The following is a 72089-nucleotide window of genomic DNA, read 5'->3' on the forward strand; positions in this document are numbered from 1 at the left end:
AATGATAGCGCCACCTGCTGGCAACAGGAAGATTGGCACATATATGGAATAAACATTGATATATTCTACTTATATTTATGAGTTTAAACGCATATTTCTCACCGTTCACCTATTAACTAAAGCCACTCGCTGCCGGTGAGCCCGGGTGCGAGGGCCCGTTCATCGCTGCTTGCAGCTTTAATTAGGGCTCAAGCCTGGAGGGCGAGAGCCCTATTGTTTTCCTTAGGATTATTTGTTATTATTATTATTATTATTATTATTATTATTATTATTATTTATTATTATTATTTTTCTTCAAGGTTTCGGGGGCTTTTGGGGCCCTTAACATGCTTAAAAAGTCTTGAAAATTGGCACACACATTGGAACCTGCGGCCATTAGGGCCGGGCAGAGACTGATACACGGGCGTGGCACAGGGGCTCTACAGCGCCCCCTGGAATATGGAGGGCCATATATCATACATACTTGCACGTAGACGCACGAAACTCGGTACACATATAGAACTCATCAATACAACTAACTTTCGTATTGCATATCATAGGCTCCGCCCAACAGGAAGTCCTTAACATACTCAAAAACTCTTGAAAGTTTGCGCACACTTTGGAATCTGTGGCCTTAAGGAGCCTGCAGAGGCTGGGACCTGGGCGTGGCACAGGGGCTCTACAGCGCCCCCTGGAACACAGTCATAAATGTTGATGTATAGCTCACACATACTTGCACGTATTAATATGAAACTCAGTACACATATAGATCTCATCGTGCCGAACAACTTGCGTATTGCATGTTATAGGCTCCGCCCAACAGGAAGTCAGCTATTTAAAGTTATGTAAAAAGCGTATGCTCTGGAATTTGAAATACTTGTCATAGGTTTTTTACTCGATTGCCGCCAAACTCGGTCAACATGATCTCAAGACACTGGGGATGAAAAAATGCCAGGGGATTTTTGATATCTCAAACGGTTTGCTCGTGGCGAGGCGTTGAAATTATGGCGAGAAATGAGAAACAGGAAGTGTCTAATACCATCCACATACATTTCCTGATTTTAATCAAACTTCATCAGATTATTCTTTGAATGATGTCGATCACATATATGTGACTATTAGGAGTCAAAGTTATAGCGCCACCAACTGGCAGCAGGAAGTGTATCATTTTCAAAATGCTTTGTATTCAGCATCTTATTTTTACTCGATTAACTTCAAACTTCATCAGAATAATGTTAAAACACAGCCGATATTAATCTGCTAGGGGGATATTGATATCTAAAAATATTGTTGCCGTGGCAACATGTCAAACTTGAATATTTCTCAGGTGATTTTAAGGCATATAACATACTTAGAATTTCATGAAATTCAGAACACATATCAGTATTTATGATAACTAGACACTGGCAAAAGTTCATAAGAGGACGTGGAAGAGGCACTCTATAGCGCCACCTTTTGTCAAAAGTGGGGGGGTTAGTTTTAGCTACAGACACCAAACTCGGTACAAAAATTGTTCTTATCAAGACGGACAACTTTCTAATTCACAGTCATCAGCTACGATCAACAGGAAGTCAGCTATTTTGATTTGAATGTGGATTTTTTTTTACATTTAGCTGTGAATTAATGCATACTGCTCAGAGGAGAGTAACACTATACACACCAAACTTTGTCTACATGTTGCCAAAACATTTTAAACAACTTAAATTGCCAAAGGATTTTGGATAGCTTGAACGGTTTTGTCGTGGTGATTTTTTAAATGACAGTAAAAATGGAATTATTAATTGTCCTGCATTTTTAAATTCCAAAAACTTCAAAACCTTTTTTCATACAAAAAAAAAAGTCATTCTGAGTAAATATGGATAGTTTCACGACTTTACAACACTGTATGGATAACAGAAAATTAAAAAACTGTCAGACATCTCATCTCACTCTGTCCCTCTGTTTGAGTATTATGTGCTGAGACTTACATTGTCTGAGAGAAAATGCGCCCCTACAGGTTCAATTCCTGAAAGGGAAATTCGACTGAAAGGGAGGAGACTCTCTTTTAGTTTCATTTTTAAATCGGTTAAAATACAAATAAATACTTAGATTTAATTCACACTGACAAGCTAAACCAACATATATGATTATTACTGGGTCAGGGCTCATTAATAATTGATGTGTGTTCAGTGATACGTGAGAAACACGAGAGATGAATCACCGCTCTGAGTAGGAGCGTGTGGAATGATGAGCTCAGAAAAAAACGAGTTTATTCTTGTTTTATAGCTTTAACAAATAAAATATTAAAGCGATATCACACAATTCACCAATTAAAACACACCAAGAGCTAAATTCAGATGTTTTTGAACTGTTTGTGTGAAAATGAAATATTCGCGGCTGCCTATCTGAAATCACTGCCTCCGATCAGCGCGCACAGTGTCACAAGTTCAAAACAAACGAATTTATTCTTTTGTAAGAGCTTTTTCAAATAAAATATTGCCATAAATGCACACAATACACCCATTATAACACAAGAGCTAAATGCAGGTGTTTGTGACCCGTTCAAGTGTGCAAGACTATTTGAAAGCGCGACTGGCAGAATAACATTGATCTCTCGAGCTGCATGATTCTGCCTTTCGTCGTACGAACGAACACATCAAGGACAAGATTATTTCAAAATACATAATAGCTTGGCTAATATAAACGAAAACAGCCACGTGGACATAAACTGTTGAGAAATAAATCTGAAGTGGATCTACTGGATTTTAATATTAAGTGACCGCATATACCAGCTGCTTCTGTCTTCAATTTTAATCTATATAAAAAATTAAACTCATTCATCTTGGCTGCTTTTTTAATATGTGTACGTATTTATTTATTATTTTGCTCTAACAAGACTTAATCTATATTTAATTAAATCAATTACATTTTATTTTACATTTGTTTGTCCATTTCTGCATCTAAACGCCTAAAAACCTAAAACATGCTCTATTATACTATTGTTAGCAATTTCTTTATCGTCCAATTTATCTGGTGTACACTTTTATTTTCATAATAAACTTGTTTGTTAGATTATACACAGTTACAGTGGTCTATAATAAATATTAACAGGTTTTATTCAAGCTGTTTAGAATGAATGCAGTAGGCTAATTTTTTTAAATGTGAATCCAAAAAAAAAAAAAAAAAAAAAATTTAAATAAATAAAAAACATTGGAAAAGAATAACTGTTGTACTTTTTTATACATTTTGTATAATTTCATAGTTTATGCATTATAGTTATAAAAACAAATAAATTTAGCCACTCACATAGAAACTCTCATTCGTCTTGGGCCTTATCCTTTTCTGACAGTTTTAGGGATTTTTAAAAATCCTAAAAAACCTTATTTGTGCTGCAAATAATAATTTCAAATTAATTTGATACTGACTTCTGACATCCTGTGACATGATATTTATTTGAATTTACATAATCTCATGGATGTAACAGTAAATCTGTTCAGCTCACAGATCAAGACTAAGCTGTAATGCAGACAGAACTTTCACAAATGCTTGTAGGTCAATAAAATCATTACAAAACATTTACAAATCATTTAAGGGATTTGATAACACTGTAAAATAATGTCTAATTTGTTAACATTAGCAAATGCATTGATAACACTTTATAATAACTGCACTCATTAGTAAATAGTCAGTTCATGCTTTATAAAGCCTTGTCCCAATATTAATAGTCAGTAGTAAGCAGTTTATAAATACAGCTATAAATAGCTCATTTATTAAAAAGGAGAGTAAAGGGTCAGTTATCTTTCTATGAAAAATAAAACAATAAAAATAAACAAACAACAACACAGATTGGTACAGAACTCAGAAATGTTATTGTGGATTTATGATAAACTCAGCCTGTAAATGAATTAATTCTCCTCCAAGAAGACACAAGTAGTTCACACCAAACTGTTTTAACATGAAGCCATATACTGAAGATGTTAAATTTCGAATGGGTTTAGGATACCTTAAATGGTGTGGCCATAGCGATTTATTAAGTGAACATAAAATAATACAATAGTTATTTTACTATATCTTTAAAAATTTTAATTCCAAATCTTCATAATTTTTTATATACGTAGAAATCATCATTTGAAGGAAGCACAGTAAGTTTCATAGCTTTATCATTTTCAAGAGCCAGCATAAAATTAAAACCATCATAACATATAAATCAAGCTTGCAATTCTTAGTACCAATAATGGCCACCAGATGGAGCTATAGGATTACTTTTAAATAATTATTGTATAAACAAGTATGATTTAAATCATTTATAGAAATTTTTCAAAGAAAAATAATATGTATTTTATGTATTTCCTGATAAAATGACCCTCCCTTAATTAGAATAACAAGCTGAAGTATTGTGAACCGTATATTAAGAATAATTCTTTATAGGCTTTATGGACAGATACGTTTTGAGTGACTCTTGAAGGATCAGCACCACATCCTCTTTTACCACTGTTTAAAGAATGTATCCTACAGTACGGGTGCGGATGAATTTTGAATGGCTTGAATGGTTTTGTCGTGGTGATTTTTTGAAATAACAGTAAAAAGTAACCAGTAAATGTCTTTTATTTTTTTTAAGTGCAGCTTCTAAACACTTCAAAAAAAAATGTACACATAGAAGACAAGTCATTCTGAGGAAATATGCATAGTTTCATGACTATACAACACTATATGGATGATAGAAAATTAAAAAACTATCATTCATCTGATGTCACTCTGTCTCTCTGTCACTGTGGGTAATGTGTGTGTGTGTGTGTGTGTTAAGTGAATTAGGTGTGAAACTATCAGGGAGCATTTAGTCTCCAGCACCAACATTTTACAGAACTGCAACTTTCCTGGAGTCTCAGAATTACAATGTGTTAGGTTCTGAGAGATCTAAGATTCCAAAAAATGATTTAATTAGAATACCATGAAGTATTGTGAAATACTATATATTAAGACTTTATATATATGCTTTATGAATAGATTAGAGTGACACGTGAAGGACCAGCACCACCTCCTCTTGTCTGATGGTTTGAGGAATATATCTTCCAGAATCCTGGATTAAGATTTAGGAGCTCATTTTTATTCCACCTCCTTTCCTGAAAGTCTGTCTTGCAGAATTGACTAAAAATTAATCTTCACATTAATTCCTAATTATTTTGCAATTATTTTTGTCAGTTCTTCTTGACCTGTTTTTTTTTTTCTTCTTCTTTTCTGACCTCATGACCCAGTCAGCATTTTTGTACAATGGTCAAGTCTTAACCTATCTATTTCTGTATTGCATTTGTGTTTGATATTTCTCATGGGTATTTCATAATTTTCGACTTTGAGTTAAAACAGTTTGAGTTAAAACTCTTTTTTTGGGCATTTCATCTGTAAAAGAAAACATGCCTAATGATTCTGCACATGAATATAAGGAGTTTTTCTCTTCCAGCTTTCCAGGACTATTGTATAGCACTCATAAAAGATTAAATAAAAAATAATGGTAGTTATTAAGATTGATATGGTTTGGAATTGGTAAAATGTGCTTGGAAAAAAATCACAATAAAACTATGTTTTAATGTTTAAGTTTGGAATATTAACTGACATGAATGAATGCTATATAAATATTGTTCATGTTAACATAATGTTTATAAATGAAATCTTATTGTAAAGTGTTACTAAATATATATATATATATATATATATATATATATATATATATATATATATATATATATTGTTCTGTGAATGTGATTTTAAAGTCTAGATGATTCGGATTAACCCTTTAACTGCTGTAACCTTTAAAACTTCACTACCAGAGGGATATTGTGAATGCATGTGCCAGCTGGGTACAGTTTACCTGATGCCACCGGGGTGGCGATGGCATTGGTGGCTTGAGCCCGCCATCGCTGCTTGCAGCTATATTTAGGGCTCAAGCCCAAAGGGCGAGAGGCCTATTGTTTTCCTTAGGATTATTTTTTATTATTATTATTATTTTTTTTTTTTTTTTTTTTTTTTTTTCCAACGTCTCGGGGGCTTTTGGGGCCCTTAACGTGCTTAAAAAGTCTTGAAAATTGGCACACAGATTGGAACCTGCGGCCATTAGGGCCGGGCAGAGACTGATACTTGGGCATGGCACAGGGGCTCTACAGCGCCCCCTGGAATATGGAGGGCCATATATCATACATTCTTGCTTGTAGACGTATGAAACTCGGTACACATATAAATCTCATCAATCCAAACAACTTTTGTATTGCATATCATAGGCTCCGCCCAACAGGAAGTTGGCTATTTAGGGTTTAGTATTCAAATTTTTCGTCAAAGTTGTGGGGGCTTTTAGGGTCCTTAACATACTCAAAAACTCTTGAAAATTTGCGCACACTTTGGAATTGGTGGTCTTTAGGAGCCTGCAGAGGCTGGGACCCGGGCGTGGCACAGGGGCTCTACGGCGCCCCCTGGAACACAGTCATAAATGTTGATGTATAGCTCACACATACTTGCACATATTCATATGAAACTCAGTACACATATAGATCTCATCGTGCCGAACAACTTTCGTATTGCATGTCATAGGCTCCACCCAACAGGAAGTCAGCTATTTAGAGTTATGTAAAAAGCGCATGCTCTGGAATTTGAAATACTTGTCATAGGTTTTTTTCTCGATTGCCGCCAAACTCGGTCAACATGATCTCAAGACACTGGGGATGAAAAATTGCCAGGGGATTTTTGATATCTCAAACGGTTTGCTCGTGGCGAGGCGTTGAAATTATGGCGAGAATTGAGAAACAGGAAGTGTCTAATACCATCCACATACATTTCCTGATTTTAATCAAACTTCATCAGATTATTCGTTGTATGATGTCGATCGCATATATGTGACTATTAGGAGTCAAAGTTATAGCGCCACCAACTGGCAGAAGGAATTGTGTCATTTTCAAAATGATTTGAATTCAGCATCTTATTATTACTCGATTTGCTTCAAACTTCATCAGAATAATGTTAAAACACAGCCGATATAAATCTGCAAGGGGGATATTGATATCTAAAAAATTGTTGGCGTGGCAACATGTCAAACTGGAATACTTCTCAGGTGATTTTGAGGCAAATAACATACTTAGAATTTCACAAAACTCTGAACACACATCAGTATTTCTGATAGGAACTTAAATTGTGAATGGATTTTGGATAGCTTGAATGATTTTGCCGTGGTGATTTTTTTAAATGACCTTACAAAGGGAATCATTATTGTATTTTTAAATTGCAGCTTCCAAACACGTCAAAGAATTTTTTCATACAAATGAAAAAGTCATTCTGAGGAAATATGCATAGTTTCACGACTTTACAACACTGTATGGATAACAGAAAATTAAAAAACTGTCAGACATCTCATCTCACTCTGTCCCTCTGTTTGAGTATATGTGCTTCAGACTTCCATTGTCTGAGAGAAATAGCGCCCCTACAGGTTCAATTCCCGAACTTTTACTTTCACTTTTAAATCGGTTAAAAATACAAATAAATACTTAGATTTAATTCACACTGACAAGCTAAACCAACATATCTGATTATTACCGGTTCAGGGCTCATGGATAAATTTTTCTGGCCAGAGATACGTGAGAAATAGGAGAGATGAATCACCGCTGTGACCACGAGCGTCTGGAGTAAAGAGCTCAGAAAAAAACGAATTTATTCCTGTTTTAAAGCTTTTAAAAATAAATTATTACAGCGATATCACACAATCAACCAATAAGAACACACCAAGAGCTAAATTAAGATGTTTTTGAACTGTTTGTGTGAAAATGAAATATTTGTGGCTGCCTATCTGAAATCACCGCCTCCGATCAGCGCGTACAGTGTCGAGCTCAAAACAAACGAATTTATTCTTGTTTAAGAGCTTTTTTAAATAAAATATTACCACAAATGCACACAATAGACCCATTATAACACTACAAGAGGTAAATGCAGGTGTTTGTGACCTGTTTAAGTGTGCAAGACTATTTGAAAGCGACTGGCAGAATAACATATATCTCTCGAGCTGCAGGATTCTGCCGTTCGTCGTACGAACGAACACATAACGGACAAGATTATTTCAAAATACATAATAGCTTGGCGAATATAAACGAAAACAGCCACGTGAACATAAACTGGATCTACTGGATTTGAATATTAAAGTGACCACATTTACCACTTGCTTCTGTCTTCAATTGTAATCTATATAAAAAAGGAAACTCATTCTTGGCTGCTTTTTTAATGTGTGCGTATTTATTTATTTACCTTTTTATACATTTTGTATAATTTCATAGTTTGTGTATTACAATAAAAACAAAATCTCATGGATGTAACAGTAAATCTGTTCAGCTCACAGATCAATACTAAGCTGTAATGCAAGCAGAACTTTCACAAATGCTTATGAGTCATTTAAGGATTTGATAACACTGTAAAATAATGTCTAATTTGTTAACATTAGCAAATGCATTGATAACACTTTATAATAACTGCACTCATTAGTAAATAGTCAGTTCATGCTTTATAAAGCCTTGTCCCAATATTAATAGTCAGTAGTAAGCAGTTTATAAATACAGCTATAAATAGCTTGTCATTGGTTTATAAGCACATTTATTAAAAAGGAGAGTAAGTTATCTTCCTATGAAAAATAAAAGATAAAAATAAACAAACAACAACACAGATTGATACAGAACTCAGAAATTTTATTGTGGATTTATGATAAAATCAGCCTGTAAATGAATTCATACTCCTCCTCATACTACTCCATACTCCTTTTTCAACATGATGCCAATATACTGAGATGTTAAATTGTGAATGGGTTTAGGATAGCTTAAATGGTGTTGCCATAGAGATTTATTAAAGTAACATAAAAAAATACAATAGTTATTTTACTATATCTTTACAAATTTTCATTCTAACTCTTCATAATTTTTTATATAAGTAGAAGTCCTCATGTGAAGGAAGCACAGTAAGTTTCATAGCTTTATTTTTTTCAAGAGCCAGCATAAAATTAAAACTATCATAACTTATAAATCAAGCTTGCAATTCTTAGTACCTATAATGGCCACCAGAGGGAGCTATAGGATTACTTTTAAATAATTATTGTAGAAACTAGTATGATTTAAATCATTTATAGAAATCTTTCAAATAAAATAATATGTATTTTAGGAATTTTACTGATAAAATGACCCTCACTTAATTAGAATAACAAGCTGAAGTATTGTGAACTGTATATTAAGAATAATTCTTTATAGGCTTTATGGACAGATACGTTTTGAGTGACTCTTGAAGGTTCAGCACCACATCCTCTTTTACCACTGTTTAAAGAATTAATCTTACAGAACAGGTGTGAATGAATTTTGGATAGCTTGAATGGTTTTGTCGTGGTGATTTTTTGAAATAATAGTAAAAAAGGAACCAGTAAATGTCTTTTTATTTTTTTAAAGTGCAGCTTCTAAACACTTCAAAAAAAAAAAAAATGTACACATAGAAGACAATTCATTCTGAGTCATATTTCCTCAGAATGACTGGTCTCATGACAATAGTTTCATGACTATACAACACTATATTGATGATAGAAAATTAAAAAACTATCATACATCTGATGTCACTCATTCCCACTGTCACTGTCGGTAATGTGTGTGTGTGTGTGTGTGTTAAGTGAATTAGGTGTGAAACTATCAGAGAGCATTTAGTCTCCAGCGCCAACATTTTACAGAACTGCCACTTTCCTGGAGTCTCCAGAATTACTCGGTGTCAGGCTCTGAGAGACTTAAGATTCCAAAAAATGATTTAATTAGAATACCATGAAGTATTGTGAAATACTATATATTAAGGCTTTATATATAGGCTTTATGAACAGATTAGAGTGACTCGTGAAGGACCAGCACCACCTCCTCTTGTTCGATGGTTTGAGGAGTATATCTTCCAGAATCTGGGATTAAGATTTAGGAGCTCAGTTTTATTCCACCTCCTTTCCTGAAAGTCTGTCTTGCAGAATTGACTAAAAATTAATCTTCACATTATTTCCTAATTATTTTGCAATTCTTTTTGTCAGTTCTTCTTGACCTGTTTTTCTCTTCCAGCTTTCCTGGACTATTGTATGGCACTCATAAATGATTAAATAAAAAATAATGGTAGTTATTAAGATTGATATGGTTTGGAATTGGTAAAATGTGTTCGGAAAAAAATCACAATAAAACAATGTTTTAATGTTTAAGTTTGGAATATTAACTGACATGAATGAATGCTATATAAATATTGTTCATGTTTACATAATGTTTATGAATGGAATCTTATTGTAAAGTGTTACTAAAGTTATATATATATATATATATATATATATATATATATATATATATATATATATATATATATATATATATATATATATATATATATATTGTTCTGTGAATGTGATTTTAAAGTCTAGATGATTCGGATTAACCCTTTAACTGCCATATCCTTTAAAACCTCACTGCCAGAGGGATATTGTGAATGCATGTGCCCGCTGGGCACAGTTTACCTGATGCCACCGGGGTGGCGATGGCACTGGTGGCTTGAGCCCGCCATCGCTGCTTGCAGCTATATTTAGGGCTCAAGCCTGGAGGGCGAGAACCCTATTGTTTTCCTTAGGATTATTTGTTATTATTATTATTATTATTATTTTTCTTCAAGGTTTCGGGGGCTTTTGGGGCCCTTAACATGCTCAAAAACTCTTGAAAATTGGCACACACCTTGGAACCTGCGGCCATTAGGGCCGGGCAGAGTCTGATACACGGGCGTGGCACAGGGGCTCTACAGCGCCCCCTGTAGTACCGAGGGCCATATATCATGCATACTTGCACGTATACATATTAAACTTGGTACATATATATAACTCATCAAACCAAACAACTTTCACACTGCATGTCATAAGCTCCGCCCAACAGGAAGTTGGCTATTTAGGGTTTTATGAAAAACACATGCTCTGGAATTTGATATACTCCTCTGAGGAACTCCACCCGTTCACCACCAAACTTGGTGAACACGATCTCAAGACATTGGGGATGCTAAATTGCGAAGAGATTTTTGATATCTCGAACTGTTTGCCCGTGGCGAGGCGTTGAAATTATGGCGAGAAAGGAGAAACAGGAAATGTATAATAACATCCACATACATTTCCTGAATTTGATCAAACTTAATTGGTTTGTTCATTGTATGATACTGATCATATATATGTGACTATTAGGAGTCAAAGTTATAGCGCCACCAACTGGCAGCAGGAAGTGAATCATTTTCAAAACGCTTTGAATTCAGCATCTTATTTTTACTTGATTTGCTTCAAACTTCATCAGAATAATGACAAAACACGGCCGAAGAAAATCTGTTGTGGGGATATTTATATCTAATATAGTGTTGCCATGGCAACGTGTCAAACTTGAATGTTCTGTTCTGGTGATTTTTAGGCAGATAACTAGCTCAGATTTACATGAAACTCGAAACAGATATCAGTATTAAAGATAGCTAGACCATGGCAAAAGCTTTTAAAAGGGCGTGAAGGAGTCACTCTATAGCGCCACCTTTTGTCAAAAGTGGGGGGATTAGTTTTAGCTACAGACACCAAACTTGGTACATAAATTGTTCTTATCAAGACGGACAACTTTCTAATTCACAGTCATCAGTATCATCATATATATGTGATTTAATTAGATTATATATGCCCTCTCGATCTCTCCGTTCTGCCAACTCTCTTCTACTTAAACAGCCTTCTTGTAGACTGAAAACGATGGGTGAAAGAGCCTTCTCTGTGTCCGCCCCCAGATTGTGGAATGCACTTCCTTCAACTATTAGGAATGCACCAACACTAACAAGTTTCAAGAAACAGTTAAAAACCCATCTTTTTAAGATGTCTGTGTCCTAATTGGTGACACTCGATGTATATTCTATTATACTTGTTGTTGTTTTCTTTTTCTTTTTTTTTTCTTTTTTTCTTTTTTTTTTTTTTTTTTTTAATGTATTTTTAATGTATTTATTTTTGTACTGTACTTAGCACTGTAGCGCTTTGGGTATAAGAAAAGCGCAATATAAATAAAATGTATTATTATTATTATTATTATTATTATTATCAGCTACGACCAACAGGAAGTCGGCTATTTTGATTTGAATATTTAAATTGAGCTCTGATTTAATGCATACTCCTCACAGGAAATGTTCACTATACTCACCAAACTTTGTCTACATGTTGAAAAAACATTGAGGAACTTAAATTGCGAATGGATTTTGGTTAGCTTGAACGGTTTTGTCGTGGTGATTTTTTGAAATGACAGTAACAAGGGAATCATTAATTGTCTTGTATTTTTAAATTGCAGCTTCCAAACACTTAAAAAAAATTCATACAGAGATCAAATCATTCTGAGGACATATGCATAGTTTCATGACTTTACAACACTGTATGATTAAAAGAAAATTAAAAAACTGTCAGACATCTCAACTCACTCTGTCCCTCTGTTTGAGGAATGTATGTGTGCTGACCAAGTGTGTGTGTGTGTGTGTGTGTGTGTGTGTGTGAGTGGGGGATGGGCATGAGCTGAGTGGCAGACACAATGAGAGACAGAAAGAGAGAGAAAGAGAGAGAGAGAGAGACTTAATCATCTCTTTAATCACCAGAAAAAATTTTTTATTTTAAATTGTTATTTTTTGTTGCTGTTGCTAACATTGCTGTTTTCATTACAGCTTAAGAAATCTCTTAGGCCTTATCCTTTTCTGACAGTTTCAGGAATTAAAAACAAAATTCTAAAACTACTTATTTGTGCTGCAAATAATAATTTCAAACTCATTTGATACTGACCTATTCCATCCTGTGACATGACATTTATCTTAATTTACATAATCTCATGGATGTAAAAAGTAAAAGTAAAACTGTTCAGCTCACAGATCAAGACTAAGCTGTAATGCAAGCAGAACTTTCACAAATGCTTATAAGTCATTAAAGGATTTTATAACACTGTAAAATAATGTCTAATTTGTTAACATTAGTAAATGCATTGGTAACACTTTATAATAACTGCACTCATTAGTAAATAGTCAGTTCATGCTTTATAAAGTCTTGTCCCAACTTAAATAGTCATTAATAAGCAGCTTATAAATACAACTATAAATAGCTTGATCTTGGTTTATAAGCACATTTATTAAAAAGGAGAGTAAAGAGTCAGTTATCTTCCTATGAAAAATAAAAAAATACAAATAAACAAACAACAACACAGATTGATTCAGATCTCAGAAATTTTATTGTGGATTTATGATAAACTCAGCCTGTAAATGAATCATACTCCTTCAAGAAGACACAAGTAGTTCACACCAAACTTTTTCAACATGATGCCAATATACTGAAGATGTTAAATTGCGAATGGGTTTAAGATACCTTAAATGGCGTGGCCATACCGATTTATTAAAGTAACATAAAAAAATACAATAGTTATTTTACTATATCTTTAACATTCTTCATTCCAACTCTTCATCATTTTTTATATACGTAGAAGTCATCATTTGAAGGAATCACAGTAAGTTTCATAGCTTTATCATGTCCAGGAGCCACCATAAAATTAAAACTATCATAACATATAAATCAAGCTTGCAATTCTTAGTACCAATAATGGCCACCAGATGGAGCTATAGGATTACTTTTAAATAATTATTGTAGAAACGAATATGATCTAAATCATTTATAGAAATCTTTCAAAGAAAAATATGTATTTTACTGATAAAATGACCCTCACTTAATTAGAATAATATGCTGAAGTATTGTGAAATACTGTGTATTAAGAATAATTCTTTATAGGCTTTATGGACAGATAAGTTTGGAGTGACTCTTGAAGGATCAGCACCACATCCTCTTTTACCACTGTTTAAAGAATGTATTTTACAGTACAGGTGCGAATGAATTTTGGATAGCTTGAATGGTTTTGTCATGGTGATTTTTTGAAATAACAGTAAAAAAGGAACCAGTAAATGTCTTTTATTTTTTTAAGTGCAGCTTCTAAACACTTCAACAAAATGTACACATAGAAGACAAGTCATGCTGAGGAAATATGCATAGTTTCATGACTACACAACACTATATGGATGAGAGAAAATAAAAAAAACTACCATACATCTGATGTCACTCTGTCCCTCTGTCACTGTGGGTAATGTGTGTGTGTGTGTGTGTGTGTGTGTGTGTTTGTGTGTTAAGTGTGTGTGTGTTAAGTGTGTGTGCTGAGTTTGTGTGAATGTGTGAGAGAGGAGATGGGCTTGGTGTCAGAGAGAGAGAGAGAGAGAGAGAGAGAGAGAGAGAGAGGGAGGGAGACTTAATCATCTCTTTAATCACCAGCAGAGAAAAAATAAGCAATTTTGTGTTGTTGTTGTTGTTGTTGTTTTTTCATCATTACAGCTTAAGAAATATCTTAGGCCTCAACATCAACTGTTGCTGCATCATATAGCCTTCTCCCAAAATTAATAGTCATTAGTAAGCATTTTATAAATACAGCTATAATTAAATTCTTCATGGTTTATATGCACATTTATTTTGAGGAGATTAAATGCTGTAATCTTCCTAAAAAAATAAAATTAAATAAACAAACACAGAACTCAGAAACACTTATTTCTAGATGCAATAAAAGAAAACTGTACACTATATATTATATATATATATATATATATATATATATATATATATATATATATATATATATATATATATATATATATATATATACACAATTGCATAAGTTTATATTTAATTTTTTTTTATCAAGTCAAAAATAACAGCAAATAACAATGTCAATAAAAAAACGCAATAATATTGAGAATAGCACAACATATTGTGGAATACTATATTAAGACTTTATATATAGGCTTTATGAACAGATGAAGTACTAGCATCACCTCCTCTTGTACGACGGCTTGAGGAATATATCTTCCAGATAGTACCGCCGCTCCCTATATGCAGAATACGCAGTCTTCGTAGGGCACCAACTCCCAGAGGTGGCACCATCCCAGTAGCTCAAAAAAAAATAAAACATGCGCCATTCTCCCATCCGCGCTCGCGACCGCTCGGACATTTGCGGATGAATGTTCGTAATTGATGGATGGACATCTATGCCCGGGTAAAAGACATCAGCAATCCGGCACAGAGAAAAGAAAAATAAAGTAAAAAAAAAAAAAAAAAAACAGGCATAAAGTTGGCTTGACATTGGACATTCGAGAGTCTCAAATTTAGGGACCGTCTCTAAAGTTACATGTGATATTGTTATACACTTTTCTAACGTCAGTAGCATTTGAAGAGAATGACTTACAGTCATAAAACAACTGTAATTGTCCATCTAGGTGACAGCTATAATGCATAATTAAATTGAATGTTTGATATTTATTAAAACAAACTGCAAGTCATATGTAAATTATGCTACTTTTTCACATGGGCTCAAACGCAAATTTGAAGCTCAATAGCATTTGAGGAAAAAGACTTGCAGTCATAAAACAATTGTAATGTGTTCATTTAGGTGTCAGCTACGATGCGCACCTTATACATTTTTTATATATATTAAAATAAAGTGTTACTAAAGTTATATATATTGTTCTGTGTATGTGATTTCAAAGTCTAGATGGGTCGGATTAACCCTTTAACTGCCATATCCCTTAAAATTTGATTGCCAGAGGGTTACTGTAAATGCTTATGCCCGCTGGGCACAGTTTTCCCGATGCCACCGGGGTGGCATTGCACTGATGGCTTGAGCCCGCCATCGCTGCTTGCAGCTATATTTAGGGCTCAAGCCCAAAGGGCGAGAGGCCTATTATTTTCCTTAGGATTATTTTTTATTATTATTATTATTATTATTATTATTATTATTTTTTTTTTTTTTTTTTTCCAACGTCTCGGGGGCTTTTGGGGCCCTTAACGTGCTTAAAAAGTCTTGAAAATTGGCACACAGATTGGAACCTGCGGCCATTAGGGCCGGGCAGAGACTGATACACGGGCGTGGCACAGGGGCTCTACAGCGCCCCCTGGAATATGGAGGGCCATATATCATACATTCTTGCTCGTAGACGTATGAAACTCGGTACACATATAAATCTCATCAATCCAAACAACTTTTGTATTGCATATCATAGGCTCCGCCCAACAGGAAGTTGGCTATTTAGGGTTTAGTATTCAAATTTTTCGTCAAAGTTGTGGGGGCTTTTGGGGTCCTTAACATACTCAAAAACTCTTGAAAATTTGCACACACTTTGGAATCTGTGGCCTTTAGGAGCCTGCAGAGGCTGGGACCCGGGCGTGGCACAGGGGCTCTACGGCGCCCCCTGGAACACAGTCAGAAATGTTGATGTATAGCTCACACATACTTGCACATATTCATATGAAACTCAGTACACATATAGATCTCATCGTGCCGAACAACTTTCGTATTGCATGTCATAGGCTCCACCCAACAGGAAGTCAGCTATTTAGAGTTATGTAAAAAGCGCATGCTCTGGAATTTGAAATACTTGTCATAGGTTTTTTTCTCGATTGCCGCCAAACTTGGTCAACATGATTTCAAGACACTGGGGATGAAAAATTGCCAGGGGATTTTTGATATCTCGAACGGTTTGCTCGTGGCGAGGCGTTGAAATTATGGCGAGAAATGAGAAACAGGAAGTGTCTAATACCGTTCACATACATTTCCTGATTTTAATCAAACTTCATCAGATTATTCGTTGTATGATGTCGATCGCATATATGTGACTATTAGGAGTCAAAGTTATAGCGCCACCAACTGGCAGAAGGAAGTGTGTCATTTTCAAAATGATTTGAATTCAGCATCTTATTATTACTCGATTTGCTTCAAACTTCATCAGAATAATGTTAAAACACAGCCGATATAAATCTGCAAGGGGGATATTGATATCTAAAAAATTGTTGGCGTGGCAACATGTCAAACTGGAATACTTCTCAGGTGATTTTGAGGCAAATAACATACTTAGAATTTCACAAAACTCTGAACACACATCAGTATTTCTGATAGGAACTTAAATTGTGAATGGATTTTGGATAGCTTGAATGGTTTTGCCGTGGTGATTTTTTTAAATGACCTTACAAAGGGAATCATTATTGTATTTTTAAATTGCAGCTTCCAAACACGTCAAAGAATTTTTTCATACAGATGAAAAAGTCATTCTGAGGAAATATGCATAGTTTAACGACTTTACAACACTGTATGGATAACAAAAAATTAAAAAACTGTCAGACATCTCATCTCACTCTGTCCCTCTGTTTGAGTATATGTGCTTCAGACTTCCATTGTCTGAGAGAAATAGCGCCCCTACAGGTTCAATTCCCGAACTTTTACTTTCACTTTTAAATCGGTTAAAAATACAAATAAATACTTAGATTTAATTCACACTGACAAGCTAAACCAACATATCTGATTATTACCGGTTCAGGGCTCATGGATAAATTATTTCTGGCCAGAGATACGTGAGAAACACGAGAGATGAATCACCGCTCTGAGCATGAGCGTGTGGAATGACGAGCTCAGAAAAAACGAGTTTATTCTTGTTTTATAGCTCTTAAAATTAAAATATTAAAGCGATATTACACAATTCACCAATTAGAACACACCAGGAGCTACATTCAGATGTTTTTGAACTGTTTGTGTGAAAATGAAATATTCGCGGCTGCCTATCTGAAATCACTGCCTCCGATCAGCACGCACAGTGTCACAAGTTCAAAACAAACGAATTTATTCTTGTTTAAGAGCTTTTTCAAATAAAATATTGTCATAAATGCACACAATACACCCATTATAACACAACACGTCCTAAATGCAGGTGTTTGTGACCCGTTTAAGTGTGCAAGACTATTTGAAAGCGCGACTGGCAGAATAACATGTATCTCTCGAGCTGCAGGATTCTGCCTTTCGTCGTAAGAATGAACACATCACGGACAAGATTATTTCAAAATACATAATAGCTTGGCGAATATAAACGAAAACAGCCACGTAGACATAAACTGTTGAGAAATAAATCTGAAGTGGATCTACTGGATTTGAATATTAAGTGACCGCATATACCAGCTGCTTCTGTCTTCAATTTTAATCTACATATAAAAAAGGAAACTCATTCATCTTGGCGGCTTTTTTAATGTGTGTACGTATTTATTTATTATTTTGCTCTAACAAGAATTAATCTATATTTAATTAAATCAATTACATTTTATTTTACATTTGATTTGTCCATTTCTGCATCTAAACGCCTAAAAACCTAAAACATGCTCTATTATACTATTGTTATCAATTTCTTTATCGTCTAATTTATCTGGTGTACACACTTTTATTTTCATAATAAACTTGTTTGTTAGATTATACACAGTTACAGTGGTCTATAATAAATATTAACAGGTTTTATTCAAGCTGTTTAGAATGATTGCAGTAGGCTAAATTGTTTTTATGTAAATCCCAAAAAATAAATTAAATAAATAAAAAACATTGGAAAACAATAACTGTTGTACTTTTTTATACATTTTGTATAATTTCATAGTTTATGCATTATAGTTATAAAAACAAATACATTTAGCCACTCACATAGAAATCTTAGGCCTTATCCTTTTCTGACAGTTTTAGGTTTTTTTTTAAAAATCTTAAAAAACCTTATTTGTGCTGCAGATAATAATTTCAAACTCATTTGATACTGATCTCTGACATCCTGTGACATGATATTTATTTGAATTTACATAATCACATGGATGTAACAGTAAAACTGTTCAGCTCACAGATCAAGACTAAGCTCTAATGCAAGCAGAACTTTCACAAATGCTTGTAGGTCAATAAAATCATTACAAAACACTTACAAATCATTTAAGGATTTGATAACACTGTAAAATAATGTCTAATTTGTTAAGATTAGCAAATGCATTGATAACACTTTATAATAACTGCACTCATTAGTAAATAGTCAGTTCATGCTTTATAAAGCCTTGTCCCAATATTAATAGTCATTAGTAAGCAGTTTATAAATACAGCTATAAATAGCTTGTTCTTGGTTTTATAAGCACATTTATTAAAAAGGAGAGTAAAGGGTCAGTTATCTTCCTATGAAAAATAAAAAAATTAAAATAAACAAACAACAACACAGATTGATACAGAACTCAGAAATGTTATTGTGGATTTATGATAAACTCAGCCTGTAAATGAATTCATTCTCCTCCAAGAAGACACAAGTAGTTCACACCAAACTGTTTTAACATGAAGCCATATACTGAAGATGTTAAATTGCGAATGGGTTTAGGATACCTTAAATGGTGTGGCCATAGCGATTTATTAAAGTAACATAAAAAAATACAATAGTTATTTTACTATATCTTTAAAATTTTTAATTCCAACTCTTCATAATTTTTTATATACGTAGAAGTCATCATTTGAAGGAAGCACAGTAAGTTTCATAGCTTTATCATTTTCAAGAGCCAGCATAAAATTAAAACTATCATAACATATAAATCAAGCTTGCAATTCTTAGTACCAATAATGGCCACCAGATGGTGCTATAGGATTACTTTTAAATAATTATTGTAGAAAAAAGTATGATTTAAATCATTTATAGAAATCTTTCAAAGAAAAATAATATGTATTTTATGTATTTTACTGATAAAATAACCCTCACATAATTAGAATAACAAGCTGAAGTATTGTGAACTGTATATTAAGAATAATTCTTTATAGGCTTTATGGACAGATACGTTTTGAGTGACTCTTGAAGGATCAGCACCACATCCTCTTTTACCACTGTTTAAAGAATTTATCTTACAGAACAGGTGCGAATTAATTTTGAATAGCTTGAATGGTTTTGTCATGGTGATTTTTTGAAATAACAGTAAAAAAGTAACCAGTAAATGTCTTTTATTTTTTTTAAGTGCAGCTTCTACACTGTAAAAAATAATTCAGTGGCTTAGTAAATTTCACAAAAATAAAGAGCTATATTAACTTAATAAAATCTTTTGAAATCATTTAAGTGATATTTTGAGTGGGTCAGATTAAAAAGAATAATTAAAAATCCAACAAATAATTTCTCTAAAATTTACATATATTATTTAAGTTTATGTAATGAAAATAAATAAGTATTTAACTAACTAATTATATTTTTAATATACCTTCAATATTTCTGGTGAATTCTAATAGACATATTTGATAATTATTTACTTGTACTGATCTGTTTTAGAAACTAAAATTATTAAGTATTTCCAACCAATTTTCCTAAATAAAGTTCCAACTTAATAAATGACAGTTTAAATAAATTGAGTAAATTTCGCGGCTAAAGTGATCACGTGTGCAGCTCCGCAGGAAAAAAAAAAATCTGCTTTCCTCAGCAGCGACGTCGACTAGCCATACACCTCACAGCTCCTGGTAAGTAACGTTAGTCAGCTAATCCTACTTACGTTTGTAACACTTTATTAAAAAGTTAATAATTATTAAGCATTTTCTAACAATTGTCTTTGTATTTTACGTCATATTCAACAAGTTTCGTAGCTTAATCGAAGTCACCTGAAGGACGGCTTTCCTCAGCAACGGCAAGACCCGCACTCCTCTCATATTGTGGTACGTTATGTAATTTAGCCAGCTAATACTAATTATGTTTGTGATGTTTAATTCAGAAGGTAATTATTAAGGATTTCCTAACAATTGTGTTTGTATTTTGCGTTATCTTAAGAAGTTTAACAAGTTTCGCGGCTCAAACAAGAGGCACCTGTCACTGAAGGACTGCTTTTCTCAGCAACGACGTGAACAGCATTACTCGAATTTCCTGTAAGTAACGTAGTCCTTTTATAACTATGTATATTTGCAATAATGTTTTCAAAAGTTGATTAAACATTGACCGTGTGTACGTGTACATAACAGTGTAGTTTTCGAAGTTAGTTAGTGGGGCAGCCATATGTATGTTAGTTTTTTTTTTTTTTTTTTTTTTTTTTTGGAGTGGGTTAACGTTCGTACTATTTGGATCACCGTTTATTTCAACCGCCATTTGAAAGTCTAACGATAAGTGTACCGTGGTCCAGCAACTATAACTATACATGCCCAATGGAAAACGATTTTGTACAGGTTCCCCTTTGGGGTCAGTGGCTTGTCAAAAGGGAACACATCATTTATGAACTTTCAAATGACAACATTCTTTCTTGTAAAAAGCTGTCACGTTGTTGTAAAACATCATAATTACTACACGAACTCAAGTATGAGCTCTTAAATCACCACTACAAATACGCCATGCAAAAGTATTTAAAATGGCGTGGACATAACATAGACTGGTGCGTTTTAATCAGCTCCCACTATAGGGAGTTGGACAGTTTAAGGCCTGCTCCATTGTAAAATCATTCTAGTGCACTGAAACCTAGATCACATACAATATCGGTCAAAAGTTTGAAAACCGTAAGCTTTTTAATGTAACAAATCCAGACCTGGTGGGTATTGAAGGACAGCGGAGGCTGGGGGAGGGGTACGTTGTTTTAATTGAGTAAACTTCCTAAATTTCTTAAGAGTGTGTTTAAATATATTCATTTTGATTTGAAATTATTTGTAATATTTTTGTTCCCTGAAACAGATCAGTTTAATTTTCCATCCTTAAATAAATTGATAGAAATTTCACAAATATATTATGTGTATTATAAATAAACAATTTGTTAGTCTAATACTAAATTGTTTTAGTGGAAAAAATAAAATATAACTGTACATTTTAGATAAAATAAACTGTTGTATTTTTAGTCCGTTAATATGTTTACATTTATGCATTTGGCAGACACTTTTATCCAAAGTAACTTACATTGCATTTCAAGGTACACATTTACAATTTAATCAATTTTTGCTAGCGCCGACGCTCTACTGTTTGAGCCACAGGAAAGCCATCTTTTGTATAATCAAGTAAACTATATTCAGAGATTTTATTAAGTTAATAAAGTTAAATATTACTGTAATATTTACTAAGCCACAGAATTATTTAGAGGGTTAAGGGTTGAGTGTGAGGGTTAATGCAATGCATATTTTTTTCAAATAGTGCAATTAAACAAGCTTTTTTGTTTCCAAACCATTAGTCATTTTACTTAAATATTAAACATGTTTATAAAGAAATTGGTTGAAATAATGCAGACCTCAATAAAAGCCTATAGCATTGATTTACAGCATAGAAGCTCGCAGTTGGTCTCTTTTCGTTTTTCTTCTAGGTTTATTGTTAAAAATAAATGTCCCTATGTAGAAAATTAACCTGTCCTCTTGTTAAGAAGAATGCTGTTAATTTTTGCAACTCCTCCCCCTAGTAAACTTTGTTTGAGATTTTTGAATCATATGGTCCAACAGAATGTTTGCTTCTTCAGGTGCTACTTGTTTTGTGTATTTGTCACTTTCTTGTAACATTCAGTTTTGAATGTTAGCTCTAACCAGTTATCTTTAAAATTTGCCTGTAGGGTTCAGCTGATCTACCCGTCTTCGTACAAGCAGAGTTGGCAGAGGAGGTCATAAAAATCTACATCCTTCGAAACAATAATGGGGCAGTCAGCGATGTAATCTTGGGAATCTCAGCAGAGCCTGCTGCCATCTTTCAGGAGTCACATTGGATTTGAGATATCCCAAGACCCACAAATACAGGTCCTTCTCCAAAAATTAGCATATTGTGATAAAGTTCATTATTTTCCATAATGTAATGATAAAAATTAAACTTTCATATATTTTAGATTCATTGCACACCAACTGAAATATTTCAGGTCTTTTATTGTTTTAATACTGATGATTTTGGCATACAGCTCATGAAAACCATAAATTCCTATCTCAAAAAATTAGCTTATTTCATCTGACCAATAAAAGAAAAGTGTTTTTAATACAAAAAAGTCAACCTTCAAATAATTATGTTCAGTTATGCACTCAATACTTGGTCGGGAATCCTTTTGCAGAAATGACTGCTTCAATGCGGCGTGGCATGGAGGCAATCAGCCTGTGACACTGCTGATGTGTTATGGAGGCCCAGGATGCTTCGATAGCAGCCTTAAGCTCATCCAGAGTGTTGGATCTTGCGTCTCTCAACTTTCTCTTCACAATATCCCACAGATTCTCTATGGGGTTCAGATCAGGAGAGTTGGTAGGCCAATTGAGCACAGTAATACCATGGTCAGTAAACCATTTACCAGTGGTTTTGGCACTGTGAGCAGGTGCCAGGTCGTGCTGAAAAACGAAATCTTCATCTCCATAAAGCTTTTCAGCAGATGGAAGCATGAAGTGCTCCAAAATCTCCTGATAACTAGCTGCATTGACCCTGCCCTTGATAAAACACAGTGGACCAACACCAGCAGCTGACATGGCACCCCAGACCATCACTTACTGTGGGTACTTGATACTGGACTTCAGGCATTTTGGCATTTCCTTCTCCCCAGTCTTCCTCCAGACTCTGGCACCTTGATTTCCAAATGACATGCAAAATTAGCTTTCATCCGAAAAAAGTACTTTGGACCACTGAGCAACAGTCCAGTGCTGCTTCTCTGTAGCCCATTTACTGCACACCCCTGTGCACAGTGGCTCTGGATGTTTCTACTCCAGACTCAGTCCACTGCTTCCGCAGGTCCCCCAAGGTCTGGAATCGGTCCTTCTCCACAATCTTCCTCGGGGTCCGGTCACCTCTTCTCGTTGTGAAGCGTTTTTTGCCACACTTTTTCCTTCCCACAGACTTCCCACTGAGGTGCCTTGATACAGCACTCTGGGAACAGCCTATTCGTTCAGAAATTTCTTTCTGTGTCTTACCCTCTCACTTGAGGGTGTCAATGATGGCCTTCTGGACAGCAGTCAGGTCGGCAGTCTTACCCATGATGGCGGTTTTGAGTAATGAACCAGGCTGGGAGTTTTTAAAAGCCTCAGGAATCTTTTGCAGGTGTTTAGAGTTAATTAGTTGATTCAGATGATTAGGTTAATAGCTCGTTTAGAGAACCTTTTCATGATATGCTAATTTTTTGAGATAGGAATTTTGGGTTTTCATGAGCTGTATGCCAAAATCATCAGTATTAAAACAATAAAAGACCTGAAATATTTGGTTGGTGTGTTAGTTGGTGTGCAATGAATCTAGAATATATGAAAGTTAAATTTTTATCATTACATTACGGAAAATAATGAACTTCATCACAATATGCTAGTATTTTGAGAAGGTCCCTGTACTCACTTGAGTTGTTCCAAAAACTGTTTCTTGAGCTGGATCCTCCAAAACTCTGTTAATGTTCAGAGGTTAAAAAATTATCTTCTTGCATAGTAGTGGTTCATGGTCATCCCACAGAATGGGTATTCCTGATGGAAGTGTTTCTGTTATCTGATTAATTCTGTTGAAGACATAGTTCACCCCAAAAGATGATGTTGTCATAATTTACTCTTCCTCAATTTGTCCCAAACCTGTACGAGTTTCTTTCTTCTGTTGAACACAAAAGATATTTTAAGTGAAGTGACGTGACATTCAGCCAAGTATTAAAGAGTGTTGGTTAACGCAGTTAAAGGTTGCCATTGACTTTGCATAGTATACTTTTTTTTTTTTTTTTTTTCCTATCATGGAAGTCAGTGGCAACTTTCAACTATCTGTTAACCAACATTCATTAAAATATATTTTGTGTTCAACAGGAGAAAGAAATTCGTACAGATTTGGGACAACCCGGGGGGGCGAGTACATTATGACAACATCATCTTTTTGGGTGAACTATCCCTTTAATATTGATGTAAGTGTTGCTTTTATATTTTTTTATGGTTTAATGTTGAGTGTGACTGCAAATGGCTGGTATGCACCAGGAACAAAGATGTCATTTCTCTTACGGCTATCGTATTTTACATGTAATCTACTTGAATACTAAGATGGATGAACTGTTTCATAAGGTTTAATCATTTCCCTTATGGCTACTTTACAGTTTTTAATTTTTGCAATCTACTGGAATATTAAAATGGATACAATGTTTCAAAGGTTGATTTTAGACTTTGTCTTATGTTTAATTGACAAATAAATTTTCAATAAAAAATGTGTTTCTTTCTTTATTTGGTTTTATTATATTAATTATAAAGGGTAAATGGTGTAAAAAAAAAAAAAAGTGAATGCAGCATTTTGATAATTTATAGTCCAATATTAAGTTAAATTCACTTTTACATGTAGTAAACGTAGCACATTTTTTTTGGTAAAATTTCATCCAATATTTCAATTATATCTACTCAATATTTTTATTTTATTTTACATAGAATTACAGTTGTGGTGTTTTATAATTTTGATTATATCCAATTAATTTTATTTCTCATATAAAGTAATTCAGTTACTCAGATTTACTTAATTTTTTTACTTACAATTACTCAATTTAAACAGTATATTTCATTGATTTCACAGCTTTAAAATTTACTCAATTTTTTTGAGTGTAAAAATGTTTCACCAAAAAAATTGAGTAAATAATAGTTAAACTTTTTACAGTGTAAACACTTTAAAAAATATACACATAGAAGACAAGTCATTCTGAGGAAATATGCATAGTTTCATGACTATACAACACTATATGGATGATAGAAAATTAAAAAACTATCATACATCTGATGTCACTCTGTCCCTCTGTCACCGTGGGTAATGTGTGTGTGTGTGTGTGTGTTAAGTGAATTAGGTGTGAAACTATCAGGGAGCATTTAGTCTCCAGTGCCAACATTTTACAGAACTGCCACTTTCCTGGAGTCTCAGAATTACAATGTGTCAGGTTCTGAGAGATCTAAGATTCCAAAAAATGATTTAATTAGAATACCATGAAGTATTGTGAAATACTATATATTAAGACTTTATATATAGGCTTTATGAACAGATTAGAGTGACTCGTGAAGGACCAGCACCACCTCCTCTTGTTCGATGGTTTGAGGAATATATCTTCCAGAATCCAGGATTAAGATTTAAGAGCTCATTTTTATTCCACCTCCTTTCCTGAAAGTCTGTCTTGCAAAATTGACTAAAAATTAATCTTCACATTAATTCCTAATTATTTTGCAATTCTTTTTGTCAGTTCTTCTTAACCTGTTTTTTTCTTCTTCTTTTCTGACCTCATGACCCTGTCAGCATTTTTGTACGATGGTCAAGTCTTAATTTATCCATTTCTGTATTGCATTTGTGTTTGATATTTCTCATGGGTATTTCATAATTTTCGACTTTGAGTTAAAACAGTTTGAGTTAAAACTCTTTTTTAGCGCATTTCATCTGTAAAAGAAAACATGCCTAATAATTCTGCACACATGAATATAAGGAGTTTTTCTCTTCCAGCTTTCCTGGACTATTGTATAGCACTCATAAATGATTAAATAAAAAATAATGGTAGTTATTAAGATTGATATGGTTTGGAATTGGTAAAATGTGCTTGGAAAAAAATCACAATAAAACAATGTTTTAATGTTTAAGTTTGGAATATTAACTGACATGAATGAATTCTATATAAATATTATTCATGTTAACATAATGTTTATAAATGAAATCTTATTGTAAAGTGTTACTAAAGTTATATATATATATATATATATATATATATATATATATATATATATATATATATATATATATATAGTTCTGTGAATGTGATTTTAAAGTCTAGATGATTCGGATTAACCCTTTAACTGCCATATCCCTTAAAACTTCACTGCCAGAGGGATATTGTGAATGCATGTGCCCGCTGGGCACAGTTTACCTGATGCCACCGGGGTGGCGATGGCATTGGTGGCTTGAGCCCGCCATCGCTGCTTGCAGCTATATTTAGGGCTCAAGCCTGGAGGGCGAGAGCCCTATTGTTTTCCTTAGGATTATTTGTTATTATTATTATTTTTCTTCAAGGTTTCGGGGGCTTTTGGGGCCCTTAACATGCTTAAAAAGTCTTGAAAATTGGCACACACATTGGAACCTGCGGCCATTAGGGCCGGGCAGAGACTGATACACGGGCGTGGCACAGGGGCTCTACAGCGCCCCCTGGAATACTGAGGGCCATATATCATACATACTTGCACGTAGACACACAAAACTCGGTACACATGTAGATCTCATCAAACCAAACAACTTTTGTACTGCATGTCATAGGCTCCGCCCAACAGGAAGTTGGATATTTAGGGTTTAGTATTCATATTTTTCGTCAAAGTTGTGGGGGCTTTTGGGGTCCTTAACATACTCAAAAACTCTTGAAAATTTGCGCACACTTTGGAATCTGTGGCCTTTAGGAGCCTGCAGAGGCTGGGACCCGGGCGTGGCACAGGGGCTCTATGGCGCCCCCTGGAACACAGTCAGAAATGTTGATGTATAGCTCACACATACTTGCTCGTATTAATATGAAACTCAGTACACATATAGATCTCATCGTGCTGAACAACTTTCGTACTGCATGTCATTCGGCTCCGCCCAACAGGAAGTCAGCTATTTAGAGTTATGTAAAAAGCGCATGCTCTGGAATTTGAAATACTTGTCATAGGTTTTTTTGCCGATTGCCACCAAATTCGGTCAACATGATCTCAAGACATTGGGGATGAAAAATTGCCAGGGGATTTTTGATATCTCGAACGGTTTGCTCGTGGCGAGGTGTTGAAATTATGGCGAGAAATGAGAAACAGGAAGTGTCTAATACCATCAACATACATTTCCTGATTTTAATCAAACTGCATCAGATTATTCGTTGTATGATGTCGATTGCATATATGTGACTATTAGGAGTCAAAGTTATAGCGCCACCAACTGGCAGCAGGAAGTGTGTCATTTTCAAAATGATTTGAATTCAGCATCTTATTTTTACTCGATTTGCTTCAAACTTCATCAGAATAATGTTAAAACACAGCCGATATAAATCTGCTGGGGGGATATTGATATCTAAAAATATTGTTGCCGTGGCAACATGTTAAACTGGAATACTTCTCAGGTGATTTTGAGGCATATAACATGCTTAGAATTTCATCAAACTCAGAACACATATCAGTATTTATGATAACTAGACACTGGCAAAAGTTCATAAGAGGGCGTGGAAGAGGCACTCTATAGCGCCACCTTTTGTCAAAAGTGGCGGGGTTAGTTTTAGCTACAGACACCAAACTCGGTACAAAAATTTTTCTTATCAAGACGGACAACTTTCTAATTCACAGTCATCAGCTACGATCAACAGGAAGTCAGCTATTTTGTTTTGAATGTGGATTTTTTTTACATTTAGCTGTGAATTAATGCATACTGCTCAGAGGAGAGTAACACTATACACACCAAACTTGGTGTACATGTTGAAAAAACATTGAGGAACTTAAATTGTGAATGGGTTTTGGATAGCTTGGATGGTTTTGTCGTGGGGATTTTTTAAAATGACAATAAAGATGGAATTATTAATTTTCCTGCATTTTTAAATTCCAAACACTTCAAAACCTTTTTTCATAAAGAAAAAAAGTTATTCTGAGTAAATATGCATATTTTCATGACTTTACAACACTGTATGGATAACAGAAAATTAAAAAACTGTCAGACATCTCATATCACTCTGTCCCTCTGTTTGAGTGTGTGTGCTTAGACTTCCATTGTCTGAGAGAAATAGCGCCCCTACAGGTGCAGTTACCGGAATAAAAAAGGGAGGAGACTGTCTTTTGGTTTCGATTTTAAATCGGTTAAAATACAAATAAATACTTGGATTTAATTCACACTGACAAGCTAAACCAACATATATGATTATTATAAGGTCAGGGCTCATTAATAATTGATGTGTGGTCAGTGATACGTGAGAAACACGAGAGATGAATCACCGCTCTGAGCAGGAGCGTGTGGAATGATGAGCTCAGAAAAAAACGAGTTTATTCTTGTTTTATAGCTATTAAAAATAAAGTATTGCAGCGATATCACACAATTCACCAATTAGAGCACACCAAGAGCTAAATTAAGATGTTTTTGAACTGTTTGTGTGAAAATGAAATATTCGCGGCTCCCTATCTGAAATCACTGCCTCCGATCAGCGCGCACAGTGTCACAAGTTCAAAACAAACGAATTTATTCTTGTTTAAGAGCTTTTCAAAATAAATTATTGCCATAAATGCACACAATACATCCATTATAACACTACACGAGCTAAATGCAGGTGTTTGTGACCCGTTTAAGTGCGCAAGACTATAAGAAAGCGCGACTGGCAGAATAACATATCTCTCGAGCTGCAGGATTCTGCCTTTCGTCGTAAGAACGAACACATCAAGGACAAGATTATTTCAAAATACATAATAGCTTGGCTAATATAAACGAAAACAGCCACGTGAACATAAACTGTTGAGAAATAAATCTGAAGTGGATCTACTGGATTTTAATATTAAGTGACCGCATATACCAGCTGCTTCTGTCTTCAATTTTAATCTATATAAAAAATTAAATTCATTCATCTTGGCTGCTTTTTTAATGTGTACGTATTTATTTATTATTTTGCTCTAACAAGACTTAATCTATATTTAATTAAATCAATTACATTTGATTTTACATTTGATTTGTCCATTTCTGCATCTAAACGCCTAAAAACCTAAAACATGCTCTATTATACTATTGTTAGCAATTTCTTTATCGTCCAATTTATCTGGTGTACACACTTTATTTTCATAATAAACTCGTTTGTTAGATTATACACAGTTATAGTGGTCTATAATAAATATTGACAGGTTTTATTCAAGCTGTTTAGAATGATTGCCATAGGCTAATTTTTAAAAATGTAAATCCCCAAAAAAAAAGAAAAAAAAAAGTAAATAAATAAAAAACATTGGAAAAGAATAACTTGTACTTTTTTATACATTTTGTATAGTTTCATAGTTTATGCATTATAGTTATAAAAACAAACAAATTTAGCCACTCACATAGAAATCTTAGGCCTTATCCTTTTCTGACAGTTTTAGGGATTTTTAAAAATCCTAAAAAACCTTATTTGTGCTGCAAATAATAATTTCAAACTAATTTGATACTGACCTCTGACATCCTGTGACATGATATTTATTTGAATTTACATAATCTCATGGATGTAACAGTAAATCTGTTCAGCTCACAGATGAAGACTAAGCTGTAACGCAAGCAGAACTTTCACAAAGGCTTATAGGTCAATAAAATCATTACAAAACACTTACAAATCATTGAAAGGATTTAATAACACTGTAAAATAATGTCTAATTTGTTAACATTAGCAAATGCATTGATAACACTTTATAATAACTGCACTCATTAGTAAATAGTCAGTTCATGCTTCATAAAGCCTTGTCCCAATATTAATAGTCAGTAGTAAGCAGTTTATAAATACAGCTATAAATAGCTCATTTATTAAAAAGGAGAGTAAAGGGTCAGTTATCTTCCTATGAAAAATAAAAAAATAAAAATAAACAAACAACAACACTGATTGATACAGAACTCAGAAATGTTATTGTGGATTTATGATAAACTCAGCCTGTAAATGAATTCATTCTCCTCCAAGAAGACACAAGTAGTTCACACCAAACTTTTTTAACATGAAGCCATATACTGAAGATGTTAAATTGCGAATGGGTTTAGGATACCTTAAATGGTGTGGCCATAGAGATTTATTAAAGTAACATAAAAAAAATACCATAGTTATTTTACTATATCTTTAAAATTTTTAATTCCAACTCTTCATAATTTTTTATATACCTAGAAGTCATCATTTGAAGGAAGCACAGTGAGTTTCATAGCTTTATCATTTTCAAGAGCCAGCATAAAATTAAAACTATCATAACATATAAATCAAGCTGGCAATTCTTAGTACCAATAATGGCCACCAGGTGGAGCTATAGGATCACTTTTAAATAATTATTGTAGAAACAAGTATGATTTAAATCATTTATAGAAATCTTTCAAAGAAAAATAATATGAATTTTATGTATTTTACTGATAAAATGACCCTCACTTAATTAGAACAACATGCTGAAGTATTGTGAACTGTATATTAAGAATAATTCTTTATAGGCTTTATGGACAGATAAGTTTTGAGTGACTCTTGAAGGATCAGCACCACATCCTCTTTTACCACTGTTTAAAGAATGTATCTTACAGTACAGGTGCGGATGAATTTTGAATAGCTTGAATGGTTTTGTCGTGGTGATTTTTTGAAATAACAGTAAAAAAGTAACCAGTAAATGTCTTTTATTTTTTTAAGTGCAGCTTCTAAACACTTCAAAAAAATGTACACATAGCAGACAAGTCATTCTGAGGAAATATGCATAGTTTCATGACTATACAACACTATATGGATGATAGAAAATTAAAAAACTATCATACATCTGATGTCACTCTGTCCCTCTGTCACTGTGGGTAATGTGTGTGTGTGTGTGTGTGTGTGTGTGTGTGTGTGTGTGTGTGTGTGTGTGTGTGTGTGTGTGTGTGTGTGTGTGTGTGTGTATGTGTGTGTGTGTGTGTTAAGTGAATTAGGTGTGAAACTATCAGGGAGCATTTAGTCTCCAGCGCCAACATTTTACAGAACTGCCACTTTCCTGGAGTCTCAGAATTACATTGTGTCAGGTTCTGAGAGATCTAAGATTCCAAAAAATGATTTAATTAGAATACCATGAAGTATTGTGAAATACTATATATTAAGACTTTATATATAGGCTTTATGAACAGATTAGAGTGACTCATGAAGGACCAGCACCACCTCCTCTTGTCCGATGGTTTGAGGAATATATCTTCCAGAATCCGGGATTAAGATTTAGGAGCTCATTTTTATTCCACCTCCTTTCCTGAAAGTCTGTCTTGCAGAATTGACTAAAAATTAATCTTCACATTAATTCCTAATTATTTTGCAATTATTTTTGTCAGTTCTTCTTGACCTGTTTTTTTTTTTTCTTCTTCTTTTCTGACCTCATGACCCAGTCAGCATTTTTGTACAATGGTCAAGTCTTAACTTATCCATTTCTGTATTGCATTTGTGTTTGATATTTCTCATGGGTATTTCATAATTTTCGACTTTGAGTTAAAACAGTTTGAGTTAAAACTCTTTTTTAGCGCATTTCATCTGTAAAAGAAAACAGCCTAATAATTCTGCACATGAATATAAGGAGTTTTTCTCTTACAGCTTTCCTGGACTATTGTATAGCACTCATAAATGATTAAATAAAAAATAATGGTAGTTATTAAGATTGATATGGTTTGGAATTGGTAAAATGTGCTTGGAAAAAAATCACAATAAAACAATGTTTTAATGTTTAAGTTTGGAATATTAACTGACATAAATTAATGCTATATAAATATTGTTCATGTTAACATAATGTTTATAAATGAAATCTTATTGTAAAGTGTTACTAAATATATATATATATGTTTGGGGAATATATATATATATATTGTTCTGTGAATGTGATTTTAAAGTCTAGATGATTCGGATTAACCCTTTAACCGCCATATTCTTTAAAACCTCACTGCCAGAGGGATATTGTGAATGCATGTGCCCGCTGGGCACAGTTTACCTGATGCCACCGGGGTGGCGATGGCATTGGTGGCTTGAGCCCGCCATCGCTGCTTGCAGCTATATTTATTATTATTATTATTATTAGGGCTCAAGCCCAAAGGGCGAGAGGCCTATTGTTTTCCTTAGGATTATTTTTTATTATTATTATTATTAGGGCTCAAGCCCAAAGGGCGAGAGGCCTATTGTTTTCCTTAGGATTATTTTTTATTATTATTATTATTATTATTATTATTATTATTATTTTTTTTTTTTTTCCAACGTCTCGGGGGCTTTTGGGGCCCTTAACGTGCTTAAAAAGTCTTGAAAATTGGCACACAGATTGGAACCTGCGGCCATTAGGGCCGGGCAGAGACTGATACACGGGCGTGGCACAGGGGCTCTACAGCGCCCCCTGGAATATGGAGGGCCATATATCATACATTCTTGCTCGTAGACGTATGAAACTCGGTACACATATAAATCTCATCAATCCAAACAACTTTTGTATTGCATATCATAGGCTCCGCCCAACAGGAAGTTGGCTATTTAGGGTTTAGTATTCAAATTTTTCGTCAAAGTTGTGGGGGCTTTTGGGGTCCTTAACATACTCAAAAACTCTTGAAAATTCGCGCACACTTTGGAATCTGTGGCCTTTAGGAGCCTGCAGAGGCTGGGACCCGGGCGTGGCACAGGGGCTCTACGGCGCCCCCTGGAACACAGTCAGAAATGTTGATGTATAGCTCACACATACTTGCACATATTCATATGAAACTCAGTACACATATAGATCTCATCGTGCCGAACAACTTTCGTATTGCATGTCATAGGCTCCGCCCATCAGGAAGTCAGCTATTTAGAGTTATGTAAAAAGCGCATGCTCTGGAATTTGAAATACTTGTCATAGGTTTTTTTCTCGATTGCCGCCAAACTCGGTCAACATGATCTCAAGACACTGGGGATGAAAAATTGCCAGGGGATTTTTGATATCTCGAACGGTTTGCTCGTGGCGAGGCGTTGAAATTATGGCAAGAAATTAGAAACAGGAAGTGTCTAATACCATCCACATACATTTCCTGATTTTAATCAAACTTCATCAGATTATTCGTTGTATAATGTCGATCGCATATATGTGACTATTAGGAGTCAAAGTTATAGCGCCACCAACTGGCAGAAGGAAGTGTGTCATTTTCAAAATGATTTGAATTCAGCATCTTATTATTACTCGATTTGCTTCAAACTTCATCAGAATAATGTTAAAACACAGCCGATATAAATCTGCAAGGGGGATATTGATATCTAAAAAATTGTTGCCGTGGCAACATGTCAAACTGGAATACTTCTCAGGTGATTTTGAGGCAAATAACATACTTAGAATTTCATCAAACTCAGAACACATATCAGTATTTCTGATAGGAACTTAAATTGTGAATGGATTTTGGATAGCTTGAATGGTTTTGCCGTGGTGATTTTTTTAAATGACCTTACAAAGGGAATCATTATTGTATTTTTAAATTGCAGCTTCCAAACACGTCAAATAATTTTTTCATACAGATGAAAAAGTCATTCTGAGGAAATATGCATAGTTTCAAGACTTTACAACACTGTATGGATAACAGAAAATTAAAAAACTCTCAGACATCTCATCTCACTTTGTCCCTCTGTTTGAGTGTGTGTGCTTCAGACTTCCATTGTCTGAGAGAAATAGCGCCCCTACAGGTTCAATTCCCGAACTTTTACTTTCACTTTTAAATCGGTTAAAAATACAAACAAATACTTAGATTTAATTCACACTGACAAGCTAAACCAACATATCTGATTATTACCGGTTCAGGGCTCATGGATAAATTATTTCTGGCCAGAGATATGTGAGAAATAGGAGAGATGAATCACCGCTGTGATCACGAGCGTCTGGAGTAAAGAGCTCAGAGAAAACGAATTTATTCCTGTTTTAAAGCTTTTAAAAATAAATTATTACAGCGATATCACACAATCAACCAATTAGAACACACTAAGAGCTAAATTAAGATGTTTTTGAACTGTTTGTGTGAAAATGAAATATTTGTGGCTGCCTATCTGAAATCACCGCCTCCGATCAGCGCGTACAGTGTCCAGCTCAAAACAAACGAATTTATTCTTGTTTAAGAGCTTTTTTAAATAAAATATTACCACAAATGCACACAATAAACCCATTGTAACACTACAAGAGCTAAATGCAGGTGTTTGTGACCAGTTTAAGTGTGCAAGACTATTTGAAAGCGCGACTGGCAGAATAACATATCTCTGGAGCTGCAGGATTCTGGCTTTCGTCGTACGAACGAACACATAACGGACAAGATTATTTCAAAATACATAATAGCTTGGCGAATATAAACGAAAACAGACACGTGAACATAAACTGGATCTACTGGATTTGAATATTAAAGTGACCACATTTACCACTTGTTTCTGTCTTCAATTTTAATCTATATAAAAAAGGAAACTCATTCGACTTGGCTGCTTTTTTAATGTGTGCGTATTTATTTATTTACCTTTTTATACATTTTGTATAATTTCATAGTTTGTGTATTACAATTATAAAAACAAAAATAAAATTAGCCACTCACATAGAAATAGCTTAGGCCTTAACCTTTTTCTGACAGTTTTAGGGATTTTTAAAAATCCTAAAAAAACCTTATTTGTGCTGCAAATAATAATTTCAAACTCATTTGATACTGACCTATGACATCCTGTGACATTATATTTATTTTAATTTAAATAATCTCATGGATGTAACAGTAAATCTGTTCAGCTCACAGATCAATACTAAGCTGTAATGCAAGCAGAACTTTCACAAATGCTTATGAGTCATTTAAGGATTTGATAACACTGTAAAATAATGTCTAATTTGTTAACATTAGCAAATTCATTGATAACACTTTATAATAACTGCACTCATTATTAAATAGTCAGTTCATGCTTTATAAAGCCTTGTCCCAATATCAATAGTCAGTAGTAAGCAGTTTATAAATACAGCTATAAATAGCTTGTCCTTGGTTTATAAGCACATTTATTAAAAATGAGAGTAAGTTATCTTCCTATGAAAAATAAAAGATAAAAATAAACAAACAACAACACAGATTGATACAGAACTCAGAAATTTTATTGTTGATTTATGATAAAGCCTGCAAATGAATTCATACTCCTACTCATACTACTCCATACTCCTTTTTCAACATTATGCCTATATACTGAGATGTTAAATTGTGAATGGGTTTAGGATAGCTTAAATGGTGTTGCCATAGAGATTTATTAAAGTAACATAAAAAAATACAATAGTTATTTTACTATATCTTTACAATTTTTCATTCTAAATCTTCATAATTTTTTATATAAGTAGAAGTCCTCATTTGAAGGAAGCACAGTAAGTTTCATGATGGCACATCCTCTTTTACCACTGTTTAAAGAATGTATCTTACAGTACAGGTGCGGATGAATTTTGAATGGCTTGAATGGTTTTGTCGTGGTGATTTTTTGAAAAAACAGTAAAAAAGTAACCAGTAAATGTCTTTTATTTTTTTAAGTGCAGCTTCTAAACGCTTCAAAAAATGTACACATAGAAGACAAGTCATTCTGAGGAAATATGCATAGTTTCATGACTATACAACACTATATGGATGATAGATAATTAAAAAACTATCATACATCTGATGTCACTCTGTCCCTCTGTCACTGTGGGTAATGTGTGTTTGTGTGTGTGTTAAGTGAATTAGGTGTGAAACTATCAGGGAGCATTTAGTCTCCAGTGCCAACATTTTACAGAACTGCCACTTTCCTGGAGTCTCAGAATTACAATGTGTCAGGTTCTGAGAAATCAAAGATTCCAAAAAATGATTTAATTAGAATACCATGAAGTATTGTGAAATACTATATATTAAGACTTTATATATAGGCTTTATGAACAGATTGGAGTGACTCGTGAAGGACCAGCACCACCTCCTCTTGTCCGATGGTTTGAGGAATATATCTTCCAGAATCCGGGATTAAGCTCATTTTTATTCCACCTCCTTTCCTGAAAGTCTGTCTTGCAGAATTGACTAAAATTAATCTTCACATTAATTCCTAATTATTTTGCAATTATTTTTGTCAGTTCTTCTTGACCTGTTTTTTTTTTCTTCTTCTTTTCTGACCTCATGACCCAGTCAGCATTTTTGTACAATGGTCACGTCTTAACTTATCTATTTCTGTATTGCATTTGTGTTTGATATTTCTCATGGGTATTTCATAATTTTCGACTTTGAGTTAAAACAGTTTGAGTTAAAACTCTTTTTTAGCGCATTTCATCTGTAAAAGAAAACATGCCTAATATGCACATGAATATAAGGAGTTTTTCTCTTCCAGCTTTCCTGGAATATTGCATAGCACTCATAAATGATTAAATAAAAAATAATGGTAGTTATTAAGATTGATATGGTTTGGAATTGGTAAAATGTGCCTGGAAAAAAAATCACAATAAAACAATGTTTTAATGTTTAAGTTTGGAATATTAACTGACATGAATGAATGCTATATAAATATTGTTCATGTTAACATAATGTTTATAAATGAAATCTTATTGTAAAGTGTTACTATATATATATATATATATATATATATATATATATATATATATATATATATATATATATTGTTCTGTGAATGTGATTTTAAAGTCTAGATGATTCGGATTAACCCTTTAACCGCCATATCCTTTAAAACCTCACTGCCAGAGGGATATTGTGAATGCATGTGCCCGCTGGGCACAGTTTACCTGATGCCACCAGGGTGGCGATGGCATTGGTGGCTTGAGCCCGCCATCGCTGCTTGCAGCTATATTTATTAGGGCTCAAGCCCGAAGGGGCGAAGAGCCCTATTGTTCTTCTAAGGATTATTCTTCTTCTTATTATTTTTTTTATTTTTTATTAAACCTTCCGGGGGTTTTTAGGGGCCTTAACATGCTCAAAAACTCTTGAAAATTGGCACACACATTGGAATCTGCGGCCATCAGGACGCTGCAGAGGCTGGGACCCGGGCGTGGCACAGGGACTCTACAGCGCCCCCTGGAACACCTTCAGAAATCTTGAACCATAGCTCACACACACTTGCATGTATTTATATGAAACTCGGGACACTTATAGATCTCATTAAGCCGAACAACTTTCACACTTTATGTCTTAGGCTCTGCCCAACAGGAAGTCAACTATTCAGGGCTGTTTAAAAAAAGCATGCTCTGGAATTTGAAATACTCCTCTGAGGTTTTCAACCCGTTCGTCACGAAACTCGGTGAACATGATCTCAAGACATTGGGGATGAAAATTTGCGAGGGGATTTTTGATATCTCGAACGGTTTGCCCGTGGTGAGGTGTTGAAATTATGGCGAGAAATGAGAAACAGGAAATGTCTAATAACGTCCACATACATTTCCTGAATTTGATCAAACTTCATTGGTTTGTTCGTTGTATGATACAGATCGTATATATGTGACTATTAAGAGTCAACGTTATAGCGCCACCAACTGGCAGCAGGAAGTGAGTCATTTTCAAAATGTTTTGAATTTAGCATCTTATTTTTACTCGATTTCCTTAAAACTTCATCAGAATAATGACAAAACACGGCCGATGTAAATCTGTTGTGGGGATATTGATATCTAATATGGCGTTGCCATGGCAACGTGTCAAACTTGAATGTTCTGTTATGGTGAGTTTGAGGCAGACAACAAGCTCAGACTTACATGAAACTCAAAATACATATTGGTATTATTGATAGCTAGACAATGGCAAAAGCTTTTAAAAGGGCGTGAAGGAGGCACGCTATAGCGCCACCTTTTGTCAAAAGTGGGGGGGTTAGTTTTAGCTACAGACACAAAACTTGGTACATAAATTGTTCTAATCAAGACGGACAACTTTCTAATTCACAGTCATAAGCTACGATCAACAGGAGGTCGGCTATTTTGATTTGAATGTGTATTTTTGAGATTTTACAGTTGTGAATTAATGCATATTCCTCACAGGGGAAGTACACTATACACACCAAACTTTGTCTACATGAAGAAAAACCATTGAGGAACTTAAATTGCGAACGGATTTTGGTTAGCTTGAACGGTTTTGTCGTGGTGAATTTTTGAAATGACAGTAAAAAGGGAAACATTAATTGTCTTGTATGTTTAAATTGCAGCTTCCAAACACTTCAAAGCATTTTTTTATACAAAGATCAAATCATTCTGAGGAAATATGCATAGTTTCACGACTTTACAACACTGTATGTATAAAAGAAAATTAAAAAACTGTCAGACTTCTCAACTGACATGATCTCACTCTGGCCACCCTGTCTGTGTGAGGGAAGGGAGGGGGAGAGGGAGGGGGAGTGTGAGGGGGTTGGTGACTGTGACAGTGTGTGTGGACTGTAGGGAGGGGCTGTCTGGCAGAGAGAGAGAGAGAGAGAGAGACCTAATCATCCCTTTAATAATCAGGAAAAAAAAAAAATTATTTTAAATTGTTATTGTTTTTGTTGTTGCTAATGGTGGTGTTTTTTCCTTACATTACAGGTTAAGAAATCTCTTAGGCCTTATCCTTTTCTGACAGTTTTAGGGATTTAAAAACATCCTAAGAACCCTAATTTGTGCTGCAAAAAATAATTTCAAACTCATTTGATACTGACCTATGACAACCTGTGACGTGACATGACATTTATTAATCTCATGGATGTAACAGTAAAACTCTTCAACTGACAGATAAAGCTGCAATGCAAGCAAAACTATTTCACAAATGCTTATAGGTCATTAAAATCATTACAAAACACTAATACATTATTTAAGGATTTGGTAACACTGTAAAATAATGTCTAATTTGTTAACATTATGCAGTATAACATAGTATGCAGTCTTCGTAGGGCACCAACTCCCAGAGGGGGCACCATCCCAGTTGCTCAAAAAAAAAACAAAAAAAAAAAACATGCGCCATTCTCCCATCCGCACTCGCGACCGCTCACACCTCATGTTTGCGGCTGAATGTTCGTAATTGATGGATGGACATCTATGCCTGGGTATAGGACATCAGCAATCCGGCACAGAGAAAAGAAAACTAAAGAAAATAAAACAGGCATAAAGTTGTCTTGACATTGGACTTTCTAGAGTCTCAAATTTAGGGCCGGTCTCTAAAGTTACATGTGATATTGTTATACACTTTTCTAACGTCAGTAGCATTTGAAGAGAATGACTTACAGTCATAAAAACAACTGTAATTGTTCATCTAGGTGACAGCTATAATGCACAATTAAATTGAATGTTTGATATTTATTACAACAAACTGTAAGTCATATGTAAATTATGCTACTTTTTCACATGGGCTCAAATGCAAATTTGAAGCTCAATAGCATTTGAGAAGAAAGACTTGCAGTCACAAAGCAATTGTAATGTGTTCATATAGGTGTCAGCTACAATGCACACCTTATACATTTTTTATAAATATTAAAATAAAGTGTTACTAAAGTTATATATGTTGTTCTGTGTATGTGATTTCAAAGTCTAGATTGGTCGGATTAACCCTTTAACTGCCGCATCCCTTAAAACTGATTGTCAGAGGGTTACTGTAAATGCTTATGCCCGCTGGGCACAGATATCCTGATGCCACCGGGGTGGCGTTGCACTGATGGCTTGAGCCCAACATCGCTGCTTGCAGCTATATTTAGGGCCCGAGCCAATGGGCGCAGGGCCCTCTTGTTCCCCTAAGGATTATTAGGGCTCAAGCCTGGAGGGCGAGAGCCCTATTGTTTTCCTTAGGATTATTTTTTATTATTATTAGGGCTCAAGCCCAAAGGGCGAGAGGCCTATTGTTTTCCTTAGGATTATTTTTTATTATTATTATTATTATTATTATTATTTTTTTCCAACGTCTCGGGGGCTTTTGGGGCCCTTAACGTGCTTAAAAAGTCTTGAAAATTGGCACACAGATTGGAACCTGCGGCCATTAGGGCCGGGCAGAGACTGATACACGGGCGTGGCACAGGGGCTCTACAGCGCCCCCTGGAATATGGAGGGCCATATATCATACATTCTTGCTCGTAGACGAATGAAACTCGGTACACATATAAATCTCATCAATCCAAACAACTTTTGTATTGCATATCATAGGCTCCGCCCAACAGGAAGTTGGCTATTTAGGGTTTAGTATTCAAATTTTTCGTCAAAGTTGTGGGGGCTTTTGGGGTCCTTAACATACTCAAAAACTCTTGAAAATTTGCGCACACTTTGGAATCTGTGGCCTTTAGGAGCCTGCAGAGGCTGGGACCCGGGCGTGGCACAGGGGCTCTACGGCGCCCCCTGGAACACAGTCAGAAATGTTGATGTATAGCTCACACATACTTGCACATATTCATATGAAACTCAGTACACATATAGATCTCATCGTGCCGAACAACTTTCGTATTGCATGTCATAGGCTCCGCCCAACAGGAAGTCAGCTATTTAGAGTTATGTAAAAAGCGCATGCTCTGGAATTTGAAATACTTGTCATAGGTTTTTTTCTCGATTGCCGCCAAACTTGGTCAACATGATCTCAAGACATTGGGGATGAAAAATTGCCAGGGGATTTTTGATATCTCGAACGGTTTGCTCGTGGCGAGGCGTTGAAATTATGGCGAGAAATGAGAAACAGGAAGTGTCTAATACCGTCCACATACATTTCCTGATTTTAATCAAACTTCATCAGATTATTCGTTGTATGATGTCGATCGCATATATGTGACTATTAGGAGTCAAAGTTATAGCGCCACCAACTGGCAGAAGGAAGTGTGTCATTTTCAAAATGATTTGAATTCAGCATCTTATTATTACTCGATTTGCTTCAAACTTCATCAGAATAATGTTAAAACACAGCCGATATAAATCTGCAAGGGGGATATTGATATCTAAAAAATTGTTGGCGTGGCAACATGTCAAACTGGAATACTTCTCAGGTGATTTTGAGGCATATAACATACTTAGAATTTCACAAAACTCTGAACACACATCAGTATTTCTGATAGGAACTTAAATTGTGAATGGATTTTGGATAGCTTGAATGGTTTTGCCGTGGTGATTTTTTTAAATGACCTTACAAAGGGAATCATTATTGTATTTTTAAATTGCAGCTTCCAAACACGTCAAAGAATTTTTTCATACAGATGAAAAAGTCATTCTGAGGAAATATGTATAGTTTCACAACTTTACAACACTGTATGGATAACAGAAAATTAAAAAACTGTCAGACATCTCATCTCACGCTGTCCCTCTGTTTGAGTATATGTGCTTCAGACTTCCATTGTCTGAGAGAAATAGCGCCCCTACAGGTTCAATTCCCGAACTTTTACTTTCACTTTTAAATCGGTTAAAAATACAAACAAATACTTAGATTTAATTCACACTGACAAGCTAAACCAACATATCTGATTATTACCGGTTCAGGGCTCATGGATAAATTATTTCTGGCCAGAGATATGTGAGAAATAGGAGAGATGAATCACTGCTGTGACCACGAGCGTCTGGAGTAAAGAGCTCAGAGAAAACGAATTTATTCCTGTTTTAAAGCTTTTAAAAATAAATTATTACAGCGATATCACACAATCAACCAATTAGAACACACCAAGAGCTAAATTCAGATGTTTTTGAACTGTTTGTGTGAAAATGAAATATTTGTGGCTGCCTATCTGAAATCACCGCCTCCGATCAGCGCGTACAGTGTCGAGCTCAAAACAAACGAATTTATTCTTGTTTAAGAGCTTTTTTAAATAAAATATTACCACAAATGCACACAATAAACCCATTGTAACACTACAAGAGCTAAATGCAGGTGTTTGTGACCCGTTTAAGTGTGCAAGACTATTTGAAAGCGCGACTGGCAGAATAACACATCTCTCGAGCTGCAGGATTCTGCCTTTCGTCGTACGAACGAACACATCATGGACAAGATTATTTCAAAATACATAATAGCTTGGCGAATATAAACGAAAACAGCCACGTAACATAAACTGGATCTACTGGATTTGAATATTAAAGTGACCACATTTACCACTTGCTTCTGTCTTCAATTTTAATCTATATAAAAAAGGAAACTCATTCGACTTGGCTGCTTTTTTAATGTGTGCGTATTTATTTATTTACCTTTTTATACATTTTGTATAATTTCATAGTTTGTGTATTACAATTATGAAAACAAAAATAAATTTAGCCACTCACATAGAAATAGCTTAGGCCTTAACCTTTTTCTGTCAGTTTTAGGGATTTTTAAAAATCCTAAAAAAAACTTATTTGTGCTGCAAATAATAATTTCAAACTCATTTGATACTGACCTATGACATCCTGTGACATTATATTTATTTGAATTTACATAATCTCATAGATGTAACGTCTCGGTTACGTACGTAACCCTCGTTCCCTGATGGAGGGAACGGAGACGTTATGTCGACCGACAAATGGGGTCTCACTTGGGAGGCCAATCATCTCTGATTTTAAGAGAAAACGCCAATGAAATTGGCAAGTGGATTAACACACCTGAGCCACTCCCCGTGCCAGCGGGTATAAATAGGGCGACAGGTGCATCCACTCATTAGGTTTTACGCTGAGGAGCCGAGAACGTGTCCCGGCAACAGCGAATGGTTCAAGGTTGTGGCATGGGGACATAACGTCTCCGTTCCCTCCATCAGGGAACGAGGGTTACGTACGTAACCGAGACGTTCCCTATCTGTCGGTCACTACGAGTTATGTCGACCGACAAATGGGGTCCTATGGAAAACGCCATAACCTGAACCTTGTCACAACCCTGAGGCGCTGCAATTGTTGACAAGCCTTGGCGTGCCACAAAAGCTACGCTTAAGGTCGTAACCTTCCCAAAGCCCCAGCGCAAATTCACTGACCTTGGTACCGAAGGGGCCAAAGGGTGAGTACATCGCTGCTGGAGAAGGCCATGCTGCTGTTCCGCCCACATAAAGTAAATGGAAGGGATTTCAACCTTCAGTGAAAGATTGCTTCAAATCTTCCCTATTTGTTCTTTCAGCTGGCAAGACAATGGGGAAGCGAGCCTTAGGAAGGGTCGCTACGGAGACCACATCCTACCCGTAGGGAGGTGACATGTGGATATACTGATATGGACTGACCCAGGGGGCAGTACTACATATGGAAGGGGTCTCTGAGGCAGGTCCTACCTTGGAGTAGGGATGGGACGGCTGCCAGAAGAGACCGACAGAGCGATCTGTCAAGGGAAGACACGGGTTTGCCAAGAGGGAAACCTTACCGTGGAAGAATACACATATGGGATTACCCGCAGGGAACCCAGCCATATGGACACCTAGCCCAGTACGGGGGCTGACCGGCTCCGGGCATGCTAACGCCAGTACTGGGCCTGGCGACAGACTGCTCCGCCAAGTCTGACGCCGAGGGTGCTGGAGGATGCTCGACCAGGGTACGCCAACCGGGGAACTCTACTGGGAGAAGAAGGCGCTCACATCCCCGTGTTAGGGGGAATGGCGCAGCAAGCGAGACACCCAGCCAGCCCTTCCCGCAAATTACCTGTTACCCAACACACGGGAGGAAACTGGCTCTACACGGAGGTTGTAAAACCTCGCAAAGGTGTTAGGTGTCGCCCAGCCCGCAGCTCGACAAACGTCTGCCAGAGAGGCGCCGTGCGCCAACGCATAGGAGGAGGCCACACTCCGTGTGGAGTGGGCCCTCACCCCCAGGGGGCACGGCTCGCCTTGGGAATGGTAAGCCAAGGCGATGGCGTCCACTATCCAGTGGGCCAACCTCTGCTTAGAGACAGCTTTCCCCTTCTGCTGACCTCCAAAGCAGACCAGGAGCTGCTCAGAGCTTCTGAAGCTCTGGGTGCGGTCCACGTATATGCGGAGCGCTCTTACGGGACACAGCAACGACAAGGCTGGATCTGCCTCCTCCAGGGGCAGCGCTTGCAGGTTCACCACCTGGTCTCGGAAGGGAGTGGTGGGAACCTTGGGCACGTATCCAGGCCGGGGTCTCAGGACAACGTGAGAGTAGGCCGGCCCGAACACAAGGCACTCTTCACTTACCGAAAATGCTTGGAGGTCCCCGACCCTCTTGATGGAAGTGAGCGCGATCAGGAGCGCTGTCTTGAGAGACAGGAACTTCAGCTCAACCGAATCCAGCGGCTCAAAGGGACCCCTCTGAAGTCCCGCCAGGACAATAGAGAGGTCCCAGGAGGGAATCAGGGGTGTCCTAGGAGGATGTAACCTTCTGGCACCCCTCAGGAACCTAACGATCAGGTCATGCCTCCCCAGGGACCGGCCGTCCACTGCATCGTGATGTGCTGCAATGGCAGCCACATACACCTTCAGGGTGGAGGGTGACAGCCCACGCTCCAGCCTACCTTGCAGGAAAGAAAGCACGACTCTGACCGGGCACCTCCGGGGGTCTTCTCGGTGAGAAGAACACCAATTCGTGAACAGACTCCACTTCAGAGCATAGGCCTGCCTCGTAGAAGGGGCTCTAGCCTGAGTGATAGTGTCTACCACTGCTGGGGGCAGATCACTTAGGTCTGCCGCGTCCCGTCTAGAAGCCACACGTGGAGGTTCCAGAGATCTGGACGCGGGTGCCAAATGGTGCCAAGCCCCTGAGAGAGAAGGTCTCTCCTCAGGGGGATGCGCCAGGGAGGGGCTGTCACGAGGAGCATGAGTTCCGAAAACCAGGTCCGGGTGGGCCAGTAAGGCGCAACCAACAGGACCTGTTCCTCGTCCTCCCTGACCTTGCACAGTGTCTGTGCGAGCAGGCTCACTGGGGGAAACGCATACTTGCGTAAAGCCCGAGGCCAGCTGTGTGCCAGTGCATCTGTGCCCAGGGGGGCCTGGGACAGGGAATAGTACAGCTGGCAGTGGGAGGACTCGTGGGAAGCAAACAGGTCTACCTGGGCTTCCCCGAATCGACTCCAAATCAGCTGGACCGTCTGGGGATGGAGTCGCCATTCCCCGGGGAAAGTGAGCTGTCGTGAGAGCGCGTCGGCTGCACGATTGAGCTCCCCCGGGATGTGGACAGCGCGCAGCGACTTGAGCCACGTCTGACTCCAGAGGAGGAGATGACGGGCGAGTTGAGACATGCGGCGTGATCGTAACCCGCCTTGTCGGTTGATGTACGAAACAGCCGCAGTGTTGTCCGTGCGGACCAACACGTGCTTGTCCAGCACTAGCAGACGAAACCGTCGCAAAGCTAGATGCACTGCCAGCAACTCCAGGCAGTTGATGTGCCAAAGCAGTCGAGGTCCTGTCCAGGACCCTGAGGCTGCCTGCCCGTTGCATGTCGCGCCCCAGCCCGAGTTGGAGGCATCTGTTGTGACAACAACGTGCCGGGACACTTGTTCCAAGGGCACACCGGCCCGTAGAAAGGCAAGGTCCGACCAAGGACTGAATAGGCGGCGACACATCAGTGTGATGGTGACACGATGTGTACCGCGGCGCCATGCCCATCTCGGGACTCGGGAGTGTAACCAGTGCTGAAGTGGTCTCATATGAAGCAATCCGAGCGGCGTGACTGCGGCTGCGGATGCCATATGCCCCAGGAGCCTCTGAAAGTGTTTCAGTGGTACCACTGTCCTGCCTCTGAAGGAACTCAGGCAGTTCAGCACTGAGTGGGCACGTTCGCTGGTGAGACGTGCCGTCATACTCACCGAGTCTAACTCCATACCGAGATAAGAGATTCTCTGCACAGGGGAGAGCTTGCTCTTCTCTCGGTTGACCTGAAGCCCCAACTGACTGAGGTGCCGAAGCACGAAGTCCCTGTGATCGCACAACTCTTCTCGGGACCGGGCCATAATGAGCCAGTCGTCGAGATAGTTGAGGATCCTGATGCCCACTTCCCAAAGTGGGGCAAGGGCGCCCTCCGCGACCTTCGTGAAGACACGGGGGGACAGGGAGAGCCCGAAGGGGAGGACCTTGTACTGCCATGCCTGACCCTCGAAAGCAAAGCGCAGGAACGGTCTGTGACGAGGGAGGATAGAGACATGAAAGTACGCGTCTTTCAGGTCGATCGCTGCAAACCAGTCCTGGGGCTGGACGCATTTGATAATGCGTTTCTGCGTCAACATCCTGAACGGGAGCTTGTGTAGGGCCCGATTCAAGACTCGCAGATCCAGGATAGGTCGAAGGCCACCGCTCTTCTTGGGCACGATGAAGTAAGGGCTGTAAAACCCCGTCCTCATCTCGGCTGGAGGGACCGGCTCGATTGCATCCTTCGCCAGGAGGACAGCAATCTCCTCGCGCAAGACAGGGGCGTCCTGGACTGCCACCGAAGTCTCGAGCACGCCATTGAACTTGGGGGGTCGCCGGGCGAATTGAATCGCATAGCCGAGTCGAACCGTCCGGATGAGCCAGCGTGACGGGTTGGGCAGCGCAAGCCACGCTCCCAGATACCGTACAAGTGGCACCAAAGGGACAGTCGACATACCCGCAGTGGTGCAGCGATGGGGAGTCGTGCCGCAAGGCCCAGAAGGCACAGCGTCCTGGGTCATCGCAACCACACTCCTCGTGTTCCCGGAGGAACTGGCCAGAGACGCGTGGAGAGGCGTTGCGTCTCCGAACCGCGACCTCTTGGCCGCTGGCGAAAGGGGGCGTCGTGGGTGAGAGTGAGGAAGCTGTGCGTCGCTCATTGTCAAGCCACGAGCCTTGCAACTCGGAGGAAGGAGAATTTGCTCTTTTATTGAAAATGTGGGTACCACTGGCCGTCCGGCCAGTGGCGGAACAGAACAAAACAGAAACTGAAGATTCTCCGCCCGGCCCTCCTCCGGGGGAAGGAGTGGCGCTGTCTTCGCCATCTCCTGAAGAGCAGTTCTCCGCATCTCCGAGTTGCCCGTGTCAGGGCCGCTTGGTCGACTTCCTGGAGGACTTCGCAGCCGGGAGTGACACGGGGGGCGCCGCTCTCCTGCGCGGGGCTCGACGCGCCGGCCTCGAAGAACTCTCAGCACGGGGCGGAGCTGGCGTAGAGGACGCAGGGGGGCGCCCACGGCGACGAGCAGGCTGAGGCGCTACCCGCGACGGAACGGTGGCAGCCGGAGAGACACGTCGGGGCAGGATGTGCTGGATGGCCTCAGTCTGCTTCTGTACCGCCGAGAACTGCTGGGCAAAGTCCTCGACAGTGTCGCCGAACAGGCCTGCCTGGGAGATGGGGGCGTCGAGAAAGCGCGCTTTGTCCATGTCCCTCATCTCAGCCAGGTTCAGCCAGAGATGCCGCTCCTGGACCACCAGCGTGGACATCGCCTTCCCGAGGGACCGCGCCGTGACCTTCGTTGCCCGTAAGGCGAAGTCGGTCGCCGTGCGCAGCTCCTGCATCAACCCCGGGTCGGTACCACCCTCGTGCATGGTTTTGAGTGCCTTGGCTTGGTGTACCTGCAGGATAGCCATGGCATGCAGGGCAGAGGCAGCTTGGCCCGCAGCACTGTAAGCCTTGGCAGCGAGTGCGGCCGTCAGCTTACAGGCCTTGGACGGGAGGCGCGGACGATTCCTCCAAGTGGCGGCGTTTTGTGGGCACAAGTGCACCGCAACCGCCCTCTCCACCTGGGGAACCTCTACGTACCCCCTGGCTGCCCCGCCATCGAGGGTGGTGAGGATGGAAGAGGGAGAAGAGCGGCTTCTGGCCGTGAAAGGGGCCGTCCACGACTTCGTCACCTCTTCATGCACCTCCGGGAAGAAAGGCACCGGAGCAGAACGAGGTTGTGAGCCGCGTCCCGCGCCGAGAAACCAATCATCCAGCCGTGAGGGCTCGGGACTGGGCGGTGTAGTCACCTCCAGTCCGATACTCACGGCTGCCCGGGCAAGCATGGCCGACAACTCCAAGTCCGATTCGGCAGTAGCGACAACACCCGAGGGGGGCAGCCCCGCCGAACCTTCATCCTCAGAGGTCGATAACCCATCCCCCGATGCAGCAATCGACATCTGGTCCTCGGGCGGCGCACCGAAAGACACGCTGGGACCGCTGTGAGACGGCCCAGCAGAATCAATCGGCAGCTGCACGGGACAGTCGCTGCGTGAGGAGTGAGAGGTCCGTGGGGCGTGGCCCGGCGGAGAAGCTCTCACTGTGATCCTCAGATCTCCCAGAGCGCCAGCCGGCGGCCCTCTGCTCGAGCCAGAGAGACCGGGACGGGTGGCGACAGAGGGGTCTGCTGCACTCCCCTTGAGGAGTGAGAGACGCGATCGCAGCGCTGCCATGTTCATACGCCCACAGTAGACGCATGAATCATCCACGAGCGCAGCCTCAGCGTGTTGGACGCCCAGACACTGCAGACAACGCTCGTGACCGTCAACCGAAGACAGGAAACGACCGCATCCAGAAGGACACGGACGAAACGGCATCTTGAAAAAGACGCGAATCGTCCGTGATTTGCTCTTTTAGAGAACTGTCTCTTTTAGCCGAAGCGCCCAGGGGAATCGCCGCTCGCAGGGACACCACTGTAACGCGCCGTCACACCGACCAGGAACAGCTCTACCAAAAACAAAGATGAATGGCTTTGTAGTGATCTTCTTCATCGACTACTCGGCTCCGAAGCAAAAATCTAATGAGTGGATGCACCTGTCGCCCTATTTATACCCGCTGGCACGGGGAGTGGCTCAGGTGTGTTAATCCACTTGCCAATTTCATTGGCGTTTTCTCTTAAAATCAGAGATGATTGGCCTCCCAAGTGAGACCCCATTTGTCGGTCGACATAACTCGTAGTGACCGACAGATAGGGAACAGTAAATCTGTTCAGCTCACAGACCAATACTAAGCTGTAATGCAAGCAGAACTTTCACAAATGCTTATGAGTCATTTAAGGATTTGATAACACTGTAAAATAATGTCTAATTTGTTAACATTAGCAAATTCATTGATAACACTTTATAATAACTGCACTCATTAGTAAATAGTCAGTTCATGCTTTATAAAGCCTTGTCCCAATATTAATAGTCAGTAGTAAGCAGTTTATAAATACAGCTATAAATAGCTTGTCCTTGGTTTATAAGCACATTTATTAAAAAGGAGAGTAAAGGGTCAGTTATCTTCCTATGAAAAATAAAAGATAAAAATAAACAAACAACAACACAGATTGATACAGAACTCAGAAATTTTATTGTGGATTTATGATAAAATCAGCCTGTAAATGAATTCATACTCCTCCTCATACTACTCCATACTCCTTTTTCAACATGATGCCAATATACTGAGATGTTAAATTGTGAATGGGTTTAGGATAGCTTAAATGGTGTTGCCATAGAGATTTATTAAAGTAACATAAAAAATACAATAGTTATTTTACTATATCTTTAAAATTTTTCATTCTAACTCTTCATAATTTTTTATATAAGTAGAAGTCCTCATTTGAAGGAAGCACAGTAAGTTTCATAGCTTTATCATTTTCAAGAGCCAGCATAAAATTAAAACTATCATAACTTATAAATCAAGCTTGCAATTCTTAGTACCTATAATGGCCACCAGAGGGAGCTATAGGATTACTTTTAAATAATTATTGGAGAAACGAGTATGATTTAAATAATTTATAGAAATCTTTCAAATAAAATAATATGTATTTTAGGAATTTTACTGATAAAATGACCCTCACTTAATTAGAATAACAAGCTGAAGTATTGTGAACTGTATATTAAGAATAATTCTTAATAGGCTTTATGGACAGATACGTTTTAAGTGACTCTTGAAGGTTCAGCACCACATCCTCTTTTACCACTGTTTAAAGAATTAATCTTACAGAACAGGTGTGAATGAATTTTGGATAGCTTGAATGGTTTTGTCGTGGTGATTTTTTTGAAATAATAGTAAAAAAGGAACCAGTAAAAAAAAGTGCAGCTTCTAAACACTTCAAAAAAATGTACACATAGAAGACAAGTCATTCTGAGGAAATATGCATAGTTTCATGACTATACAACATTATATGGATGACAGAAAATTAAAAAACATACATCTGATGTCACTCTGTCCCTCTGTCACTGTGTGTGTGTGTTTGTGTGTGTTTTAAGTGAATTAGGTGTGAAACTATCAGTGAGCATTTAGTCTCCAGCGCCAACATTTTACAGAACTGCCACTTTCCTGGAGTCTCAGAATTACAATGTGTCAGGTTCTGAGAGATCTAAGATTCCAAAAAAATATTTAATTAGAATACCATGAAGTATTGTGAAATACTATATAATAAGACTTTATATATAGGCTTAATGAACAGATTAGACTGACTCGTGAAGGACCAGCACCACCTCCTCTTGTTTGATGGTTTGAGGAATATATCTTCCAGAATCTGGGATTAAGATTTAGGAGCTCATTTTTATTCCACCTCCTTTCCTGAAAGTCTGTCTTGCAGAATTGACTAAAAATTAATCTTCACATTAATTCCTAATTCTTTTGCAATTCTTTTGTCAGTTCTTCTTGACCTGTTTTTCTCTTCCAGCTTTCCTGGACTATTGTATAGCACTCATAAATGATTAAATAAAAAATAATGGTAGTTATTAAGATTGATATGGTTTGGAATTGGTAAAATGTGCTTGGAAAAAATCACAATAAAACAATGTTTTAATGTTTAAGTTTGGAATATTAACTGACATGAATGAATGCTATATAAATATTGTTCATGTTAACATAATGTTTATAAATGAAATCTTATTGTAAAGTGTTACTAAAGTTATATATATATATATATATATATTGTTCTGTGAATGTGATTTTAAAGTCTAGATGATTCGGATTAACCCTTTAACTGCCATATCAAGTTCAAGTTCAAGTTCAATTTATTTGTATAGCGCATTTACAACAGCCTCCTGGCTGACCAAAGTGCTTTAACATAAGAGCAAGAATATTACACATACATAAAAATAGACCAGACAAAAAATTTAAAACCACCCATTTCAAAATGTAGCATAACACAGTAGTCAGTACACTAAGGAAAATAAAAAAGTTTTTAGCAAAGATTTAAAAATAGACAAGGAAGGGGCCAGTCTGATCTCTAAAGGCAGGGTATTCCAGAGTCGTGGCCCAGCCACTGCAAATGCACGCTCCCCTCTACGCTCCCCTCTATCCTTTAAAACCTCACTGCCAGAGGGATATTGTGAATGCATGTGCCCGCTGGGCACAGTTTACCTGATGCCACCGGGGTGGTGATGGCATTGGTGGCTTGAGCCCGCCATCGCTGCTTGCAGCTATATTTAGGGCTCAAGCCCGAAGGGGCGAAGAGCCCTATTGTTCTTCTAAGGATTATTCTTCTTATTATTATTTTTTTTATTTTTTATTAAACCTTCCGGGGGTTTTTGGGGGCCTTAACATGCTCAAAAACTCTTGAAAATTGGCACACACATTGGAATCTGCGGCCATCAGGACGCCACAGAGACTGGGACCCGGGCGTGGCACAGGGACTCTACAGCGCCCCCTGGAACACCTTCAGAAATCTTGAACCATAGCTCACACACACTTGCATGTATTTATATGAAACTCAGTACACTTCTAGATCTCATTGAGCCGAACAACTTTCGCGCTCTATGTCATAGGCTCCGCCCAACAGGAAGTCAGCTATTCAGGGCTGTTTAAAAAAAGCATGCTCTGGAATTTAATATACTTGTCATAGGTTTTTTACTTGATTGCCACGAAACTCGGTCAACATGATCTCAAGACATTGGGGATGAAAAATTGCGAGGGGATTTTTGATATCTCGAACGGTTTGCTCGTGGCGAGGCGTTGAAATTAGAGCAATAAATGAGAAACAGGAAATGCCTAATAACATCCACATACATTGCCTGAGTTTGATCAAACTTCATCGGTTTGTTCGCTGTATGATGCCGATCGTATATATGTGACTATTAAGAGTCAACGTTATAGCGCCACCAACTGGCAACAGGAAGTGTGTCATTTTCCAAATGCTTTGAATTCAGCATCTTATTTTTACTCGATTTGCTGCAAACTTCATCAGAATAATGACAAAACACGGCCGATGAAAATCTGTTGTGGGGATATTGATATCTAATATAGTGTTGCCATAGCAACATGTCAAACTTGAATATTCTGTTATGGTGAGTTTGAGGCAGACAACAAGCTCAGATTTACATGAAACTCAAAACACATATCAGTATTAGTGATAGCTAGACAATGGCAAAAGCTTTTAAAAGGGCGTGAAGGAGGCACTCTATAGCGCCACCTTTTGTCAAAAGTGGGGGGGTTAGTTTTAGCTACAGACGCCAAACTTGGTACATAAATTGTTCTTTTCAAGACGGACAACTTTCTAATTCACAGTCATCAGCTACGACCAACAGGAAGTCGGCTATTTTGATTTGAATATTTAAATTGAGCTCTGATTTAATGCATACTCCTCACAGGAAATGTTCACTATACTCACCAAACTTTGTCTACATGTTGAAAAAACATTGAGGAACTTAAATTGCGAACGGATTTTGGTTAGCTTGAACGGTTTTGTCGTGGTGATTTTTTGAAATGACAGTAAAAAGGGAATCATTAATTGTCTTGTATTTTTAAATTGCAGCTTCCAAACACTTAAAAAAAAAAATCATACAGAGATCAAATCATTCTGAGGACATATGCATAGTTTCATGACTTTACAACACTGTATGATTAAAAGAAAATTAAAAAACTGTCAGACATCTCAACTCACTCTGTCCCTCTGTTTGAGGAATGTATGTGTGCTGACTGAGAGTGTGTGTGTGTGTGTGTGTGTGTGTGTGTGTCTGTGAATGGGGGATGGGCATGAGCTGAGTGGCACACACAATGAGAGAGAGAAAGAGAGAGAGAGAGAAAGAGAGAGAGAGAGAGACTTAATCATCTCTTTAATCACCAGAAAAAAAAAGTATTTTAAATTATTTTTTTGTTGCTGTTGCTAACATTGCTGTTTTCATTACAGCTTAAGAAATCTCTTAGGCCTTATCCTTTTCTGACAGTTTCAGGAATTAAAAACACAATTCTAAAAATACTTATTTGTGCTGCAAATAATAATTTCAATCTCATTTGATACTGACCTATTCCATCCTGTGACATGACATTTATCTTAATTTACATAATCTCATGGATGTAACAGTAAAACTGTTCAGCTCACAGATGAAGACTAAGCTGTAATGCAAGCAGAACTTTCACAAATGCTTGTAAATCATTTAAGGGATTTGATAACACTGTAAAATAATGTATAATTTGTTAACATTAGTAAATGCATTGGTAACACTTTATAATAGCTGCACTCATTAGTAAATAGTCAGTTCATGCTTTATAAAGTCTTGTCCCAACTTAAATGGTCATTAATAAGCAGCTTATAAATACAGCTATAAATAGCTTGATCTTGGTTTATAAGCACATTTATTAAAAAGGAGAGTAAAGGGTCAGTTATCTTCCTATGAAAAATAAAAAAAATGAAAATAAACAAACAACAACGCAGATTGATACAGAACTCAGAAATGTTATTGTGGATTTATGATCAAATCAGCCTGTAAATGAATCATACTCCTCCAAGAAGACACAAGTAGTTCACACCAAACTTTTTCAACATGATGCCAATATACTGAAGATGTAAAATTGCGAATGGGTTTAAGATACCTTAAATGGTGTGGCCATACCGATTTATTAAAGTAACATAAAAAAATACAATAGTTATTTTACTATATCTTTAACATTCTTCATTCCAACTCTTCATAATTTTTTATATACGTAGAAGTCATCATTTGAAAGAAGCACAGTAAGTTTCATAGCTTTATCATTTTCAAGAGCCAGCTTAAAATTAAAACTATCATAACATATAAATCAAGCTTGCAATTCTTAGTACCAATTATGGCCACCAGATAGAGCTATAGGATTACTTTTAAATAATTATTGTAGAAACGAATATGATTTAAATCATTTATAGAAATCTTTCAAAGAAAAATATGTATTTTACTGATAAAATTACCCTCACTTAATTAGAATAATATGCTGAAATATTGTGAAATACTGTGTATTAAGAATAATTCTTTATAGGCTTTATGGACAGATAAGTTTGGAGTGACTCTTGAAGGATCAGTACCACATCCTCTTTTACCACTGTTTAAAGAATTTATCTTACAGAACAGGTGCAAATGAATTTTGGATGGTGATTTTTTGAAATAACAGTAAAAAAGGAACCAGTAAATGTCTTTTATTTTTTTAAGTGCAGCTTCTAAACACTTCAACAAAATGTACACATAGAAGACAAGTCATGCTGAGGAAATATGCATCGTTTCATGACTATACAACACTATATGGATGATAGAAAATTAAAAAACTACCATACATCTGATGTCACTCTGTCCCTCTGTCACTGTGGGTAATGTGTGTGTGTGTGTGTGTGTGTGTTTGTGTGTTAAGTGTTTGTGTGTTAAGTGTGTGTGTGTTAAGTGTGTGTGCTGAGTTTGTGTGAATGTGTGGGAGAGGGGATGGGCTTGGTGTCAGAGAGAGAGAGAGAGAGAGAGGGAGGGAGACTTAATCATCTCCTTAATCACCAGCAGAAAAAAAATAAGCAATTTTGTGTTGTTGTTGTTGTTGTTGTTTTTTCATCATTACAGCTTAAGAAATATCTTAGGCCTCAACATCAACTGTTGCTGCTTTATATAGCCTTCTCCCAAAATTAATAGTCATTAGTAAGCATTTTATAAATACAGCTATAATTAAATTGTTCATGGTTTATATGCACATTTATTTTGAGGAGATTAAAGGCTGTAATCTAACTAAAAAAATAATAATAATAAAAAAAAATAAATAAACAAACACAGAACTCAGAAACATTTATTTCAAGATGCAATAAAAGAAAACTGTACACTATATATATATATATATATATATATATATATATATATATATATATATATATATATATATATATATATATATATACAATTGCATAAGTTTATATTATTTTTTTATCAAGTGTACAGCTAATAATAATAATAATAATAATAATAATTATAATAATAATAATAATGCATTTTATTTAAGGAGCCTTTCAAACCACTCAAGGTCACCGTACAACAAGTAACAACAGTAACAATATTAAAACAAAAAATAACAGCAAATAACAATGTCAATAAAAAAACGCAATAATATTAGAATAGCACAACATATTGTGGAATACTATATTAAGACTTTATATATAGGCTTTATGAACAGATAGGTTTTGAGAGATTCTTGAAGTACTAGCATCACCTCCTCTTGTACGACGGTTTGAGGAATATATCTTCCAGATAGTACCGCCGCTCCCTATATGCAGAATACGCAGTCTTCGTAGGGCACCAACTCCCAGAGGGGGCACCATCCCAGTAGCTCAAAAAAAATAAAACATGCGCCATTCTCCCATCCGCGCTCCCGACCGCTCGGACATTTGCGGATGAATGTTCGTAATTGATGGATGGACATCTATGCCCGGGTAAAAGACATCAGCAATCCGGCACAGAGAAAAGAAAAATAAAGTAAAAAACAAAACAAAAACAGGCATAAATTTGGCTTGACATTGGACATTCGAGAGTCTCAAATTTAGGGACCTTCTCTAAAGTTACATGTGATATTGTTATACACTTTTCTAACATCAGTAGCATTTGAAGAGAATTACTTACAGTCATAAAAACAACTGTAATTGTTCATCTACGTGACAGCTATAATGCACAATTAAATTGAATGTTTGATATTTATTAAAACAAACTGTAAGTCATATATAAATTATGCTACTTTTTCACATGAACTCAATAGCATTTGAGGAGAAAGACTTGCAGTAATAAAACAATTTTAATGTGTTAATTTAGGTGTCAGCTACAATGCACACCTTATACATTTATATATATATTAAAATAAAGTGTTACTAAAGTTATATATATTGTTCTGTGTATGTGATTTCAAAGTCTAGATGGGTCGGATTAACCCTTTAACTGCCGTATCCCTTAAAACTTGATTGCCAGAGGGTTACTGTAAATGCTTATGCCCGCTGGGCACAGTTTTCCCGATGCCACCGGGGTGGCATTGCACTGACGGCTTGAGCCCGCCATCGCTGCTTGCAGCTATATTTATTATTATTTTTATTTTTTTCTAACGTTACGGGGGCTTTTGGGATCCTTAACATGCTCGAAAACTCTTGAAAATTGGCACACAGATTGGAACCTGCGGCCATTAGGGTCGGGCAGAGACTGATACACGGGCGTGGCACAGGGGCTCTACAGCGCCCCCTGGAATACTGAGGGCCATATATCATACATACTTGCACGTAGACACATGAAACTCGGTACACATGTAGATCTCATTAAACCAAACAACTTTCATACTGCATGTCATAGGCTCCGCCCAACAGGAAGTTGGCTATTTAGGGTTTATTATTCATATTTTTGGTCAAAGTTGTTGGGGCTTTTGGGGTCCCTAACATACTCAAAAACTCTTGAAAATTTGCACACACTTTGGAATCTGTGCCCTTTAGGAGCCTGCAGAGGCTGGGACCCGGGCGTGGCACAGGGGCTCTACGGCGCCCCCTGGAACACAGTCATAAATGTTGATGTATAGCTCACACATACTTGCACATATTCATATGAAACTCAGTACACATATAGATCTCATTGTGCCGAACAATTTTCGTATTGCATGTCATTGGGCTCCGCCCAACAGGAAGTCAGCTATTTAGAGTTATGTAAAAAGTGCATGCTCTGGAATTTGATATACTTGTCATAGGTTTTTTACTCGTTTACCACCAAACTCGGTCAACATGATCTCAAGACATTGGGGATGAAAAATTGCCAGGGGATTTTTGATATCTCGAACGGTTTGCTCGTGGCGAGGCTTTGAAATTATGGCGAGAATTGAGAAACAGGAAGTGTCTAATACCATCCACATACATTTCCTGATTTCAATCAAACTTCATCAGATTATTCATTGTATGATGTCGATCACATATATGTGACTATTAGGAGTCAGAGTTATAGCGCCACCAACTGGCAGCAGGAAGTGTGTCATTTTCAAAATGCTTTGAATTCAGCATCTTATTTTTATTCGATTTGCTTCAAACTTCATCAGAATAATGTTAAAACACAGCCGATATGAATCTGCTGGGGGAAATTGGATATCTAAAAATATTGTTGCCGTGGCAACATGTCAAACTGGAATACTTCTCAGGTGATTTTGAGGCAAATAACATGCTTAGAATTTCATCAAACTCAGAACACATATCAGTATTAGTGACAGCTAGACACTGGCAAAAGTTCATAAGAGGGCGTGGAAGAGGCACTCTATAGCGCCACCTTTTGTCAAAAGTGGGGGGGGTTAGTTTTAGCTACAGACACCACACTCAGTACAAAAATTGTTCTTATCAAGACGGACAACTTTCTAATTCACAGTCATCAGCTACGACCAACAGGAAGTCGGCTATTTTGATTTGAATGTGGATTGTTTTTTACATTTAGCTGTGAATTAATGCATACTGCTCAGAGGAGAGTAACACTATACACACCAAACTTTGTCTACATGTTGAAAAAACATTAAGGAACTTAAATTGTGAATGGGTTTTGGATAGCTTGGATGGTTTTGTCGTGGTGATTTTTTTAAATGACAGTAAAGATGGAATTATTAATTTTCCTGCATTTTTAAATTCCAAACACTTCAAAACCTTTTTTCATACAGAAAAAAAAGTTATTCTGAGTAAATATGCATAGTTTCATGACTTTACAACACTGTATGGATAACAGAAAATTAAAAAACTGTCAGACATCTCCTCTCACTCTGTCCCTCTGTTTGAGTGAGTGTGCTTAGACTTCCATTGTCTGAGAGAAATAGCGCCCCTACAGGTGCAGTTACCGGACTTAAAAAGGGAGGAGACTGTCTTTTGGTTTCACTTTTAAATCGGTTAAAATACAAATAAATACTTGGATTTAATTCACACTGACAAGCTAAACCAACATATATGATTATTATCAGGTCAGGGCTCATTAATAATTGATGTGTGGTCAGTGATACGTGAGAAACAAGAGAGATGAATCACCACTCTGAGCAGGAGCGTGTGGAATGATGAGCTCAGAAAAAACGAGTTTATTCTTGTTTTATAGCTATTAAAAATAAAGTATTGCAGCGATATCACACAATTCACCAATTAGAACACACCAAGAGCTAAATTAAGATGTTTTTGAACTGTTTGTGTGAAAATGAAATATTTGCGGCTGCCTATCTGAAATCACTGCTCCGATCAGCGCGCACAGTGTCACAAGTTCAAAACTAACGAATTTATTCTTGTTTAAGAGCTTTTTTAAATAACTTATTGCCATAAATGCACACAATACATCCATTATAACACAACACGAGCTAAATATAGGTGTTTGTGACCCGTTTAAGTGTGCAAGACTATTTGAAAGCGCGACTGGCAGAATAACATATATCTCTCGAGCTGCAGGATTCTGCCTTTCGTCGTAAGAACGAACACATCACGAACAAGATTATTTCAAAATACATAATAGCTTGGCTAATATAAACGAAAACAGCCACGTGAACATAAACTGTTGAGAAATAAATCTGAAGTGGATCTACTGGATTTTAATATTAAGTGACCGCATATACCTGCTTCTGTCTTCAATTTTAATCTATATAAAAAATTAAACTCATTAATCTTGGCTGCTTTTTTAATGTGTGTAGGTATTTATTTATTATTTTGCTCTAACAAGACTTAATCTATATTTAATTAAATCAATTACATTTTATTTTACATTTGATTTGTCCATTTCTGCATCTAAACGCCTAAAAACCTAAAACATGCTCTATTATATTATTGTTAGCAATTTCTTTATCGTCCAATTTATCTGGTGTACACACTTATATTTTCATAATAAACTTGTTTGTTAGATTATACACAGTTATAGTGGTCTATAATAAATATTAACAGGTTTTATTCAAGCTGTTTAGAATGATTGCGTAGGCTAATTTTTTAAAATGTAAATAAAAAAATAAATAAAAAAATAAATAAAAAACATTGGAAAAGAATAACTGTTGTACATTTTTATACATTTTGTATAATTTCATAGTTTATGCATTATAGTTATAAAAACAAATAAATTTAGCCACTCACATAGAAATCTTAGGCCTTATCCTTTTCTGACAGTTTTAGGGATTTTTAAAAATCCTAAAAAACCTTATTTGTGCTGCAAATAATAATTTCAAATTAATTTGATACTGACCTCTGACATCCTGTGACATGATATTTATTTGAATTTACATAATCTCATGGATGTAACCGTAAATCTGTTCAGCTCACAGATCAAGACTAAGCTGTAATGCAAGCAGAACTTTCACAAATACTTGTAGGTCAATAAAATCATTACAAAACACTTACAAATCATTGAAAGGATTTATTAACACTGTAAAATAATGTCTAATTTGTTAACATTAGCAAATGCATTGATAACACTTTATAATAACTGCACTCATTAGTAAATAGTCAGTTCATGCTTCATAAAGCCTTGTCCCAATATTAATAGTCAGTAGTAAGCAGTTTATAAATACAGCTATAAATAGCTTGTTCTTGGTTTATAAGCACATTTATTAAAAAGGAGAGTAAAGGGTCAGTTATCTTCCTATGAAAAATAAAAATAAACAAACAACAACACAGATTGATACAGAACTCAGAAATGTTATTGTGGATTTATGATAAAATCAGCCTGTAAATGAATTCATTCTCCTCTAAGAAGACATAAGTAGTTCACACCAATCTGTTTTAACATGAAGCCATATACTGAAGATGTTAAATTTCGAAAGGGTTTAGGATACCTTAAATGGTGTGGCCATAGCGATTTATTAAAGTAACATAAAAAATACAATAGTTATTTTACTATATCTTTAACATTTTTAATTCCAACTCTTCATAATTTTTTATATACGTAGAAGTCATCATTTGAAGGAAGCACAGTAAGTTTCATAGCTTTATCATTTTCAAGAGCCAGCATAAAATTAAAACTATCATAACATATAAATCAAGCTTGCAATTCTTAGTACCAATAATGGCCACCAGATGGCGCTATAGGATTACTTTTAAATAATTATTGTACAAACAAGTATGATTTAAATCATTGATAGAAATCTTTCAAAGAAAAATAATATGAATTGTATGTATTTTACTGATAAAATGACCCTCACTTAATTAGAATATCAAGCTGAAGTATTGTGAACTGTATATTAAGAATAATTCTTTATAGGCTTTATGGACAGATATGTTTTGAGTGACTCTTGAAGGATCAGCACCACATCCTCTTTTACCACTGTTTAAAGAATGTATCTTACAGTACAGGTGCGGATGAATTTTGAATGGCTTGAATGGTTTTGTCGTGGTGATTTTTTGAAATAACAGTAAAAAAGTAACCAGTAAATGTCTTTTATTGTTTTAAAGTGCAGCTTCTAAACACTTAAAAAAATTGTACACATAGAAGACAAGTCATTCTGAGGAAATATGCATAGTTTCATGACTATACAACACTATATGGATGATAGAAAATTAAAAAAACTATCATACATCTGATGTCACTCTGTCCCTCTGTCACCGTGGGTGATGTGTGTGTGTGTGTGTGTTAATTGAATTAGGTGTGAAACTATCAGGGAGCATTTAGTCTCCAGCGCCAACATTTTACAGAACTGCCACTTTCCTGGAGTCTCAGAATTACAATGTGTCAGGTTCTGAGAGATCTAAGATTCCAAAAAATGATTTAATTAGAATACCATGAAGTATTGTGAAATACTATATATTAAGACTTATATATATATAAGACTATATATAGGCTTTCTGAACCGATTAGAGTGACTCGTGAAGGACCAGCACCACCTCCTCTTGTCCGATGGTTTGAGGAATATATCTTCCAGAATCCGGGATTAAGATTTAGGAGCTCATTTTTATTCCACCTCCTTTCCTGAAAAGTCTGTCTTGCAGAATTGACTAAAAATTAATCTTCACATTAATTCCTAATTATTTTGCAATTCTTTTTGTCAGTTCTTCTTGACCTGTTTTTTTTTTTTCTTCTTCTTTTCTGACCTCATGACCCAGTCAGCATTTTTGTACAATGGTCAAGTCTTAACTTATCCATTTTTGTATTGCATTTGTGTTTGATATTTCTCATGGGTATTTCATAATTTTCGACTTTGAGTTAAAATAGTTTGAGTTAAAACTCTTTTTTAGTGCATTTCATCTGTAAAAGAAAACATGCCTAATGATTCTGCACATGAATATAAGGAGTTTTTCTCTTCCAGCTTTCCTGGACTATTGTATAACACTCATAAATTATTAAATAAAAAATAATGGTAGTTATTAAGATTGATATGGTTTGGAATTGGTAAAATGTGCTTGGAAAAAAATCACAAAACAATGTTTTAATGTTTAAGTTTGGAATATTAACTGACATGAATGAATGCTATATAAATATTGTTCATGTTAACATAATGTTTATAAATGAAATCTTATTGTAAAGTGTTACTATATATATATATATATATATATATATATATATATATATATATATATATATATATATATATATATATATATATTGTTCTGTGAATGTGATTTTAAAGTCTAGATGATTCGGATTAACCCTTTAACTGCCATATCCTTTAAAACCTCACTGCCAGAGGGATATTGTGAATGCATGTGCCCGCTGGGCACAGTTTACCTGATGCCACCGGGGTGGCGATGGCATTGGTGGCTTGAGCCCGCCATCGCTGCTTGCAGCTATATTTAGGGCTCAAGCCCGAAGGGGCGAAGAGCCCTATTGTTCCCCTAAGGATTATTCTTATTATTCTTATTATTATTTTTTTATTTTTTTTTAAACCTTCCGGGCATTTTTGGGGGCCTTAACATGCTCAAAAACTCTTGAAAATTGGCACACACATTGGAATCTGCGGCCATCAGGACGGCACAGAGACTGGGACCCGGGCGTGGCACAGGGGCTCTACAGCGCCCCCTGGAACACCGTCAGAAATCTTGAACCATAGCTCACACACACTTGCATGTATTTATATGAAACTCAGTACACTTATAGATCTCATTGAGCTGAACAACTTTCGCGCTCTATGTCATAGGCTCCGCCCAACAGGAAGTCAGCTATTCAGGGCTGTTTAAAAAAAGCATGCTCTGGAATTTAATATACTTGTCCTAGGTTTTTTACTTGATTGCCACGAAACTCGGTCAACATGATCTCAAGACATTGGGGATGAAACATTGCGAGGGGATTTTTGATATCTCGAACGATTTGCTCGTGGCGAGGCGTTGAAATTGGAGCAATAAATGAGGAACAGGAAATGCCTAATAACATCCACATACATTGCCTGAGTTTGATCAAACTTCATCGGTTTGTTCGCTGTATGATACCGATCGTATATATGTGAGTATTAAGAGTCAACGTTATAGCGCCACCAACTGGCAGCAGGAAGTGTGTCATTTTCAAAATGCTTTGAATTCAGCATCTTATTTTTACTCGATTTGCTGCAAACTTCATCAGAATAATGACAAAACACGGCCGATGAAAATCTGTTGTGGGGATATTGATATCTAATATAGTGTTGCCATGGCAACGTGTCAAACTTGAATATTCTGTTATGGTGAGTTTGAGGTAGATAGCAAGCTCAGATTTACATGAAAGTCAAAACACATATCGGTATTATTGATAGCTAGACAATGGCAAAAGCTTTTAAAAGGGCGTGAAGGAGGCACTCTATAGCGCCACCTTTTGTCAAAAGTGGGGGGGTTAGTTTTAGCTACAGACACCAAACTTGGTACATAAATTGTTCTAATCAAGTCGGACAACTTTCTAATTCACAGTCATAAGCTACGATCAACAGGAAGTCGGCTATTTTGATTTGAATGTGTATTTTTGAGATTTTACAGTTGTGAATTAATGCATACTCCTCACAGGGGAAGTACACTATACACACCAAACTTTGTCTACATGAAGAAAAAACATTGAGGAACTTAAATTGCGAACAGATTTTGGTTAGCTTGAACGGTTTTGTCGTGGTGATTTTTTGAAATGACAGTAAAAAGGGAAACATTAATGGTCTTGTATGTTTAAATTGCAGCTTCCAAACACTTCAAAGCATTTTTTCATACAAAGATCAAATCATTATGAGGAAATATGCATAGTTTCACGACTTTACAACACTGTATGGATAACATAAAATTAAAAAACTGTCAGACTTCTCAACTGACATGATCTCACTCTGGCCACTCTGTCTGTGTGAGGAAAGGGAGGGGGAGAGGGAGGGGGAGTGTGAGGGGGTTGGTGACTGTGAATGTTTGGTGACTGACAGTGTGTGTGGATTGTAGGGATAGGCTGTCTGGCAGAGAGAGAGAGAGAGAGAGAGAGAGAGAGAGAGACCTAATCATCCCTTTAATAATCAGGAAAAAAAAATCTGTATTTTAAATTGTTATTGTTTTTGTTGTTGCTAATGGTGGTGTTTTTTTCCTTTCATTACAGGTTAAGAAATCTCTTAGGCCTTATCCTTTTCTGACAGTTTTAGGGATTTAAAAACATCCTAAGAATCCTTATTTGTGCTGCAAATAATAATTTCAAACTCATTTGATACTGACCTATGACAACCTGTGACGTGACATGACATTTATTAATCTCATGGATGTAACAGTAAAACTCTTCAACTGACAGATAAAGCTGCAATGCAAGCAAAACTATTTCACAAATGCTTATAGGTCATTAAAATCATTACAAAACACTAATAAATTATTTAAGGATTTGGTAACACTGTAAAATAATGTCTAATTTGTTAACATTAGTAAATGCATTGGTAACACTTTATAATAACTGCACTCATTAGCTATTAATTTGAATGTTTGATATTTATTACAACAAACTGTAAGTCATATGTAAATTATGCTACTTTTTCACATGGGATCAAATGCAAATTTGAAGCTCAATAGCATTTGAGAAGAAAGACTTGCAGTCACAAAACAATTGTAATGTGTTCATATAGGTGTCAGCTACAATGCACACCTTATACATTTTTTTTATAAATATAAAAATAAAGTGTTACTAAAGTTATATATATATATTGTGATTTCAAAGTCTAGATTGGTCGGATTAACCCTTTAACTGCCGCATCCCTTAAAACTTGATTGTCAGAGGGTTACAGTAAATGCTTATGCCCGCTGGGCACAGTTTTCCCGATGCCACCGGGGTGGCGTTGCACTGATGGCTTGAGCCCGACATCGCTGCTTGCAGCTATATTTAGGGCCCGAGCACCGATGGTGTGAGGACCCTATTGGAATTGCTCCGTTTATTATTAGGGCCCGAGCACCGCTTGTGTGAGGACCCTCTTGGAATTGCTCCGTTTATTATTATTATTATTATTATTATTATTATTATTATTATTATTATTCTTCTCCAAAATGAATCGCATTTTTGAGGGCCTGAACATGCTCGAAAAGTCATGAAACTTTGCACACACCTCAGAACTGGCGAAAATTTACGTCTGATATGGGTTTCAGAAGAGGGTGTGGCAAAATGGCTCAACAGCGCCACCTATACACGTTCAACGGTGTGCGCCTCGAGCTACGTTTCATGTACATGTATGACAATCGGTATACACATGTAACTCTCCAATACCTACAAAAAAGTCTCTTGGAGCAAAATCCGAAACCCAACAGGAAGTCGGTTATTACTAATATTATGAGCAAATTTTGTGTCATTTTTGTCATTTCCATGCGTTGTATTTTAACGAACTCCTCCTAGAGATTCATTCAGATCAACACCAAATTTGGTATGCCTAATCTAAAAGCCTTTGCGATGTTAAATTGCGAAGCTTTTGAGTTTTCGTTAATGGGCGTGTCCGTGGCGGCCTGGCGAATTTCGATGATTCGCCATGAAACAGGAAGTTGCTATAACTCAGACATACAATGACCAATCTGCCCCAAACTTCACATGTTTGATGAGTCTCCTAACATGAACAGATTGACATGCCCATATTCAGTTATAGTCATAGCGCCACCTATTGGCAACAGGAAGTGACATATTTTACACTGCGATGAACTACTCCTAGAAATTTTATGACATCAATGTATTTTTTGTGGTCAGTCTAATCTAAAGGCCTGTGCGATGTTAAATTGTGAAGATCTTGAGTTTTCGTTAAAAGGCGTGTCCATGGCGCCGTCACGAAGTTCGATGTCTCGCCATGGGAATAAAATATGTTATAACTTAGGCATAAAATCTCCGATCTTCCCCAAACTGCACATGTGTGATAAGAGTCCTGGCCTGAACACACCTGAAGGCCAAAATTCCATCAGGTGTGGCAAAATGGCTGGATAGCGCCACCTATACACTTTCAACAGAGTGCGCATCGAGCTATGTTTCACGTACATGTACAAAAATCGGTATACACATGTAACACAACAATACCTACAAAAAAGTCTCTTGGTACGAAATCCGAATCCCAACAGGAAGTCGGTTATTTAGAATTTTCTCTGCAAAATTGGCGTTGTTTTTGCCATTTTCAGGGGTTGTACTTTAACGAACTCCTCCTAGAGATTTATTCAGATCAACACCAAACCTGGTCAGTGTAATCTAAAGCCCTTTGCGATGTTAAATTGCGAAGATCTTTAGATTTCGTTAAAGGGCGTGTCCATGGCGGCCTGACAAATTTCGATGTTTCGCCATGAAAAAGGAAGTTGCTGTAACTCAGACATACAATGTCCAATCTGCCCCAAACTTCACATGTTAGATAAAACTTCTGCCCTTAACAGATCTACATGCCCACATTCAGTTATAGTCATAGCGCCACCTATTGGTAACAGGAAGTGACATGTTTTACGCTGCGACAAACTACTCCTATAATTTTTTTGAGATTAACATATATTTTGTGGTCAGTCTAATCTAAAGGCCTGTGCAATGTTAACTTTTGGAGATCTTGAGTTTTTGTTAAAGGGCGTTTCCATGGCGCTATGACAAAATTTGATGTCTTGCCACAGCAAGAGAAGTTGTTGTAACTCAAGCATAAAATGTTCAATCTTCTCCAAACTTCACATGTTTGATAAGAGTCCTGGCCTGAACACATCTGAAGGCCAATATTCCATTATAATGATAGCGCCACCTGCTGGCAACGGTAAGATTGGCACATATATGGGATATACTTTGATATATTCTACTTATATTTAGGACATTAAATGCATATTTCTCAACGTTCACCTTTTTACTAAAGCCACACGATGGCGGTGAGCCCGGGTGCGAGGGCCCGTTCATCGCTGCTTGCAGCTTTAATTAGGGCCCGAGCACCGATGGTGTGAGGACCCTATTGGAATTGCTCCGTTTATTATTATTATTATTATTCTTCTTCTTCTCCAAAATGAATCGCCTAAACATGCTCGAAAAGTCATGAAACTTTGCACACACCTCCGAACTGGTGAAAATTTACGTCTGATATGGGTTTCAGAAGTGGGTGTGGCAAAATGGCTCAACAGCGCCACCTATACACGTTCAGCGGTGTGCGCCTCGAGCTAGGTTTCATGTACATGTATGAAAATCGGTATACACATGTAACTCTCCAATACCTACAAAAAAGTCTCTTGGAGCAAAATCTGAAACCCAACAGGAAGTCGGTTATTTCTAATATTATGAGCAAATTTTGTGTCATTTTTGTCATTTCCATGCCTTGTATTTTAACGAACTCCTCCTAGAGATTCATTCAGATCAACACCAAATTTGGTATGCCTAATCTAAAGGCCTTTGCGATGTTAAATTGCGAAGCTTTTGAGTTTTCGTTGAAGGGCCTGTGTGTGGCGGCCTGGCGAATTTCGATGATTCGCCATGAAACAGGAAATTGCTATAACTCAGACATACAATGACCAATCTGCCCCAAACTTCACATGTTTGATGAGACTCCTGTCCTGAACAGTTTGACACGACCATATTCAGTTATAGTCATAGCGCCACCTATTGGCAACAGGAAGTGACATATTTTATGCTGCGACAAACTACTCCTAGAAATTTTTGACATCAATGTCTTTTTTGTGGTCAGTCTAATCTAAAGGCCTCTGTGATGTTAAATTGTGAAGATCTTGAGTTTTCGTTAAAGGGCGTGTCCATGACGGCGTGACAAAGTTCGATGTCTTGCCATGGGAATAAAATATGTTATAACTCAGACATAAAATGTCCGATCTTCCCCAAACTTCACATGTGTGATAAGAGTCCTGGCCTGAACACATCTGAAGGCCATTATTCCAACGGGTGTGGCAAAATGGCTCAATAGCGCCACCTATACACTTTCAACAGAGTGCGCCTCGAGCTATGTTTCACGTACATGTACAAAAATCGGTATACACATGTAACTGAGCAATACCTACAAAAAAGTCTCTTGGCACGAAATCCGAATCCCAACAGGAAGTCGGTTATTTAGAATTTTCTCTGCAAAATTGGCGTTGTTTTTGCCATTTTCAGGGGTTGTACTTTAACGAACTCCTCCTAGAGATTTATTCAGATCAACAACAAACTTGGTCAGTGTAATCTAAAGGCGTTTGCGATGTTAAATTGCGAAGATCTTTAGATTTCGTTAAAGGCCGTGTCCATGGCGGCCTGACAAATTTTGATGTTTCGCCATGAAAAAGGAAGTTGCTGTAACTCAGTCATACAATGTCCAATCTGCCCCAAACTTCAAATGTTAGATAAGACTTCTGCCCTTAACAGATCTACATGCCCATATTCAGTTATAGTCATAGCGCCACCTGCTGGCAACAGGAAGTGACATGTTTTACACTGTAACTCAGACATACAATGTCCAATCTGCCCCAAACTTCACATGTTAGATAAGACTTCTGCCCTTAACAGATCTACATGCCCATATTCAGTTATAATCATAGCGCCACCTGCTGGCAACAGTAAGTGACATGTTTTACGCTGCGACAAACTACTCCTAGAAATAGTATTACATTAATGTTTTTTTTGTGGTCAGTCTAATCTAAAGGCCTGTGAAATGCTAAATTATGGAGATCTTGTTTTTTTTTTTAAAGGGCGTGTCCATGGCGTCATGACAAAATTTGCTGTCTCGCCACAGTATAGGAAGTTGTTGTAACTCAGGCATAAAATGTTCGATCTTCCCCAAACTTTACATGTTTGATAAGAGTCCTGCCCTGAACACAACTGAAGGCCAATATTCCATTATAATGATAGCGCCACCTGCTGGCAACAGGAAGATTGGCACATATATGGAATAACTTTGATATATTCCACTCATATTTATGAGTTTAAATGCATATTTCTCACTGATCACCTATTTACTAAAGCCACTCGCTGCCGGTGAGCCCGGGTGCGAGGGCCCGTTCATCGCTGCTTGCAGCTTTAATTAGGGCCCGAGCACCGATGGTGTGAGGACCCTCTTGGAATTGCTCCGTTTATTATTATTAGGGCCCGAGCACCGATGGTGTGAGGACCCTATTGGAATTGCTCCGTTTATTATTATTATTATTCCGCTTCTCCAAAATGAATCGCATTTTTGAGGGCCTAAACATGCTCAAAAAGTCACCAAAGTTTGCACACGCCTCCGAACTGGCGAAAATTTACGTCTGATGTGGGTTTCAGAAGTGGGCGTGGTAAAATGGCTCGACAGCGCCACCTATGCACGTTCAGCGGTGTGCGCCTCAAGTTACATTTCAAGTACATGTATGAAAATCGGTACACACATGTAACACATCAATACCTACAAAAAAGACTCTTGGAGCAAAATTCTAAACCCAACAGGAAGTCGGTTATTTTTAATATTATGAGCAAATTTTGTGTCATTTTAGCCATTTCCATGCGTTGTATTTTAACGAACTCCTCCTAGAGATTTCTTCAAATCAACACCAAATTTGGTATGCCTAATCTAAAGGCCTTTGCGATGTTAAATTGCGAAGATTTTGAGTTTTCGTTGAAGGGCGTGTCCGTGGCGGCCTGGCGAATTTCGATGACTCGTCATGAAAAATAAAGTTGCTATAACTCAGACATACAATGTCCATTCTGCCCCAAACTTCACATGGTTGATAAGACTCTGGAACAGAATAGATTGACATGCCCATATGCAGTTATAGTCATAGCGCCACTTATTTGGCAACAGGAAGTGTCATATTTTATGCTGCGAAGAACTACTCCTAGAAATTTTATGACATCAATGTATTTTTTGTGGTCAGTCTAATCTTAAGGCCTGTGCGATGTTAAGTTGTGAAGATCTTGAGTTTTCATTAAAAGGCGTGTCCATGGCGCCGTCACGAAGTTCGATGTCTCGCCATGGGAATAAAAGATGTTATAACTCAGGCATAAAATGTCCGATCTTCCCCAAACTGCACATGTGTGATAAGAGTCCTGGCCTGAACACATCTGAAGGTCAAAATTCCATCAGGTGTGGCAAAATGGCTCGATAGCGCCACCTATACACTTTCAACAGAGTGCGCCTCGAGCTATGTTTCACGTACATGTACAAAAATCGGTATACACATGTAACTGAGCAATACCTACAAAAAAGTCTCTTGGCACGAAATCCGAATCCCAACAGGAAGTCGGTTATTTAGAATTTTCTCTGCAAAATTGGCGTTGTTTTTGCCATTTTCAGGGGTTGTACTTTAACGAACTCCTCCTAGAGATTTATTCAGATCAACAACAAACTTGGTCAGTGTAATCTAAAGGCGTTTGCGATGTTAAATTGCGAAGATCTTTAGATTTCGTTAAAGGCCATGTCCATGGCGGCCTGACAAATTTTGATGTTTCGCCATGAAAAAGGAAGTTGCTGTAACTCAGACATACAATGTCCAATCTGCCCCAAACTTCACATGTTAGATAAAACTTCTGCCCTTAACAGATCTACATGCCCACATTCAGTTATAGTCATAGCGCCACCTATTGGCAACAGGAAGTGACATGTTTTACGCTGCGACAAATTACTCCTATAATTTTTTTGAGATTAACATATATTTTGTGGTCAGTCTAATCTAAAGGCCTGTGCAATGTTAACTTTTGGAGATCTTGAGTTTTTGTTAAAGGGCGTTTCCATGGCGCCATGACAAAATTTGATGTCTTGCCACAGCAAGAGAAGTTGTTGTAACTCAAGCATAAAATGTTCAATCTTCCCCAAACTTAACATGTTTGATAAGAGTCCTGGCCTGAACACATCTGAAGGCCAATATTCCATTATAATGATAGCGCCACCTGCTGGCAACAGTAAGATTGGCACATATATGGGATATACTTTGATATATTCCACTTATATTTATGACATTAAATGCATATTTCTCACCGTTCACCTTTTTACTAAAGCAACTCGCTGGTGGTGAGCCCGGGTGCGAGGGCCCGTTCATCGCTGCTTGCAGCTTTAATTATTATTATTATTCTTCTTCTCCAAAATGAATCGCATTTTTGAGGGCCTAAACATGCTCGAAAAGTCATGAAACTTTGCACACACCTCAGAACTGGCGAAAATTTACGTCTGATATGGGTTTCAGAAGTGGGTGTGGCAAAATGGCTCAACAGCGCCACCTATACACGTTCAACGGTGTGCGCCTCGAGCTACGTTTCATGTACATGTATGAAAATCGGTATACACATGTAACTCTCCAATACCTACAAAAAAGTCTCTTGGAGCAAAATCCGAAACCCAACAGGAAGTCGGTTATTACTAATATTATGAGCAAATTTTGTGTCATTTTTGTCATTTCCATGCGTTGTATTTTAACGAACTCCTCCTAGAGATTCATTCAGATCAACACCAAATTTGGTATGCCTAATCTGAAGGCCGTTGCGATGTTAAATTGCGAAGCTTTTGAGTTTTCGTTAATGGGCGTGTCCGTGGCGGCCTGGCGAATTTCGATGATTCGCCATGAAACAGGAAGTTGCTATAATTCAGACCTACAATGACCAATCTGCCCCAAACTTCACATGTTTGATGAGACTCCTGACCTGAACAGATTGACATGCCCATATTCAGTTATAGTCATAGCGCCACCTATTGGCAACAGGAAGTGACATATTTTACACTGCGATGAACTACTCCTAGAAATTTTATGACATCAATGTATTTTTGTGGTCAGTCTAATCTAAAGGCCTGTGCGATGTTAAGTTGTGAAGATCTTGAGTTTTCGTTAAAAGGCGTGTCCATGGCGCCGTCACGAAGTTCGATGTCTCGCCATGGGAATAAAATATGTTATAACTCAGGCATAAAATGTCCGATCTTCCCCAAACTGCACATGTGTGATAAGAGTCCTGGCCTGAACACATCTGAAGGCCAAAATTCCATCAGGTGTGGCAAAATGGCTCGATAGCGCCACCTATACACTTTCAACAGAGTGCGCCTCGAGCTATGTTTCACGTACATGTACAAAAATCGGTATACACATGTAACACAGCAATACCTACAAAAAAGTCTCTTGGTACGAAATCCGAATCCAAACAGGAAGTCGGTTATTTAGAATTTTCTCTGCAAAATTGGCGGTTTTTTTGCCATTTTCAGGGGTTGTACTTTAACGAACTCCTCCTAGAGATTTATTCAGATCAACACCAAACCTGGTCAGTGTAATCTTAAACCCTTTGCGATGTTAAATTGCGAAGATCTTTAGATTTCGTTAAAGGGTGTGTCCATGGCGGCCTGACAAATTTCGATGTTTCGCCATGAAAAAGGAAGTTGCTGTAACTCAGACATACAATGTCCAATCTGCCCCAAACTTCACATGTTAGATAAAACTTCTGCCCTTAACAGATC

At 37.3% G+C, this 72089-nt stretch overlaps 2 long non-coding RNA genes across 3 annotated transcripts; one reads left to right on the forward strand and one right to left on the reverse strand.

Annotated features, from left to right (window-relative positions):
* The first annotated feature begins 19879 nt into the window (after positions 1-19879).
* Positions 19880-25130, forward strand: LOC128018170 (uncharacterized). 2 transcript variants are annotated; one of them, XR_008184748.1, is made up of 4 exons: positions 19880-20357; positions 20473-20549; positions 20662-20756; positions 22403-25130. It is a non-coding gene; the product is annotated as an uncharacterized LOC128018170 (long non-coding RNA). The 2 variants fall into 2 exon arrangements; XR_008184749.1 differs by having other exon boundaries at positions 19880-20549.
* A 322-nt stretch (positions 25131-25452) lies between these two features.
* Positions 25453-36718, reverse strand: LOC128018175 (uncharacterized). Its single transcript, XR_008184757.1, has 3 exons — positions 36533-36718; positions 31604-31778; positions 25453-25817 (listed from the first exon to the last, which is right to left on the reverse strand). It is a non-coding gene; the product is annotated as an uncharacterized LOC128018175 (long non-coding RNA).
* Between the last annotated feature and the right edge of the window lie 35371 nt (positions 36719-72089).

Source organism: Carassius gibelio, chromosome A8 (genome assembly GCF_023724105.1).
Source record: "Carassius gibelio isolate Cgi1373 ecotype wild population from Czech Republic chromosome A8, carGib1.2-hapl.c, whole genome shotgun sequence".
In the NCBI taxonomy this organism is placed as follows: domain Eukaryota; kingdom Metazoa; phylum Chordata; class Actinopteri; order Cypriniformes; family Cyprinidae; genus Carassius; species Carassius gibelio.